Source organism: Cheilinus undulatus, linkage group 9 (genome assembly GCF_018320785.1).
Source record: "Cheilinus undulatus linkage group 9, ASM1832078v1, whole genome shotgun sequence".
Lineage (NCBI taxonomy): Eukaryota > Metazoa > Chordata > Actinopteri > Labriformes > Labridae > Cheilinus > Cheilinus undulatus.
Window position 1 is genome coordinate 3,607,711 of NC_054873.1, and position 71,071 is coordinate 3,678,781.

A 71,071-nucleotide genomic window follows, 5' to 3' on the forward strand; every position below is an offset into this window, starting at 1 on the left:
AATTACTCTTTTTTATTTTAATAGAGCTCATGCAAAATGTAGAAAAATGGCTGACATTTGATGATGAACAGGAAAAACTGCAAATTTGAAGCAATGACTTCAAAATGACAGCCTGATACCATAAATGCATGTTTATTGCTGCAATGGCTGCAGGATCAAGAATGTGTTTTTAATGGGTTTCAATGGGACATTTTTGGTCACCAACAGACTGATTGTGTATAAAAAGTCAACAGAGCTGATTATTGACCCATTACAGGTTCTTGTAATAAAATGTCAAAATTCTATTGAAAAAACATGTCCACCTAAATGCATGTTGTTAGCACTGGAATAGTCATAATTATCAAAAAGGAAACAAAAAATGTCCTCAGCAGGTTAACAGTGTTACGGCTCACTTATGCTCCTTTTACGTATGAAAATACTGAACATCAGTGAATTTCTAAACAATTCAACAATCACTGCCCCACATTCTTGTGTGCTTTGTTGGGGTGGATGTAAGGAGGGGACAGGGGCCCCACTTTAGGAAACACTGATCCCTGCATCAACGAGAGCCTGTAAAACTAAATAATAAACGAGCCTCTAACAGAGGAGATGGTTAGCTCTTTAGGACAAATGCACTCAGATTCACCCTAAAAACATTTAATATGGCACTGATTTTTTCTTATAATTGACTTTCTAATGTAAGAGTCAAGATATTGACAAAAAGTGTTTTAAGATGGCCTCTTTACATCTATGATGTGACATAGCAGTTATGTTTCTCAGTCTTAGTCCGATTAAAAGTCTTATTTTTTTTTTTTAATAGTGCAAAAATTTTAAAGAACAGCAAACAAAACAGCATATTTCAAATGTACAGACTATTGTGATTACTAAGTAAAAACTGAATATTGTTCAAACATGTCTGGATGAAACAATCTCAGCATTGTCAGTCTTTCTCTTTCCTGAAAGAATCTCTAAAAGTGATTTTAATTCTTGCTAAATTTACAGAGAAAGTGTTTACTTAATAAAACTGGATTAAAACAGATAAAAAATATGGGAAATACATTAAAATAATTCTTAATAGGACTAGTGCTGACAGAATGTTGAATGGTGAATAAAAACATAATAAAGGCCTTATTTTGGAATAAAAGGTGAAGTGATCAGAATATTTTATACAACAAAGATCTGTTTTTATTATCTCTGAAACTTTAGCTGCAGCATTGCTAACAGAAAGGAGGCAAATAAAGACACAGAGACCTAATCTGGTTTCATTTTCTTCCACATTTGACTTTATTGTTTGTGTTCAACATGATGGTTCAGTCGGGTGTGAATGTTTTCTAAATGTGTGGAGTTTTAAGACTTGGTGTTGTGTGTCGGTGTGTGAACCTGCAGAAACCCTCCACACTCCTCCTCCTCTGTCCAACAAAAACAAAAAAAAAACTAAAGAAATGAAATAAAATCCTCAAACAGAGCGACTCCTCTCAGAAACGCCAACCTGCTGCTGTAAACACAACCGCCCCGTTCAAACCAACACATAAGAGACACGTGGAGTTCATACAAACAGAGACAAAAAGCAGCGGCGTGTTTAAGATGACTCGAACATCTTCTTCCTGTCGGCTTTGTCTTCAATGTTCTTACGCCAGTCGCCAACGGCTTCTGTTGGCTGCACACGAGAAAAGAACAGAAAGACCACGTCAGATATGCGAGGGAGACAATTCTTCATATACACAGAGAAGAAACTTCGACTTTTCTTTATATCTGAGAATCTAAAGACACTTTTTCCTCACTTTTTAATTCAACTTGTATCTTAATTTTGCACATGCAAACTTCTGCTTCGACTTCAATTAAAACTCTCTCTGATGAGCCTGATGGTTGCAAGTTTGCTCGTTGTGTAATCAATCCCTCATAAATTGAGTAAACCTGGGTCCAATATTCCTAAACCACAAAAGCAGGCCCCACTGCTCCCCACTTACCCAAAATCAACCTTTTTGTACTTTTGTTTGATAACTCACAAGCTTGCAGTGTTTGTTCATGTGACTATTTCCGCTTTAATACAATTCTATTCATATATTTGTGTGATTAGTTGGGGGCTCGTCTGGGATTTCAACCCAGGATTTCCGTGGACATGGCAAAAACTCAAATCTAATGGAGTGTATTAATTAACTATGTGGTTTTAAAACATCTCCTGCAAAAATATGCACTTTGCTTTTGCTTTTTTTCTTTAAACTAAATGTTTCTGCCATTATCTGTGAATAATTTGGGGCTCATCCGGGATTTGGACCTGTGGCCTCATGAGACACTGCATAAAGTCAAATCTAAAGAAGTGTATTTAAATAATTGGTCATTTAAAGTATCTACTGTAAATTATTTCATTACACTTTTGCAATAAACCCATGTTTCCTGCATTGTCGGTAAAAATTTGGGGGTTCATTCAGGATGTAACTCTCAAGAAACTCAAATCTAGGTAAGCTTTACATCTAATATGTAGTTTTAAAAAATCCTGTAAATTAATTCATATTCATCATACTTTTGCAGCAAGTCCCTGTTTCCTGTTATTCATGAAAAGTTGGGGGCTGGTCAGGGATTCGAACCTCTTTGGTAAGTGCAGAAACTCAAAACTAAAGAAGTGTATTTGACTGTTGTGTAGTTAAACGTATGTCCTGTAAATAATTTCATCACTCTTTTGCTGTCACAACATTCCCTCCATTATCTGTGACACATTGGGGGCTCCTCCAAGACAAAAATCTCTGAAGAAACTAAGGAATTTTTTTTTTTTTTTTTTTTTTTTAATCTCATTTGTGGTTTTAAATAACCCCTGTAAATAAATGAATTATATTTTAACAGTAACTCCCTGTTTGCCCCATTTTTTATGGCAAATTGGAGGCTAGTCCGGGATTTGAACCTCTTTTGCCACTGGGGGAACTAAAACCTGAGGAAGTGTATGTGTCTAATTTGTAGTTATAGATAATTTCATCCTACTTTTGCAGTAAAACCATGTTTCCTCTATTATCTGTGAAAAGTTGGGACCTTGTCTGGGATTTGAAACTCTTGAGAGACTATAGAAACTCAATCTAATGATGTGTTTTCATCTGTGGTTGACAATATTTCCTCTGAATAAATTCATTGTACTTTTGCAGTAAATCCATGTTTCCTCCGTTATTCAGAACAGTTGAGGGCTCGTCCGGGATCTAAACCCCAGAATTCTTGGAAAACTGCAGAAACTAAAATTTGTCATTAATTTTTGCTTGCAGATACCCATTACATGCATTAATTAATTGAAATTAATAAACACTGGCTTAGATTTGAGCTTTTCGGTTTGAAAATTGTGCTGTCTGCAGCGGAATGTATAAATATTCATTTTTACATCAACTCAACATGGCTTATGTTGTTTTATATTTACCTTCTAATGTTGTGTTATATTTGGAAAATCAAATAAATACTCATCAACACATAAAACTTCTTTAAAACCCCCAATAAACTTCCATGCGCATAGAAAAACCTAATTTATTGTGTTAGTCTGATTAAAAGTGGACTTTAAAGATTTGAATGAGTTTTATTGAAATGCTGTGATTCTGGGCTGATATTGAAGCGTTGATCAACATTAGATTTGTTGATATTAAATATTCATATTGATCATTAATTATCTTTGCTCATTTTAGAATGAAACTAAAACTTTGGATAACAACTGAAGTAAAAATGTCTGATGTTCAGGGAATGATTAAGATGAAAAATCGATGTTTCTTTATAAACTCTTGTCAACTTTTACATTTAAAACTTAAATTAGGTTGTTAATACTCCAGATACTTCTTTGATACTACTTTTTCTGATAATAAAACCAATTATTCAAGTAATGACAGCAGTGTTAATTTTGGCAGCTATTTTTAATTTTAGTTTTAGTTTTAATCTTCAAATGAAATGTCTTTTAGTTTCAGTCACATTTTAGTAATTTCTGTTCTTTTTGGTTTTAGTCAACGAAAACTCAAAAGCATTTGAGTCTAGTTTTCGTCCATAAAAAGTCCTCACATTTTAGTCTTTCCTTTTCCTCTTCCTGCCTGAATCTGGTACCAAATCATGGTAGTGTGTTCTCTGCACTCTGCTAAACCTGGGGTCCCTGCTTTCTACAGCTGAGAGGCAGAATAGATACAGATGCATTGCATTTAGACAGATTCACCCACAGTGGAGAAATATCACAGATTTTGAATGTTCGACAAAAATTACATAACCTTTTAGTCTAGTTTTAGTCATCTGGATGAAAACTAAACTACGTTTTTGTCAGTTTTAGTCATCACAGATCTATTTTTGTTAGTCTTGGTCTAGTTTTTATCATGAAAAAAAGGCTGTCGATGAACAGTTGTTGTCATAGTTTTAGTCAACAAAATTAACACTGAATAACAGTATCAGAAGCTAAATCACATCTTGGCTCTACTTCAGAATTAAGCTTTGGTTTTCTTTTGCTGCAAAGTAGAGACTTGTTTCTGCCACTCTGATTGATAATGGTGATATTTTATACATGCATGCATTTTCTCTAAGCCTTAAATCTTTAGATACTGTTTACCATGGAGGTTCATAACAAACACAAGTCCTCAAATCGATTCTTTAATGATGTGGAGAGGCACACCGGTGTGCCTTGAGTAAAGTCGAGGTGTGCCTTGGAAATTCGTAGAACCATGCATGATTGCTATGACAATAAAAAATGTAAAAATCTCTGACAAAACGAACATTTTCTGTATTTCTTACTGCACCTTTGTTATGTGCAAGTTTTTTGGATAATTTGGTGTAAAAACGGCTTATAGTAGGTACAGGAAGTTTTGGCTTTGCTACAACAGATTGCACAATCAACATCTGTGAGTGAGGATGGTCTGGCTGAAATGCACGCTGCAGAAATTTACATTTTAGCACGTTTTTGTGTAATTCAGTTGTCCCCAAATAGTGTAGCATTGAAAGATGTAATTTTGCATTGATATGGGATGGTGTGCCTTGCTCCTGCAGCCTGGAATCTTCTGCAGGAGAATGTCTTGGGGAGCTTGTCTCCTTAAAAAGTAGATTAAAGGCTTTGGAGGAAGATGCATCAGGTTGTAGATGTGTTATTGATGACTTTCTGCTCTGTGAGGATTGGCTGATCTGTTTTTAGTAGTTTTATGTTTCATGTCTGTAACTCTGCTAATTTTGCTGCTGCCTGTTTTGGCTAGGACACTCTTGTAAATGAGACTCTTGTTCTCAGTGAGCTTTTCCTGGTTAAATAAATGTAATTTAATAAAATCAGAAATGTGGAAAAACTACATCTGTCTCGTAAGTTCATTAAAAAGTGTAGTCTAAATCCTGCAGACGGTCTAAACTGCACAAGTTTGCCAGCATTTTTTGGTAAACAAAAACAGGAAATAGTCCAAAAACCTCCCAGAGGACAAAATAAAGGAAATAAAACCAGACCAGGGCTAGAAGATACCAGTATAACTCTGCTGTCCTCACCTCCTCCTTGGTCTCCTTCTTGACCTGCTTCAGGTTGGCCCTCAGGTCCATGTTGACTGTGTGTTTGGAGCCCAGCAGAGCCTTCAGCATGGTGTCAGCAGACATACGCACCTTCTTCAGGGCGGGCTTCTTCACGCCAGCAAGGTCGACCACCTTGATCTTCAGGTCTTCAATCTGTGAGAGGGACAAACTTTAGTTTCCTGTCAGAAAGCTCCTTCAGTCCTGAGCCTGTCGGCGGGCGTTTACCTCTTTGTCGGCCTTCTGCACTTTGGCCTCAACGTCGTACCTGTCCTCATCGATCTTGTCGATGAGGGCATGGAGCTTCTTGCAGGTTTCCTGTGGATGCACAAACACACAAACTCAGCTGCTAAAGGCAAGTTTATGGAGCAACAGGACGATCCAAAGGGCTTCAAATAAGACGCCAAACAGGGACAAAGAGATGCTTTTTTCAGTTATTCTAAGCCAAAATGTGAAACTGACGTCCTCCACGTAGAACCATGTCTTCTCTCTCCTCACACAGCTGCAGTTTTTCTGACATTTTTAAGCATTTTTAGCTCTTTTTTTCCTCGTCTCTCACCATAAGAGCATTCTGGTCTCCGCTCATGTCTGGACTGGGACAGTTCTCAGCCATGTAGGCCTCCTTAGCTGCGACCAGATCCTTCTTCTCCTGTTCGAGCCAGTTCAGAGCGATCTGAAGGATCAGGCTCTGCAGGATAGACAATTATAAAACATGAGCTGAGAAAACTCCACACTGTGATCATCAGGCATGCTTGGATTTGAAACTCAGTGATAAGGCATTCAAAACAGATGACTGTGGATTCATCCGCTGCTGGAAATAGTCCCTAGCAGGTGCACATTTCCCCTCATGAAGCAGCTGTTTTAGGAGGTGAGGATGAAACCACAGAAGTGTTTTTACAGGTTCATGTTGAGATAAAGAGCTGCTGAGCCTGATAAATGTGCCGTTACCACAGACAGTTACCAACAGACTCCTCCACAGCTCTACATTTCTACCAGAAGAGTTAAAAATGTCTTCATTTGTGGTTGTTTACCTTCAGGTGATGCCTGCGGCTGGAAGTCATCTTTTTCCTGTTTGGGAGGAAGTTAGTAAGATAAGTGTGTCTGTTTGGAAGCTAAGTTTGAATTTAGTCTGTTTAAAGCAGCAGTGTCAAAACTATGGCCCTGGGGCCAAATGTGGCCGTGGCACAGTTCAGCATCAAATCATGTTTCTATCATAACCGGCCCATCGGTGCAAGATCTGCAGCTTTCCTCCAGAATAAAAATCTAAGCCTTACCGTGATGATTTAAATATCTTTAAGTCACAAAAACTAAAAAACTAAGGAGTAAAAATAATGAGATGAAGTCAGGAATGTGTGTGTCATTTTATATTTTCAATTTTTCATCTCACATTTGGGACTTAAACTTATGATTTAGACTTCTTACTTTATTACTTGACCTGTAAGAGTCACAATTTTGACCTTTAAAATGAATTATTTTGAACTTTATCTCACAATTTGACCTTTTCAACTCCTTGCTTCTACGCTTAATCCCATATGTTGAGCCTTTATATTTTTGATCTCAAATTTTAACTTATTATTTAGAATTTTATCTCACATTTTTTACAATTTAAACCAATTATTCAGACATTTTATTTCATAATTTGACCTTTAAGAGTCACAGTTTTAAGTTTTAAGTTACATTTTCACCATTAAACCTCATTATCTTGAATTTGATCTCACTTTTTGACCTTTTCAGCTCCTAACTTTGACTTTTAATCCCATGTTTACAGATTAAAGACTCATGATCTCATATTTTATATCACATTTTGACCATTAAAACTCAATATTTTCAATTTTATCTCACTTTTTTCATTTCAAACAAATAATTTAGACTTTTAATTTTATCATTTGACCTGTAAGAGTCACAATTTTGACCTTTAAAATGAATTATTTTGTACTTTATCTCCTGATCCGACCATTTCAACTCCTATTTTGAGCTTTTAGACTCATGAGCTCAAATTTGACCTCATATTTTGATCATTAAAAGTTATCATTTTGAATTTTATCTCACATTTATTTCTTAAAAATGTATTATTTTGACTTTTTATTTTATAATTTGGCCTGTAGGATTCACAATTCCAAGTTTTAAGTCATATGTTGACCTTTTGAACTTACGATTTTTGAATTTCAACTCTCATTTTGACCTTTTAAAACTATTTCTTTGAATTTAATCTCATATTTTGAACTTTAAAACTCATTATTTTGAATTTATCTCACATTTTTTTCCTGTCTTAAAGCATTATTTGGACATTTTATTTCAGAATTTTACTTTAAAAATTCACAATTGTAAGTTTTAAATCATGTTTTTTTTCCTTTTGAACCAAAGAGTTTGAATTTGTCCCACCTGTTGAGACTCCTGACTCCTAACTTTGATGTTTAATCTCATATTTTGATCTTTCAGACTCACAATTTACAATTTAAAAATCATATATCTCAGATTTCTATCCTTTAAACTTCTCATTTTTACTTTTTAAATCTTAACATACAGTTGAAATGAGTTTTTCAGTTCCTCAGGTTAGACCTAATTTCAGGCCCACACACACACACACACACACACACACACACATTTTTCACCAAAATAAAGTTCTAATTTTTATAAATTAGAGACTGTGTGCTTGTTGGAGGCTAAATGTGGAGATTTTGAACAGAGCAGGAGCGGCTCAGACTTACTCAGACATCTTGGCGTTTTTTGCGGTTCACCACCTGTGTGAGGAAACACATTAATACCACTCTGGAAGCATTTAGGGTATTTTTGACCTCTGCTGAACACCGTACTTGTCAGTGTGAGCTTCTCTGAGATCAGCATGTTCTGATGGAGACGGACGGAGGGGAATGTTTGCGCCGTAACGTGAGCCGAGGCCACAGCTGAAGAGCAGCGACGTCGACTGAACTAATCTGGGACGGCCGGGATCGGATGTCGCGTCGTGGCGGTTTACGACCCGATCTGGTGAATTCAAAAAATTCTCAAGAGGAGGATCATCAAATGAAGTTCATGGCTGATGCCTTTAGAGAGATTTAGAAATGAAACGATGAGTCCAGACCAGGAGGAGTGATCTCCTATTGGTCCACAAACTTTTTCAGGCGACTTCCTTCAAACGTTTAGAGAATCCAGGAGTTTTACAGTCAAAGATTTCAATGTTTGCACGCTGTTTGACAAATTAGGATGCTTTTATTCAAATGTTATAAAATATAACGATGCTGCAGATTTAAAGAAACAAATCCTGCAGAAACTAAAGCAGACAGATCCCTATTCACCAGATTAAGAAGCCTCATTAAGTCAATTAAAGTCATAAATTATTCTTTGAATCACAAACCTCCTACCTCCAAACATTTTAAGGGTCAAAAAGCATCAGAGATAAGATATTTTTCTGACTTTAACCCCTTAAAGCGTCATGTTTGATCTCTCCAGGATAAATAAGAGCCCTTTGGTATTGAAAGCATTACAGTACAGGTTTAAAGACTTTCTAGCAAACATCCACAGGACTCTAAAACACGCCGCAGTGGCTCCCATAAATCGTCAGTCTGTCAGGAGAAGGTCAGATGTCAGAAACAAACATGTAGAAAGCGAGTTCAGGATGTCAGGATGGGTCAGAGGTGGAGAAACAAACCCCTGCTGTCCTCCTTTTAAAAGAGGATTTTTAGAAACACTGTCTGCTCGCTCTGAATCCTGTTTTCTCCTGGGACAAAAGCAAAGATGCTGCTCTCAGAGAGGCTGCGCTAAAAGATGTGATAAAATCAGATTTCTCACCTATGGAGAGGAGGAAGACGAAGACAAGACACACTGTGTGGAAGAAAAGGAGACACTGCCAAAGCCACAGACAGAAAAATGAAATACGGTATATATGGTGGGTTTCGATGTCTCAGCAAAATGCTCAGATCCTCTTTATGGAAATGGATTCCCCGGTAGACCAATGGGCCTGCGAGCTCCTGAAATACACCCGACCCAGCCCTGCTCTGCAAACCGCCCTCCCTGAGAGACCGCTGCAAGTCCTCTGAGGATCCACATTCATGTGTGGGTGGGAGTTAAATTTAAAAAACACATAAAGAAGAGAAAGGGGGACCTTAAAAACCTTTGGGGTCCTTTAAACTAAAACTTTAAGTCTTTCAGTTGCTCTTCTGCGAGTCTGTCTCTGTTTTAGGAGGCTTTAAGGTCACTTTTGAAGTCCTCTCACAGCTTTTATGCAGATCACATCTTGTTATCATGAAAGTGACTCCTTTGATGACTTAAAACCAAAATATTTTCATAAATCTACGTGCTAGTAGACTCGCTTTCATTCACACAGATTTACAATCTTGTTTTTCTGATTTTATCTTCATTTTGATGCTTTTTGATCCCAGTTTTCTTCAATTTCTCTCATTATTTTTATGTTTCTTTGTCACTTTGGCACCACATTTGTCTCTGAAACATTGATGAAATCTTTGAGGATTGGTTTCCTTCTGCAGCCGTTTAATCTTCATCATTAAAAGTTTAATATTTGAGCATCAGTGCTGACATTTTTTCACATATTTCTGCTTTAGCTTTTGAGTTTAGTATAACAGCTCATTGTTTGTAGAAGCATCAACCACAAAAATATCCTATAAGAGAATATTTCTTATCAGGAGATGAGTATTTTAGAGTTCCTTCCTCAGAAAGTCTGCAGGATGATAGCAATCACACACATCGAGGTAAAAGTAAAAACTGGAAGCTTTATATTTCACAAGAAGGATGCAATCTGTAAAACAAAAGAGTAGGAAAACTCCTGCACACTCTAACCTGCAAAAAAAAGTGAGTACTTTTTGTAACGTGTGCAGGATGCAGGAGTTTACTTGGAATTTTTGTAATGAAAAAATAAGAATGAAAATATTAAATACAATAATTATTTGTGCATTTATCCGTCTTCTTCTATAAGAAAAAGTTTTGAGAAAATAAAGAGAATAAGCTGGATATGAATCTCATGGTTAGCATGAAGACGACAGAGTAAAGAAAACTCCTCGATCCGTTCTTTCTACAGGAAAACTCTTCAGGCTGGTTTGTGCTAAAACTGTGATGTAGTAACCTTGCAAAGCAGATGGATACGCCCGTTTCCTTGTTTTTCACTGGTGAATCCATCTTGCAAAGCTCCCATCTGACCACTTGGGCCCGGTTAGAAAGTGACAGGACCAATCAGCGACGAGGGGCAGTACTTTCAGGCGCGGCGGAGTCGTGACGTAAACAAGCAGCAACAAGAGACCGGCGCAGTTCTGGTGGAAGAGATTAGCGAGGATGCTGCTAAAGCACCAGTTTTATCAGAACTTGACGAAATTTAAAGAAGAAAGAACAGCAGTGAGTTGTTTTCTTTTTAGAAATGACAAAGGTTGTGTACTGACAGGTCTACAGTCGCCATGGTTCACGTTATGCAGTTCTCTACAGAGTTTACTCCTCGGTCGCAGCTACGTCACGTGTTTTGTTGCTCTGATTGGCTCGTAAAGATGTGATAGACAGAACGTTCATCCAATCACACTCCGAGTTTTTGTCAAACCCTCTGCCTTTTCTCAAACGTTTGCAAACGATTCAAAAGAGGATGCTTTTTCTGCAGGTTAGGCGGTGTACTGGAGTAGCACCCAGGGGCGTAGCTGGGGATTTAGGCCCCCCAGAAAGAATCATACACAGGGCCCCCTTAACCGGCTAGCCAAGCAACAAATGTTGCATCATTTTTACAAATATCTCAAATTCATTGTACTTGCATTATTTCGCAGTGCTGGACTACACCATTTGGAGATTTCAAAGGGAAGAGAAGGGGCCCCCAGTATTTTATTTTACTCTATTTGATACAAATCTCAGTTTGTTGACAGATTTAGTCACTTTTGATTCAGTAATGACACTAGTTACTTAGGCCCCGTCCACACGGAGACGAAAACGATATATTGCCATTTCATTTTGAAAAAGTTTTCTGTAAAGACGGGATCGTTTCGGGAAATATCCGCGTAAGCACGGAACCACCGAAAACGGCTGAAAACGCTGTAGTGCATATGCCAAGCCTGTACGAGGTGCTGTGACGCTGCCACGGAAATGCATTAAAAGAGAGGAGAAGATCACAGAAAACTGCCCCAACCTTTTTTCTAGTTGCCCTTCTGGTTGTTCTCCGTGTTGGATTTAAGAACATCTGGTTTGTGGGTTTCGCGGTGGTGGTAAAGGAGCATAGATTTTGCTGTGAAAGCCATAATAAGCTCAGTAGCTTCTGCAGCACGAACACAACCCTGTAGTTGGCCATGTTTGTTTTGGTCGGATCCACGCAGGTGTCTTAAGAGAGCTACGCTATGTGTGATGTAATCGTTTCAAGAAAGATGCGGATAGCCGTCCAAACGGAGACGAAATGGTAGTCATTTAAGGATTTATGCACTCTGGGACCCGTTTTCAAAAAGTATCATTTAGAGTCACCCAAAACGCTGTTTCCGTGTGGATGAAACACCGATACGACAAAAAACTTTTGTGTATACTCCTGAATTTGTCTCTGTGTGGACAGGGCCTTAGAATAAATAAATAACAACCCACTTTTCATTGCAGGCTTCTCAAGGGTCCCTCCCTTCTGTGGGCCTGGGTAATCAGTACGCCCATGGTAACACCCCTGAACAACACTCGGAAAAAAAACTCTTTGCACACAAAGCGTTTCATAAGACTGAAGCACTGGAGGGTAATCTGCAAAAAACACTGAAAAAAGTCTATTTACAAAACTTCAGTTCTAGACCTCCAACAGGCGAAGGTTTAGAACCAAAATGTTGGAAAAAAAAAAAAGACTTTCTGCTTGTTAGACAGAGTTCAGGAGTCTCTTTGGAGTCTTTAGTTGGAAATGTAACCCTTCAAAATATCTGTCAGTGAGAAAACTATTGAAATCAGTTCTGTTCTGAATGATGATGACAACGAAATGTCTTTTAGTTTCAGTCACATTTTAGTCATTTTTATCCTTTTTAGTTTTATTCGAAGAAAACTCCAAACATTTTAGTCAAGTTTAGTCCGTAAAAAGTCCTCACATTTTAGTCCTTACTTTTAGTCCAAGTGTTTATTTTCTTATCTAAATCTGGGAGCAAATCATGGTAGTGTGTTCTCTGCACCCTTTTTCACAGAATTACCCACAGTGGAGAAATATCATGGATTTTTGATGTCCGGCGAAAACTACATTACATTTATGACTAGTTTTAGTCATCTGGACGAAAACTAAACTTTGCCTAGTTTTTGTCAGTTTGTCATTGCAGATCTGTTTACGTTTGTGACGTTCCTCTTTTTCTGTTTGCTGGTTTCTTTTTGCTCTCTGGTTGCAGGGTCAGGGGAAAGCGGCGTCAGCGTCATCAGGAGAATGAGCTACACCTGGGCCCGGTGTAGTCTCCCCTTTAAATCTGCCTCCTGGATCAGTGGCTGGGCTCTATCTCCCTCACGGCTCACACGGCGGAGCGTGTTTCACGGGGTTGCTGATTATTTCTTTGTTGTGTTGGGAACTGAATTTGGTCGGTATATTCCTGCCTGTTTGTAAATAAATTGTTGGCTAAACGGCTTCTACCTCGCCTCGCCTCCCGTTTATGTTGCAGCCTCAGAGCCGGGTTGTAACAGTTAGTCTTAGTCTAGTTTTTGTCATGGAAAAAAGGCTGTTAAACATTTTTAATCAGAGTTTGAGTCTACGAAATTAACACTGGTTTATAACAAAGCATGTTTTCACAAGATGACGACGCTCATGGAGAAATTTCCAGGGTGTTTTGGGAAGATAAGAGTGAAATAAAGTACGTGCTTGTTCATTTTGTCCTGTCTCTTTCCTCAGTCGTGTTTTTTTGTTTTTTATTTACGGTCCAAACTGCAGCTTTTGCCTGGTAAAAATCTGAGTGGGTGAATATTTTTACAAATTTGGTCATGATACGGAGGTAGTGGTAAAGAAATGATGCCTAAACTTTTGAGAACAAGTGGACTAAAAGAAGGAGGAAAAAACTTTTCTGAAACACCCAGGCTGGTGGGTTTGTTTAAATCATGGTTTGGTATTTTCCCATCTAAATTCTCCACACTCTCTGTTCTCTGGAGGATCGTAGGATAGCAGCACTACAGGTCGATGTCAAAGTGACACTTGCATATCATTGTCTGCCAGTAAATCTGTGTTCACACTCCTAGAAATGTCCTGAATCCACCCTCAGAGAGCTGCATGTGTGAATGCAACCAGCCTGACTTTACCCTGACATTTCCCTGCAGGCCTCCATAGATTTTACCCTCCAACTCTCAAGACAACCGTGAGAAAACTTTGAGTCAGAAAACTTTCTGGAGGGGTTACCCTGACCTTTTTAAACTTTAAAACAAAAAGCTGTTTGTAGCTTAGCATTCAGGCTAAAAGCATGAGGGAACGGCTCGTCTTCTTCTGTCTGAATCAAACACATACATGTTCAGGTTGTCATGTTTAATCCATGTTACGGCTCTTTCCCTTCTGATGTTGGTCATGCATTCTGAGTGCACCAATAAAATAATCATAAATATAAATAAATCCTATTTAACAGCAAAGCTTTGAGTTTGAGCTGACAGACTTAATCATAAAGTTGAAATGCAGCAAGGCCAGCTGTTTCCCTCTGAAACTGAATCTCAGGTAGACAGCTGCTTTAATGGTGCAAAAACTGTTGAACCTTTAACACATCCAAAGAGTCTTTAATACCTTTGCTACACTGGAAGGTGAAGTTTCAGGACACTCTTCCAAAATCAGCTGTTTCCACAGATTAATAAAGTGCGTAAATAACTTTTTTTTAAAGAAATAAACATTAAAAACCTCTGGTAGTCCTGACAGTGTGATCTATGGACTTTAAAATAAATACACAAACATAAAAAATCCTATTTAGCTTTTTTCTGAAGTCTAATTTATCCAAACGAAGAGAACTTTTTGTTAGACATTCATATCTGTAATTTCCTCTTGGAAGTTTTGACTCTCTACGGAGGCCTGTAGAGGACATACATCCACACATTTACTGTCCTGCTGTTTATAAAGTCAAACTCAGTTGCTTTCTTGAGATCTTGTCTTACATTTACGTCAGAATCTTGCTGTTTTTTCTCAGTATGATGAGCTCATTTCAGCTGTGCTTTCTTAAGAAAATACCTCCTTATTACTGGAAAACAAGTCATAAATAAGTCCAGATGTTCCTGGGGAAGATCCTGCAAACTGTATGCATGCATGTCCACTTCAGGCTTCCGTACTTTTCTGTCTTAATATGCAGCTGACTTTTTCGTGTAGATTTGATGCGCTGTGATTGGAGAATAAAGTATCAACCTGGTCGAAATATAAATGTACCAAACAAATTATTGATTATTCCAAAACATTTATTTCTACTAACTCCATGAGAAGCTGTACGTGATGAGGTGAAGGTTGGATTTTTTTTTTAAATTAGCGTACATGTCGACCTTACGTTTGTTTCAGTCCAGTCTCCCTCGGTGACGACCGTGTCACAAAAACCAGCCAAAAAAATCAGCAAAAAAGCGTCTAAATCCTCGTCCCTGCGCGTCCCGCTGCAACTTTTAGTCACTCAGACCTCAGACGGAGACGTCTCTCCCCCCCGCTGTCCTCCTCGCCGTCGCTGTAAACCTTTAGGAAGTCTCGAACATCTTCTTCCTGTCGGCCTTGTCCTCAATGTTCTTACGCCAGTCTCCCACGGCTTCTGTGGACTGCAGAGAACGACAGAATGGACTCGTTTATGCACAAATACTAACATTACAGAGGAAGGAAGGGGTTAACAGTCTGCTTTAATGAGCTCTCTCAGCAGCTCTTTTCCTTCTGACTGTTTATCAGGAGATAAAAGTACAGGGAGACACAGAATGAAGTACTGAAGGTCACTTTCTGTCCTGGTGTGAAGTCAGAACAGGCAGAAATGTGGATACTGGCAGTCTCCCTCTGTTTCATAAACTCTCTACACATTCTTATGAGAAAAGGAGCTTCAGCCACTAGGGGTCCCCACGTCACTGGATAACAGATTTGATCAGCACATGACTAATAATGGCAGTTTAAGAACGAATAGAAGCTTCAGCACAGGTGTGGTTTAAAGAACCTGCATGTAAATATGAGGACGTCACGTCTCAGCTTTCCTAGAAACAATCATGTTTGAGATAACTGTCCAGAATGTTCAAGGAAGTTTAAATTATGGGCTTGATATCTGGGAGAAAATTTTGTGACAATAAAGCATTTCAGGGAAATTTCCAGGCATTTTTTGTAGGAAATTTATGAGGATTTTTTATTGAAACTTTCAGCCATTTTTATGAAACTTTCATGCAGTTTTAAGGAAAATTTCAGGACATTTTATAGAAACATTCAGGTATTTTTAAGGAAGCTTACAGGGAATTTTTAATGGAAACATTCAGGTATTTTTAAGGAAAATTTCAGGACGTTTTATGGAAACATTCAGGTATTCTTAAGGAAAATTTCAGGAGGTTTTATGGAAACATTCAGGTATTTTGTAAGGAAACTTTCAGGCATTTTAAAGGAAACATTTAGGAATTATTAAGGAAACTTTCAGGAATTTTTATGGATGTTCTCAGGCATATTAGTGGAAATTATCAGACATTTCAAAGGAAACTTTCAGGACATTTTATGAAAAATTTCAGGCATTTTTATGGAAACATTCATGCATTTTTAAGGAAAATTTCAGGCCTTTATATGAAAACATTCAGGTGTCTTTGAAGGAAACTTTTAGGCATTTTTATGGAAACTTAAGGGGAATTTTTATTGGAATTTTCAGGGATTTTTATGGAAACATTTAGGTATTTTGTAAGTAAACTTTAGTCATTTTAAAGGAAACATTTTGGAATTTTAAAGGAAACTTTCAGGCCTTTTTATGAAAAATTTCAGGCATTTTTATGGAAACATTCATGCATTTTTAAGGAAAATTTCATGCCCTTATTTGGAAACATTCAGGGGTCTTTTAAGGAAACTTTCAGGTATTTTTATGGAAAAATTCATGCATATTTTAGAAAAAAATGTTGGAGTTTTCATTAAAAAATTCAGACATTTTTATGGAAACTTTCAGGCATTTTTATAGAAAATTTCGTGAATTATTATGGAAACATTCATGAATTTTTATGGACATTCTCAGGCATATTCATGGAAATTATCCGCCTTTTAAAGGAAACTTTAAGGCATTTAAATACAAAAAAATTCCAGCCATTTTTCTGGAAATTTTCAAGCAATTTCTTTGAATTTTTCAGGCATTTTCATAGAAACTTTTGTCAATTTTAATGCAAACTTCGAAAAAAAAAAGTAATCATAATTTTTGGAAATTTGATAAGAAAATTTATGGGGAATTTATTTGAAAATATTTTAGGAATTTACGTGGAATTTTTTGAGGATGTTTTTATTGGAATATTTTTATGAGCTACTTCAAACTATGTTGAAGAATTCTCACAGGAATTTTAAGGTAGTTTATTTTAAATTTTAGGTAATTTGTGTGGATTTTGGGAAAAAAAAAATCCAGCACCTCTAATGTTGACCAATGAGCACAAAGCGCTCTAAACATGCAAACACTGTAAACAATAAATGTAAACAAACAAACAGGAATGTGGGAGATGATAAGATGGACCCCCATCTTTAAGACCAAAACCGACCAGAAAAGAGAAATGTCACCCTGATGGTCCAGTCACAGCACAAATGTACGTCTCTGCATCCTCACCTCCTCCTTGGTCTCCTTCTTGACCTGCTTCAGGTTGGCCCTCAGGTCCATGGTCACCTTGTGTTTGGAGCCCAGCAGAGCCTGCAGCATGGTGTCGGCAGACATACGTACTTTCTTCAGGGCGGGTTTCTTCACACCGGCGAGGTCCACCACCTTCAGCTTCAAGTCCTCAATCTGGGGAGAGAAACATGCGGCTGTTACCAGAGAGGAATGAAAAAAGGAGGAAATAGGAGGTTACTATATGCAAATACACGATGTTAGGGATGAAGGGCCATAAATGAAAGATATTTCATGTTGTTATATGATGAACTTGAAGTCTATCTTGGATTTAGTTAATCAAATAGCATCAGGTTAGACTTAAGGAGGTTTATGAATCAGGAGTATCTGAAGGTAGATGGAGTCTCAGTGAGAGCCCATGTTTGGGGTTTATAACAGGGCGATTTTATCATCACGTTAAACTGCTGTTCTCCTGCTGTATCTCATTCATGTTGCTGCTTCCTTGATCATTCTCTGCCATCGGCTGTCGTTTTAAAGCACAAGATCCCCTGTTTAACTGGAGGAGTGTGGAGGCTTTAGCAGCAGGGAATCCCTCCCATGATTCCCTGCTACCTTTCATGTAATCTTTCCTTACTGTTTTGATTGAGAGCTTACTGCTGGTGGAATTTACCTACTCTGTATTAAAACTTCTATTCGCCAGGGATTAGTATTACCTGTGGCCCTCTGATCATTTGTGAATGACCCCTGATGTCAGTGTTTGCATGAAAACATGGAGGTGTGGAATGGCTGCAGCAATGAAAACACACTGTGAATTTTGAAATAGTTATGCAATGTAGTGCACATTGCATTCTGTGGGTGATGTCGTCTTATGCATGCAGATCAGCTGTTGAAGCCTAATCTCTGAATGCTGAGAGACACATTTCAAAATTTAAATTTTGTTATGGCATGAAATGTGCAGCTAAATAATTCTGACATGAGATCAGGCAGAAGCTGTAGGAGGCAGAGCAGAAGGGCTGTTCATACTGAGAGAGCAGAGGTGCATCTCTGCACATTTGGACCGTAGAGATTTAATACACAAGTTAACCCTCAGACATCACTACAGACATTTTTTGTCCATTTGGGCAAATTTTTCCTCTTTCTCTGCTCCCCATCTTGGCTGTGTTCGTGCATATGGTCCAATTTTTTGCAACAAAAATTCTTTCTTGGCACATTTTTGAATTCAAATTTCAATTGCTCTAAAAGTCAGGGGAACACTGAGAAACACATTTACTACCCTTTAAAGCCATTAAGGACAAAAAGTCCACTTCCAAAAAACTGCTATAAAAACTTAACAGATTCATATTTTTTTTTTCTGCTTTTTTTTTTTGCATAAATCTCTTAAACAACTTCAGCTGTGCTCAAAACTACCAAACATTCAATCATTTTGAGGATCTTAACCCTTTAAATATTAACCCTTTGCTGAGCATCCACACTATTGGTATTTGCGTTGGCCATTTTTTTTATTATTATTATTTCTCTGCGCTGGCTATCTCCTCCTTCATACTTTGTCGTATCGACACCCTTTAAACTTTAAAAAAATTCGCTTTCTTCGTCATCCGACTGTTATGACTTTTCTCATTTCTAACTTTTATAATTTTTAAAATAGAGCTATTTTCATGCTATTTTTAGCTATTTCTATGCTTTTTCAGCCATTGAATGCCATTTTCAGCTACTGTTAGACCAAAATCAGCTATTTTTATGCTACTTTCAGCTATTTTAAGGCTACTTTCAGCTAATTTTATCCTTTTTTTAAGCTATTTAATGCCATTTTCAGCTACTTGTATGCCATTTTATGCTATTTTATGATATTTTTATGCTATTTTCAGTTATTTTTGTGCTTTTGGCTATTTTCAGCAGTTCTTCAGCTCTCAGCATCCCCACGCAATTTCAGCTGAAAATGCAATTTTGATCTAGTTTTATCTGGGTTTAATGTATGAGGTTACCTCAGGTCGTTCAGGGTCTCACCTCTTTGTCGGCCTTTTGCACTTTAGCCTCGGCGTCGTACCTCTCATCGTCGACCTTGTCGATGGCGGCGTGGAGCTTCTTGCAGATTTCCTTTCAAGACACAAAAACAAACAAATAGACAAACAAAAATAGACTTTTAAAATGATGAGCATGTTTTTTTTTTTTTTCATCTTCATGCCCCAATGTTTTCAGTCTTTTTTATCTTTAAAAATTAACTCATTATCACAGGGAAACCTAGCACTGTGCATAAGAAAAAACATGAATTTGTTTAATCTCAGTCATGTTTGGTATTGAGGATTAAGATGAGAATGCTTGAGTTTATTGAGAGCAGGGAAATAATCGGACTGACACGACAAAAGTGACGATTACTCCAATAAATAATCGGATCAAACCAACTGCCTCTTCCCTTGTATCTTTGAGGACAGAGTCCAAACTCTTAAAATCCTAACCAGCCTGAGACAAAATATAGAGATGTATGTCCCCTTCAGGCTTCCGTAGTTTCCTCTTCAGGAAGCTAATATCTAATGTCCTTTAAATCTCACCTCTCCATGCACTACTGTCGCTTAGCTCTCAGAGAAACAAACTGTCGACTGTAAAGAAAAATCCGATGAATATCTTTTTACGACTATCTTTTCTTCAAGGTCAGAAATCTGTCTAACAAGAATCAAAGAGTTGTGCACAGTCGTTTTGATCGTCTCACCGTGAGGGCGGCCATGTCTCCGCTGAGGTCTGGAGCGGGACAGTTTTCCCCCATGTAGGCCTCCTTCGCCGCCTCGATGTCCTTCTTCTCCTGCTCGATCCAGCTGGCAGCGATCGACAGCATCAAACTCTGAAAAGATGCAAGAGGACGTCATAAAATAAGTCCTCCTAAAAGCACGTTAGAGCTCCATAAAGAAAATCAGATTCACTTTTTTACCTTCAGATGATGCCTGCGGCTGGACGTCATTTTCTTTCCCCTGTGAGGAAAAAACAGAAGTTACAAGGACTGATGGGAACTTTTCTGCAGCAAATGTGTCCTTTTAAGTCCTAAAAAAATGATTTCTGGAGAGATGACAAGATTGACTCCACGTCTACGCCCCCCAGTATCTCCAGTATACATATATACACCTTTAAATAAAAGGTTATTATTTTTTTAAAGTGACAGCAGCTGATTTTAGCATATTGTTGATACTTCACGTGCCATCAAATCTGCAAACTGGCATCTTTTTTTAGTTAAAATGATAAATTGTTTTGAAGCTACAGTAAGAATTAAGATGTGAAACCAAACTGAAACCATTTGTCCGGAGTCTGCTTCATCGAATTTCTTCTCAGTTATGCCCGAAACTCGTACAGCTGCCGTCACACGAGGCTGACCTTCTAACTGACCTGGAGCCTTCACATGTGTTCAGATCAGTTTAGACACAGTTCACCAACTCTACCAGTCCTGCATGCAGCAACAGCGAGTACATTTACAGTTTAGAGGTCCTAAAGGATGTCTGAACCTTAAACTTTCTTAGAGAATGTCAGGAGTTTTCACATTCAATCATATAAAGGATGTTCATTGAAATATATTTTAAAAATGTAAAGCTAGGGAAGATTTTAGAGGAGTTACAGTTGTCAAATTAAGCTCAAATATTTGCATTTGAGCACATGAATACAATTGTTTGTATAATGGAAGCTGTATAATCATTCCAGCCATTGAAATAAATACACAGATATTCCTTTAATGAAGAGCATACAGTTAGTGACTTCATGGCTCTTTGAGAGCAGGAACTATCACGTAGTGATAAACAACAATATCAAACACTGTAGGAGAAAGACAAGATAACATAGAGGAAGAATAGTAGAAAAAGTAGTTAAGCAGTAGAAAAGTGAAGTAGCAATAACGGCAGTAGAGAGGAAACATAAGGTAAAGTAGTACTAGAGAGGAAGAAGAGGAAGTAAAATTATTAGAAATATTAGAACAAGTGATGAAAGTAGAAGAAGTGGAAAAAGCAGAAGATGTAGAAAAAGCAGAAGTAGAAAAAGCAAAAGAAGTAGAAAAAGCAGTAGTAGAAAAAGCAGTAGTAGAAAAAGCAGAAGAAGTAGAAAAAGCAGTAGTAGAAAAAGCAGAAGAAGTAGAAAAGCAGAAGAAGTAGAAAAAGCAGTAGTAGAAAAAGCAGAAGAAGTAGAAAAGCAGAAGAAGTAGAAAAAGCAGTAGTAGAAAAAGCAGAAGTAGAAAAAGCAGAAGAAGTAGAAAAAGCAGAAGTAGTAGAAAAAGCAGAAGAAGTAGAAAAAGCAGAAGATGTAGAAAAAGCAGAAGATGTAGAAAAAGCAGAGGAAGTAGAAAAAGCAGAAGTAGAAAAAAGCAGAAGTAGAAAAAGCAGAAGAAGTAGAAAAAGCAGAAGTAGTAGAAAAAGCAGAAGAAGTAGAAAAAGCAGAAGTAGAAAAAGCAGAAGTAGTAGAAAAAGCAGAAGAAGTAGAAAAAGCAGAAGATGTAGAAAAAGCAGAAGTAGAAAAAGCAGAAGTAGAAAAAGCAGAAGAAGTAGAAAAAGCAGAAGAAGTAGAAAAAGCAGAAGAAGTAGTGGATGGGAAGAAGATGAGGAAGTAAAATAACTAGAAATTATAAGTAGTGATAAACTTAGTAGAAGTAGAAGAAGTAATGAAACAGTAGAAGGAAAAGTAGAAAAAAGAGTAATAACAGTGACCAAAGATGTAAAGAAATAGAGTAGAGGTAAAAAAAAAAAAAAAAAAAAAAAAAAAGTAGGAGTATGAAGTAGAAGAAGAAGCAAAATTTGCAGAGGAACAGTAGAAAAAATAGAGCAGTAGCAGATGAAGTAGCAGTTGAAGGAAAAGAAAGTAGAAGACTTAGTAAAACAAGTAGAAGAACTAAAAGTACTAGAAGAAGAAAAAGCAGTGGAATTATAAAGTAGTAGAAGAAGAAAAAGAAAAAGAAGCAGAAAATGAAGTCAAGAGGTAGTAAAAGTAGCAGAAGAAGCAGAGGATGGGGTAAAAGTGGGAGAAGGAGAAGTCAACGTAGTAGAAGTAAAAAGTAGTGATGGAAGTAGCAGAGGAAGATGAATAAGAGGAGCAGAGGAGAAGAGTAAGTAAATGTACGAGAACAGGCAGAAACAGTAAAACGCTTGTAGGAGAAAAGAAAAAGTAGAAGAAGAAGTAAAAGCAGCAGTAGAAGAAGAGAGGTAGTAGAAGAAGTAGTAAAACAACCAAACGTGGAAAAAGTATAAGGAAGCAAAGAAGAAGAAGAAGTTAAAGGTGCAGTGTGTAATATTTAGCCTGTTAGCATTTAGCAAAGCTACACATGGAACATAATATTATTGGAGGCCTCTCTAAATTAGTGTTCAATCTCCTGGATTTATAAGAAGCTGAATAAGCATCTTTCATGGTTCCCCAGTACCACCGAAGGAACCAAACAATAACTAAACAATGTTGTGTATTCAGGTGTCTAAACACTTATTAAGATAAGCCTACTTATATGCATTGTGTTTAATTTTTACCAAGTTTGTTCTGCAGATGTGACAAGGCTAAAATGACTGCATCTTAAGGTAGTTTCAAATAAAGTAGCAGTAAAAGAAGTATTAGAAAAGGTAGAAGATGTAGTAGAAGAAGTACAAAAAGAGTCGCAGAAGAAGAAGAAAAACAGGAAGTATGAAGAAGTAGAAGAAGAAGAAGTAGAAGAGGTCGCAAAAGTAGTAGAAGTGATGCTAGATGGAGAAAAGTAGTGGTACGAAGTGGAAGAAGCAGAGAAAAAGAAGTAGAAGAAAAGCAGAAAAAAGTAGAAGAAGAGACTAAAGTGGGTTTTTGAAGAGGTAGTAGAAGAAGAAGAGAGAAAAGTATAGAGTAGAAGACAAAGCTGCAAAAGTCAAGAGACAGCAGACAGAAAAGAGTAGCAGAGAAAGGCGAAGTTATAAGACGAAGAAAAAGCAAATGTTATAAATAAAGTTAAAATAGTAAATGTAGTTGTAAGAGTAGAGAAGCAGCAGAGAAGTCTAATAAGAAGTAGAAGAAGTGGAGGTGTAATGGAGTGGAAAAAAAGACAAATCGTAAATGCTGGAGTTAAAGGAGAAGAAGAAGAGAAAGAGGAAGTAGCAGTTGAAATAGCAGAAAAAGTATTATATTAGAAAAAGTAGTCAAAGTAGAAAACACAAGAGTAGTAGGAAAAGTAAAGATTTAGTTAAAGGAGTCAAAGAAGTAGTACATGCAGTAGAAAAAAGGTTGAAGTTGTAGAAGAAGTAAAAGTAGCAGAAGAAGAAGACAAAGTAGCAGAAGAAGAAGACAAAGGCTGAGGAAGAGCAGAGGGGGGAAAAGAAGCAGCAGAGGTGAGGAAGAGGAGGATGAACACGAGGAAGACGTGGAGATAGCAGAAACAGGAGGTGATGATGAAGAGGATGGATACGGGGAGGATGAAGAAGAAGAAGAGACAGAAGGTGAGCAGTGTTACAGAAGCAGATGATGTACTCACTCAGACATGATGGCGGTTCTTGTGCTTCACACCCTGTTCAGAGACAGAAAACAGTCATCAGTTAAACATGAGCAGACAGCTCACAGAACATCTCTCTGCCTGTCCACAGCTGAACCCTCCGGGTCTGGTTCCCTCCCCGGTTATCAATCAGCCACCTTTGACCTCCCGAGGGAAACGCGAGACGCCTCACTACCATGGAAAACCGGCTGCCAGCGATCACAAACCGGCTAATTTTGGACGGGCGGGGTCAGGTGCCGGGGAACAGTTGCCCCCTCTGAAGGCGTTCTGCCTGGAATTCGACTTCTTCCAGCGAGCCAAAGATCTGAGCACGAAATGCCACCAGCAGAGGCTCCAAATGCGGCGCTAAGCACGCCGTGAGAACCGTTAACACCAATTCCAACATCCTGCCGGCATGCAAACGGCGGGCCGGCACTGAGGCGTGTCCGGGAACGGCTTCACAGGGCGATTTAGAGGATTAGAAACGATTAAACATTAAAAATATGGTAAACACGGAGGTGCTAATGCCTGAAATAGTCGCTTTAGACACTCAGATTATTGTTTATTAGCATTTTTGTGTTATTTTTTAATACTCAGCTCATCTCTTCAACATATTAATATCATCCTTTTCCAAATGGCTAAATACTTTCACAACAATGCATTCAACTAGAGCCAAATAACAGATCAAATGCACTAAATAATGCCCAAATTCTCATTATAAAGAACTGAAAATAAGTTAGAAATATAGAAAATCTTTTGCAGCATGTTGGTGTCTTACCACAGAAAAACATTCTTCCAAAATACCACTATCACTTTTCAGAGCAAATATTCAATATCCAATCAGTAAACTATAATTTCCACAAAAGTGCTGCTTTATTAGCAGTTGCATGAGCAGATAAGAGAACAAAAATCAAGAAATATTTAAAGAAAACAAAGTTTGCAAGATTTATTATGAATATAAAACAATCAGGTAAATTCTGAGCAGCATTTATACCAATGTATATATATATTTAGCAAATAATTTCAAGATTTTTTCCAAAGAAAATTATAATGTTGAAATAATTTATATATCACAGACATGCAGAATGAAGGTCTGTCAAATTTATTTGCCAAGTAATATTCACAATTTAGCAATTCTGTATCTATGATAATGCAGGCTTTAAATATTAAGCCTTGATATTTCTCCAAAATGCTGCAAAAGACCAAAAATTCAAACTTTACCTCAAAAATCAGAGAAAAATCAAACACTGCAGCACAAAAATGAAACTCAGACTTGAAGCTTTATGTCCACCAGCTGTCTTACGGTTCACGTCAGCGTCCTACAGTGTCCTTCAGAAGGTCCAGTAACCTCGGTGTCTTTGCTTCTACCTGGGAGGTCAGAGCTCCTACCTGCAGCAGCACCCCTAAAACCCTGCAGCAGCACCCTAAAACCCTGCAGCAGCACCTTACCAACCCCTTAAAAACACCTGCAGAACACAGAAAGCAAAGTCCCACCTGCAGCCCGGACGTCAGCGTGATCTCTGTTTTGATCCCAACCAAAAAGACGCTCACCTACTGACCAGGAAGACGACGAAGAAGACTGAGAAGAAGAAGAAGGGGGGGAGGCTCTGCCAAGTCCTAAACAGTAAAGATTAAACAGGGTATATAGGGTGTGAAGTGCTGCATCAGCAGAAAAGTCAGCCCTCTTTATGGTAACACGTACACTTCAGACCAATGGGCCTGCGGGCTCCAGAAATACCGCAGCAAGTCTCCAAGGAACCTCGTAAATTTGTGCCGTAGGAAGTGGCCTCACTGGACAGGACGGGCTATCAGGTTCCTCCCCTCCCGGGGTGAAAGGATGGAGCGATTGTTACACAACATGTAGGCAGGCAGGAGAAGAGGAGGGGGGGGCATGATTGACACTCACAGATTAAGTTTCCTTTATAACCACAGCTCAGTGTTGAGGACAGTGTGCGAAGATCAGAGCAGCTCCAGTTCAAATCACACCACAGGTTCTCAAAGTTCTCACAACAGTTGAAAACATCCATGAAACTCTGTTTTAACAATTCATATTTATATGTGTCATGTCTTATTGTAAGGTACAGTATAGTATCAAAATGTATCACATCTTCTCCTATTGTACTGTATGCTATCCTATCATCAAGTATTATATCATATTGTAACATTCTATCATATTTTGAACTTAATCATATCTTATTGTATCCTATCACATCATAACATCAGTTAGTTTATCCTATTGTATCCTATTGTAAATGTGTGTATGATATTGCATTGTTACCTCTTTTTGAAAAAATCTGTTTTGTGTGTTGTATCAGACGCTAAATAACAATATGGCTCTGTATCGTTTTATATCATTTTGTATTATGTCATAAATAAGTGTGTCATCACGTCTTTGTGGGTGAATGAACAGTGCCATGTTGTTTCCTGTTGGTTCAGGTTGTAGAAAATTCTATTGTGTTGTATCATATCAAAACATCAGTCCGTGTATGTTTTTATATCAGGGCATATCCTGTTTTATAAAATAGTGTCTTTCTGTTTTATATGGCATCATAACATCAGTCTGGGTTTGTGATTGTATTCTATTGTATCATGTAATAACATGAGTTAATGTGTGATATTGTATCATGTAATAACAACAGTTAGTGTGTGATATTGTATCATGTAATAACAACAGTTAGTGTGTGATATTGTATCATGTAATAACAACAGTTAGTGTGTGATATTGTATCATGTAATAACATGAGTTAGTGTGTGATATTGTATTGTTGTATCCTCTGGTATGAAATTGCATCCAGTTGTTTTGTACCATGTACCATAACATCAGTAAGTGTATCCTTGTATCAGAAACAACAGTTTTATTTTATAAATAACTCATAAATGCCAAACATCTATTCATTTTGGGGAATTTAACCCTTTAAACACCAGTTTAAGTGCAAAACCGCTGCTGGTGTAAAAAAGCCTACAGAGATTATTATTGACCTGGAACTGTTATTAATGAGTTTTACGTTTCCGTTATAAAATATGCTTCATGAGTCATTTCAGATGAAAATATTGAGTTTAAGATTGGCAGAGGTTCATGCAGGTATCAGAGAGAAGAGGAAAATAAAGTTACTCACCATCTGTTGAACTGCTCAATGCTGCAGCTTCTTTAGTTTAGAAATATTTAAAAGAGGAGCCACATCTCTAAGAGAGAAGAAGGGCAAGCAGGAGAGCGGTCCAGCAGAGACAAGAGGAGGGATAAAACTCTGCTGACATCTGGTGGTTCATTCTGAGCACAATACTCACAATGTAAAGGGTTAAATGCTGTATTTTAAGGTCTGGGATCTATTTTTTCCCTATTTCTTTGGATAAAAGACCGACTGTTAAACTAATTTAAATTGCTCCAGTTAATTGCCTCTGCAAGAAATCAGGAAACATGCTGTACAGGCTGCAGAGAATTCTCAGGAAAAATGTGGGAAAAGTTTGGCAACTAAAAGCTTTAGTTTTTGCTCTAACGAGTTCAGATTGTTGCTTTTCATGCCTGATAAAATCAGAGAAAGGATCACAACAGAGTTGAGAGTTTTTTAAGAATGCTTCTTAAACATAAAAAAGCCACATGGCTCCTTTGACTCCTTTGACAGCAATATTTACCTGACAGCACATTGAAGTTGTTGCTCTGCTTCTGTCCTGACAGGTTTTCTGTGATATTGTCAGTCTTTACTGTTTTAAATGGAATCTTATGATCAAATAAAATCCTTTATGAGCACAAAAAAGCATAAAAATACCAAGTTTCAGCAGCTGAAGACCAGTAACTCGACAGTTTGTGTTGTAAAATGACTGATTTGTCAATGGTGCAGTAAAAGAGAGGGTTTCAGTGACTTTTAGTGTGCTAAAAAGCAGCTTATTCTCCCTAAAAAAAAAGTCCAATTCTATAGGATTCCTTCCTGTGAAGATGTAGATGAACAATCTGAGCCTTTCAGTAGCAAAAACAACCACTTTTAGCGGACATACTCCGATCAACGTTCTTGCTTTAACGTTGCAGTCATTCGGGCCTGTTGCAGGGCTGCAGGCTGAGACATTCAAATGGAGCATTTCCAAAGCATATTTAACAGTTTTGGATGCAGACTTACATACTTGTTTTAAAACAACCTTTACAGAAAATAAAGGGATTTTTTAAATGTGTAAAACTCTCCCTAATGTGAGGAAAAAGGGGCCGACTAATCTCCGCTTTTACGTCCTAACTTCCAAACAGGTCTTGGAAAAAAACTGCAGCGTGACAGCGTTGCCTTATTCCAAAAAGACAATTTAATGGCACGAGTTTGTTTCCATGAAAAAGGTCAGATGTAACAGAGGAAAGAGAAGCAGCAGCCTGCTGGAAGTGAAAGTCTTTAGGAAGTCTCAAACATCTTCTTCCTGTCAGCTTTGTCCTCGATGTTCTTACGCCAGTCGCCGACGCCCTCGGCACTCTGAAGGAGGAGACAGATGCAGCAGAGTGAAGCAGCTTGCGTGTCGCAATCAGGCTTAAAAACATCGAGTACCACTGTCTCACCTCCTCCTTGGTCTCCTTCTTGACCTGCTTCAGGTTGGCCCTCAGGTCCATAGTCACCTTGTGTTTTCCTCCCAGCAGAGCCTGCAGCATGGCGTCAGCAGACATGCGTACTTTCTTCAGGGCGGGTTTCTTCACGCCGGCAAGCTCGACCACCTTGAGCTTCAAGTCCTCAATCTAAACACAGAGACAGAGAGAGAGCGGCTACAGAATGTGGTCGTAAACTTACAGGATCCATCAAAATCAGACCTCTTGCTATTTGACATTATTAAACTCTTCTTTTCCACGAAACAGCAGGACTCCCCTTTTCATGTGCATGTGGTTTCATACTGTATCATGTTGCATGCCATGTCTTGCACACCAAGTCAGTTTTTCATCTGAAACTGCTGCATGTTGAAAAAGAACAATCTTATTCTGTGCTAATCATGCATGCACACTGACCCTAAAACTTTCATAATAACTGAGAGGAATTTTGACTTTTTTGGTGCATATCTGCATCATTCAGAGCAGCAGCTGCAGCTCCCTTCCTCTCTCTCTCCCTTACACTGAACTTCACTTCATTTGTCCTTGTATTATTGGATACCAACCATGAAACATCAGATTTAAAGAGCAGAATTCAAACTGACAGCCATGTAATACTTGCTGAACTGAAAAGCTGCTCACTGCCGTGACTCACAAGCTTGTGCAAATCTCTATCAGGATGGGTGAAGCCTGTGTCTCTTCATCTTTTCTCACAATCTTCAATGATCTTCACAGCTTATTTTTTTACAGTTTGAGACTATTTTGGCTCATATTTAAAAAATACATCCAAAAAAGGCAGACTCAGTGTGCAGAGACCTTTCAGCTGCAGATATACTCGCAGTTTCATAGTGAGTAGTGCATGCATGAAACTGCGTCATGAATATTATCGTACTCATACTTGTCTGTAAGCAATGCATACGACTGGATACCCCACAAGGAGGGGCACCAGAGACCTCAGACCTGTTAAGTCTATCTCTGGACAGACTGTTGTTGAGAACTATACAAGCCTGTAGCCGTTCTTCATAAATAAATGCATCCCCCTTTTATTCAGCAACAGCTCAAACTCAAACTAATCCACAGAATAGAAGATCTGAACCTAATCTTGCTAAATGCTCTTTTTTGTTATTCTCCTTCCATCAATGATGTTTTAGGATAAGATTTTTTATCTACCTCTTTGTCTGTCTTCTGCACTTTGGCCTCAGCGTCGTATCTATCCTCATCGATCTTGTCCAGGGCCTGGAACAGCTTCTTGCAGATTTCCTTTAACAGACATAAAAACAAAATCAGCTCCTTATTCCTCCTCTTTTCTACAGAGCCCCAAAAATACTAATTGATAATATTAATATCATTTCTGGACAGCTGGGTAAGCAAATCCAGCACACCTTCCTATCCCAGCGTCCAAGTGGTACCTCCGCCAGTAAAGCAACCTGGCTCTAAATTTTCTGCTTAAATGCCTCCCGGGAACAATGGTTCCTGCAATGCCAGGCTTTCCAGAATGTCTTGCTGCTGATTCCCAGCCTAAAATAAAATTCCCTGTCCATCAAGTAGCTTTAGCCTCTCTACTGCCTCTACCTTAGACTCTGGAGAAGGTGCGGTCGATTTGCTTTCCCAGCTGTCCAGGAATGATATTAACATTATGAATTAGTATTTTATGTGCACATTATACTTATTATATATATCATGGCCACAAAGTGGTATTTTGTGGCAACAATTAAGTATTTCCTGGCCACAATTTAGAATTTCCTGGCCATGAATTAGTATTTCGTGCCCATATTATAATTATTTTCGGGCCACAAAATGGTATTTTGTGGCCACAATTAGTATTTCATGGCCATGGATTAGTATTTTGTGGGCACATTATAATTATTTCGTGGCCACAAATTACTATTTCATGCACACATTATACTTATTTTGTGGCCACAAATTGGTATTTTTGTGGCCACAATTTAGTATTTCGTGGCCATGAATTAGTATTTTGTGTGCACATTGTAATTATTTCGTTGCCACAAATTGGTATTTTGTGGCCACAATTTAGTATTTTGTGGCCATGAGTAAGTATTTCATGTGTATGTTATACTTATTTCATGGCCACAAATTGGTATTTTGTGGAGAACAATTTAGTATTTCGCGCTCACATTAAAAATACAACAAATTTGTATTTTGTGGCCACAATTTAGTATTTGGTGGCCATGAATAAGTATTTCGTGGCCACAATCTAGTATTATTAGAAATTAGTATTTCGTGTGCACATTATAATTATTTTGTGACCACAATTTGGTATTTTCTTGCACATGAATTAGTTTTTTGTGGCCACAAATTAGTATTTTGAAGCCACGTTATAGCTATGTCATGGCCACAGTTTTTTTTTTTTTTTTTTCACCATGTCATGTCTAGGGCTTCTTACTTTTCAGCATTTAAAGTGACATTTTTATGACAACTGTTTTTGTACCTGCAGAGCGGCCTGGTCTCCGCTCAGGTCAGGGGCGGGGCAGTTCTCTGCCATGTAGGCTTCTTTGGCGGCAGCGATGTCGTTGGCTTCCTGCTCCAGCCAGTTAGCAGCGATCTGCAGGATCAAACTCTGCGGGGCACGGACATACAGACTCTCAGGAAAACTAAATTCACCAAAAAAAGCTCTTTATCCTACAACTCATTTTTAGAGCTGTTTGCCAAACATCTCAGAACAGAATTACAAGTTTTAAAACCAAGGAGACAGAAAAAGCATTTAGATTTGATGTGCTCATGTTCAAAAATGTGTGAATATATGTCAAACTTTTATTAACAGCCCAGGTTTTTATTTTCATCCATCTTTGTAATGACCCAGCCTCTATTTAGGACAGGCTTTAACAAAGACCTGGCCTCTATTTTTTTATTTTTAGACAACACTCGGCCCAGTAAAGATTAAAAAAAAAAGACAAAACTATAAATTTACACTAGAGAGGAAATTTATCTGTGTAAAAATAAAGATATAGATTAACAAATGTGCAAATACCTCACCTCCACATTTATACATTTTAGTGTAAATTACACTATATTGCCAAAAGTATTCACTCACCCATCCAAATAACGTAAATCAGGTGTTCCAATCACTTCCATGTCCACAGGTGTATAAAATCATCACCTAGGCATGCAGACTGTTTCTACAAACATTTGTGAAAGAATGGCTCGCTCTCAGGAGCTCAGTGAATCCCAGCATGGTACTGTGATAGGAGGCTACCTGTGCAACAAGTTCAGGCATGAAATTTCCTTGTCCTAAATATTCCACAGTCAACTGTCAGTGGTATTATAACAAAGTGGAAGAGGTTGGGAATGACAGCAACTCAGCCACAAAGTGGTAGGCCCCGTAAAATGATGGAGCGGGGTCAGCGGATGCTGAGGTGCATAGTGCGCAAAGGTCACCAACTTTCTGCAGAGTCAATCACTACAGACCTCCAAACTTCATGTGGCCTTCATATTAGCTCAAGAACAGTGGTAGAGAGCTTCATGAATGGTTTTCCATGGCCGAGCAGCTGCATCCAAGTCATACATCACCAAGTGCAATGCAAAGCGTCAGATGCAGTGGTGTAAAGCACGCCGCCACTGGACTCTAGAGCAGTGGAGACGCCTTCTCTGGAGTGACCAATTGCACTTCTCCATCTGGCAATCTGATGGACCAGTCTGGGTTTTGCGGTTGCCAGGAGAATGGTACTTGTCTGACTGCATTGTGCCAAGTGTAAAGTTTGGTGGAGGGGGGATTATGGTGGGGGCTTGTTTTTCAGGAGCTGGGCTTGGCCCCTTAGTTCCAGTGAAAGGAACTCTGAATGCTTCAGCATACCAAGAGATTTTAGACAATTCCATGCTCCCAACTTTGTGGGAACAGTTTGGGGATGGCCCCTTCCTGCTCCAACATGACTGTGCACCAGTGCACAAAGCAAGGTCCGTAAAGACATGGATGAGAGAGTTTGGTGTGGATGAACTTGACTGGCCTGCACAGAGTCCTGACCTCAACCCCACAGAACACCTTTGGGATGAATTAGAGAGGAGACTGAGAGCCAGGCCTTCTCGTCCAACATCAGTGTGTGACCTCACAAATGCACTTCTGGAAGAATGGTCAAAAATTCCCATAAACACACTCCTAAACCTCGTGGAAAGCCTTCCCAGAAGAGTTGAAGCTGTTATAACCGCAAAGGGTGGACCGACGTCTATTAAACCCTATGGATTAAGAATGGGATGTCACTTAAGTTTATATGTGAGTCAAGGCAGGTGAGCGAATACTTTTGGTAATATAGTGTATCTGTCTACCTTATATTAATCTGCCACGTTGTTGCATATTTTATACTTTCTGATCTATTCAGCACCCTTGCACCTTTTGCGCATCATGCAACCATACTGCAAACTTGTATGCACCAAAAATAATACCTACAAGAACACACACATTTAAATCTGAATTTTTTCAGTTTTATTGATTTTCACTGTTTATTCTGTATATTGAGAGAAGAGCCAGCTGGAGTCAAATTGCTTGTTGCATGAGCAAACATGGCCAATAAAGCTCTGAATCTGATTCTGCATCTGAAAAAAAATTAAATAAATCACTTTCTTGATCTTTTTATCTTCATTTCTGTGAATGGAGAGCTGTCTTTATTTGTCGAAAATCATGCCGCTAAAAAAGAATATCAAAAGGCTGCTAACTGTAGTGGGCTATTTTTATTTACAATTCATGTCAACTTTGTAAAAAATCCACAACTTATACATAAATTAAAGGGCACAAGAAGGTCAATAAAAATCAAATATATATATTTTGTGCAAAGTGTGAAAGTTTTTAGCCACGCTGAATTCTTAATGTGACTCAGTATTTTATTTTTTTCTGATTTTAAAGAAAATCCTCGATTAAAACTTCAATCTAAGGGCACAGAAAAGGCAAGAATATAATTAAATATCAAAAAATGAAGTTTCTGCACACCCATGTCCTAAAACAGGGGTGTCAAACTCAAGGCCTTTTGTATCCTCAATTTTACAGTTTAAGTAATATTTTGACCTGTGAAACTCAAAATCTATTTATTTTTTCTCAGGCTTTGACATTTTAACCAATGATATTAAAATTAATCTCATATTTGACCTTTAAAACTTAGGAGTTCAAATTTTTATCTCATGTTTTGACCCTTAGAAATCATGATTTAGACTTTTCTTGTCTTTTAAAAACATGATTTTGACTTTAATGCCTTTTGAGCAGGTAATTTTGATTTTTATCTCTGATTTTGAGCCTTTAAACTTACCTTTTTTAATTTTTAAAATCTCAAAATCATTTATTATCAAGGTTTTTTTTGCCTCCATAATTCATTGCTGGTGAAAATGAGGTTGACAGTTTATGTTTAAATGTTGACCCTGCTCGGCCCTCAGGTTGGACCAAAATTCAGAATTCGGCCTTCAGTATTGGACCTGAAATTGGAGTGGGCTCTTATTCAAAGTTTTACGGTAATTCGATTCATTTTCTTGTGTTAAACACAGAAATGTTGTTTCCTGTTACCTTGAGATGATGCCTGCGGCTTGATGTCATCTTCTTTCCCCTTAGAGGAATAAAAATATTTTAAAAATCAAAAACCTTCATCTATGAAAGCTAAAACATACAGTATATATATTTCTGTCAAAGGTGAAGCTTTTTAACATGAAACCTGACATTCTTACCAGTTAGGATTAACTGAATTATTCTACGTGTTTGATGTAAATAGAAAATAAAGTCAGACTTACTCAGACATCTTGGCTTCCTTTTAGCTTCAGACTCTGGAAAAGAAAACCAAACATCAAACATGAGTCTGTTTGACATTAACAGGTTTATAATAGATGCCTTTACATTTATTAAAAACAGCTTTAAATAACTAAAAACATAAGGAGTATAAGGAGGGGGTTATAAATGCACGGACAGGGCCGTCCCCGGCTAAAGGAAGGCCCAGAGCAGACTCTGGTATGAGGCCCCCGAACCCCCCCGATCTGATTTTAAAACAGGAGAACATTCCTCATCAGAACCAACGTGGGAACTTAAGTTTTATCAGAAACTAAACCACGACAGAAGCCGACGTTTGACAGGAGATCCACGTACAGGAAGGGGCGGGGCTTGTGTAAGGTGGTATAAACTTACAGCTCACGGTAAGTGAAGAAGACTTTGGAGCTGTGGTTCTCAAATGGTGTGCCAAGGCACGTTAGTGCCATAAGGCTAGTCCAGGTCTGCCACAGATCTGGCTGGACCCCTGAAAGTCCCAGAGGTGGACCTGCCCAGTTGGGATTTATTGATGATATCAGTGCATGAGTGTTGGATCAGTAGCATTGGTGCTAGCATCCTGGCTAACAGTTACCTCATAGAGAACTGAAAAGCAGGCATGCGATTATTAGGTTGAAATTGGTGTTAAAATTAATAATTCATGCTATTCTTAACCAAGTTAAACCCATTTTTGTCACTTCCTTTGACAACTTAAAACATTTTGTTGCTTTTTCTAGCAATTTTGCCACTTCTTATTTCTACTTTTGACCCATTTTTTCCACTTTTTTGGAACTTCTTGCCACATTTTTGCCTTTTTGCCACTTTCCACACAATTTTGCTGTAGTTTGGCCATTTTTTTTTTACCATCACTTTTAACTCCTTTTTACCACCTTTTAGCAACTTTAACTCTTTATTGCCACTTTTCTGCCACTTGTGATCTATTTTGCCACCTTTTTGCCAATTTTTGCCCAATTTTGCCTTTTTATGATCACTTTTAACCCATTTTTGCCACCTTTTTGACACTTTCAACTAGTTTTGGCCAATTTCAACTCATTGTTTTGCCACTTTTTGCCCAGTTTTGCCATGTTTTTTCATCACTTTTAACCCATTTTTGCCCACTTGTGTCATCTCCATGATCCCCCAGTTTGCTGGGCCCCAGAAAGCTCTCCCCTTTATCTCCTCTTATAGGCCACCTTGACTGTAACATTATTTAGAAAGTCTGTTTTGTATTGATTTAAATTTGGTGTGCCTTTAGATTCTGGCTTAACCTTAGGTGTGCCTTGGCTGAAAAAAGTTTGAAAATCACTGCTTTAGAGCTGTGTTAATCAATCCTGCTCAAAGAGCCAAACTGTTGAAAAATACCTTTACAAGAGCCGCAGTCTGAGCGGTGAAAGTGGTGAAAATAGGTTAAAGTGGCACTGTTAAAAAGTTAAAGAGGAAAAATGGTCAGAAAATGGGCAAAATAGCTTTAAATGGCAAAAACTGGGGAGAAAAAGTGGCAAAATATGAATGACGGGAGGCAGAAAATGGTCAGAAAATGGTAAAAACACAGTAAAAAATAGTGAAAAGAAGACTAAAATGAGCAAAAGTGGCAAAAATGGAAAAAAAAAAGTGGCATTCAATGGCAAAAGCCAGCTTAAATGAGCAAGAAGGGGCAAATTTTACAAATATTAAAAAGCAGGATAAAAGGCAAAAACTGGTGAAAAGGTGCAGAAGGAAGAGCAAAGTTGGGCTTAAAAAGCAGTAAAAATGATTAAAAGTGAAAAAAGGAAAAAAACGGGAAAAAATGCAAATAAGGGCAGAGGAAATGTATGGACAAAAAATAATAGTTGACAAGTAAAGCCAGCGCACAAGAGTGGGAACAAACTGATTAATGTGAGCTGCAGCGGATCCATGAGATTAAATTTGACCTTTTTGAGGTTTTCTGGGAAAAAGTTTCAGATGACGACATAAAAGAGCCACAAATCATCACAAAAGAGCCACAGGTTGAGAGTAATGGAAGTTTCCAGACTGAGCGATCAGTCCAGACTCTAGATTAAACAGATCATCACTGATAGGAGTTTTGGTTGCAGTGTTTGCAAAGCTGAGGTCTGGGGGCCTCTAGGGGCCCCTCTGCTGCTTCTAAGGACTCTTTTGGTGTTTTTTTTAATTCAAAAATAGAAACTTGAGGGTTCGGTGGCCGGGTTATCGACCCTGGACCTGGGGCAACAAGGTCAGAGCTAATCCTGGCTGGGGTTCAAAGGTCAACAGTGACATTTATGATGATGTGTTTAAGAGCTGAAAAGAGAGTAGTTCACTGATGCTGATTTTAAAGACACATTTTAAAGTTTAGATCTGTTTCTTACCATGAACATCAAACTTTTATATAACATTTTATTAACACTTGATCATTTAAGTAATATTTAATCATCTTTAAATATCCTTTTTTTTTTTTTTAACTTTTAACCCTTTATCTAGCTTTGCCTTTTATTTATCTCTGGTACTGTTATTTATTTGACATTTTTGTACTGGTACTCTGACAATCTGACGGTATTTATTTTCTAAAATTTTTATTTAATATTTATCCATACTCTTATGTCAAGGTGTTATCTTATCTAATCTTATGTTACCTGCTGTTACTAGTATTTATTTTATTGAATTTATATTGGTGTGTATTTATTAGTTAACTGATAATAAATTGTTTAAATAATAAAAAAAATGTAAATAAATGCTAAACAGTTTTTAAATTTCTGAATCAGTTTGGGAACACATGACTCTGCCGCTTTAGATGTAAATTACCAGGCAGTCATTCAAACACAGTTTAACCCTTTAAAGCTTGGAATCTCAAATAACAGCCAGAAAAATTCAACATTTAATTTTTTCAGACCTGAAATGTTTGTTTAAACTTCTAGCCAGATTCAAAAAAACAAAACAAAACAACAAACAAACCAAAAAAAGTCATTTTTTTGTATCACATTTGAATGCACTAGAAATTTCTGAAAATTGAAAATCTACTAGAGGACTTTATCATCATTTATCAGATTTTATACTTTTTTTTTTTGAGGAAATTATTGATCATTTGATTGGACAGAAGCCTCACAAAAGTGTGTATTAGGTAAACGATAGGCTTTAGAGACTTATTTTGTTTCATTTACCGTTAAAATTACCACATAAACTTCTGCACTGAAACAATAAAAGCCTTTAGATAGCCTTTGATATAGAAATAAAAGTCATTTTTCTCACATTTTTTCTACCGTTGAACTTCCTGCCTGTTTGATCGTGTTTTCACACTGAGATGCTGACAGTGTTCTCAACACTAACGAGCAAATCAATTAAGATTCAATACAGCTCATTAAGTTGAATTTAACAAAACTTCCATCATCTGCTGGTTTAGTTTGAGCTTTTAAAGGTTTAACAACAGTTTTTTTAGAGAGCAGCATCAGTGATCACCTGTCACCTGTAATCTGACACCGAGGCTATTTTACACCTAAAGGTAACCTGATACAGCAGCAGTTAAATCAGACCAGGGAAGTGGAGCAGGCGTGAACACGAGGGTTTGAATCAAAATGTAAAATTTAGTTTGATTCTGAGCAGAAAAGGAAGGGTTAAAGCTTCTAGTGGAGCAGGCGAGAACACGATTATGATTAGAGTTTGTATTTCTGTAAATGTTGGAACAGTTCAGTTCAGTTAAAGGTGCAAGAAGCAAAACAGTACTTCAATTGTTAAAAATAAAGTTTCTGCATACTTGTGGTCTAAAATGGTTAAACCCAGACTAAACTTTGGTACACGATCTAAGAGTGCAAGCATTTCCTTTCCTCCATTTCTATTAACTTTAAACATCATTTGACTGATAAGTGGGTGGAAACACAGAAACACATGCCAGCCTCCAGAGCTGCAGTGGAATATCTCAGCCCGGTCACTTCAGAAAACCAATCAGCTTTGATGGCTACGTCCTCAGATCTAGACCATTCTGCTTTCTGTTTGAGTCTGAGGCCTCTCAGCACCGAGCATCGCTTCACTTCAGCCTAAAAACACCAAGAAGTTAAAAAGTTTCTCACCCAGAGAGTGACGATGAGGATGGCGGCAGAGACTGACACAAGGACAGGGAGACAGAGAGGGAGTCAAAGACTAAAAACAGGGAAATGTGCGGGGGTATTTATCTGCTTGGAGAGGGTTTGGAGGTTCCTCTTTATGGCCATGAGGAACTCTAGAGACCAACCAGGCCAATGAGCTCCTGAAATACCTTCATACTTTGACCGCTGACTCGTAAATCCGCCGTCGGTGACGTCTGTGGTCAGTCTGAGGTGGTCAGCAGTCCTCACAGAGGCGTACAGAGAATCTGGGGACAGATTAAGGACTCTAAGGTTAAGGACTCTAATTAGGGTCTAAAACACACCAGTGAAAACCAGGCGTGCCCCTGAAACCCAGAGAGCGGGCCATCCATGGTTAGATCTATTTATGATGTCACTGAGTGTTGATCAATAGCATTAGCGCTAGCATCCCTCATTTAGGGGCTAATAAATGTGACAAGGGTCCTTTAAACACACCGTTCTGACAATTGCAACCAATTTCTGCCCATTTTTAGCCGCTTTTCACCCATTTTAAACAATTTTACCACTTTTAACACCGTTTGGCCATCAACTTTAATTCCAGTTTTGTTCCGAAGTTTTTGCCACTCTAGACCCAATGTTGATACTTTGACCTTTTTTGCCACTTATTAGGACTATTAACCCATTTTTTCTGCCACTTTCTGCAACTCTCAACATTTTTTTTCCACTCTGTATACCATTTTAAGCTTCTATTGCCAATGTTTTGCAACTTTTAATGCATTTCTGCCACTTTCAGCCCATTCTTGCTTTTTCCCACACGTTTTCACCACTCTGAATCAGTTATTGCCTATTTTATTTGACACCCTTTTGCCACTTTAACCACCTGTTTGCCGCTTTTTGCCACATTGAGCTTCTATTGCTAATTTAATGCAACTTCAAATCATTTCTGCAACTTTTTGCCACTTTTAACCCCTTCAGTTTAAACCTTTTTGCCAATAATTGCAACATTTTTCACTATTTTCTACCACCATTATTCAATTTTAGCACATTTTTTGCCACTGTCTACCCATTTTTACAACTTTAAACACATTTCTACCTTTTTTTTTTAGCCCTTTTGTTTGTTTGAAAGTGGCACTTATTTCCCCTTTCAACCAATTTTAACTCTTTAATTGGCCATTTTTAACCAAGTTTTGCTACTTTAAACCTCTTTTTGCCACTGCTTTGCAACCTTTTCACTAATTTCTGCCACTTTTAACTCATTTTCTCAACTTTCTACTGCTTTACACCAGTCATATTCCTCCAGCAGATTTTATAGGTGCTCCTTACTTTTCCAGCCTTTTGTTTCCCTGTCTCTACTTTTTTGAGATGTGCTGCTACCATTAATTTCAAAATGAGCTCATATTTTCATTGAATGGTAAAACGGTTTCGACATCTGATGTGATGTTTATGTTCTGTGAACAAAATTCCAGTTTATGAGATTCAAAAACTACTGACTTCTGTTTTTATCTTTCCTACGGTGACCCAACTTTTTTGGAACTGGGGTTGATTTATATACAGAGAAATATCTAATATGATAAAATAAAAGCCTTTACCTGATGAAGCTTGACAGCAGCGCTGCATCTGCGCTGGAATCAGACAGAAACCTGTAAGACAGCAGAGACAGATTTATTAGAAAGTAAAAATCAAAGTGAACAGTTTCACCTTTAAACCGTCTGATCAGCAGGTTTAGGTGAGTATCCATAAATGGTAAAAACATTTATTCACAGTCACATGATCATAACGCCACTCACCTTCTGTTTCTACCAAAATTGTTGACGAGAGATTACGGTGTGGAAGAAACTGTCTCAACAGTAAAACTATGAACCACAGTAGTCATTATTAGACGTTTCTCTCAAATGTGATCAAATAACTGAATAATCAACTTCAGTTTGAAAACCTGAATTTACCTCTCATTTTAATCTGAACGACTACATGATGCAAACAGAGCTGGTCTAAGTTTCTAATAAAAAATAAAAGAGTACGCCTGCTGCCATCTTAGTCTTTTTGTTATTATTGGAGTGTGCTTTGTTTCTACTTTTTTTTTTATTAATTACTGTTTTTTTTTACTCCTGCTGTTCTAACCTCATTTTAAAAAAAGTTACAATAAAACTTCATTCCATCTGAAAATAATAATAATTATTATTATTATTATCATCATCTTTTACATGTATATGTGAATGAAAGCTGCTGAACATTGAGATAAAGTCCTCTGCTGCCCCTGTGTGGTCAGTGACGGTAACGCGCCTCTACATTTACAACAGCAGAGTTCTACATAGAAGTCCTGATCCTAGAGCTGCCTGAGACGGAGTTAGGTTCCTGTGTAAATGTATTATTGTTAACAATGTAAGAAATCAATCAATCAGTAATCAAGCAACTTTTCCTATTGTATCATTGATACTTTAAATAAGAGTTTTTTTTACAAATACAAACACTCATATCTGCCCATAAATACAGTTAAAGCAATAATAAAAGTTTATACAAACATTTAAATAGTCATTAAAGGGATTTAAAGCATTTATGAAATAAAAGACTATTTTAAAGGAGATTTGTAACTAAATAAAACTATTATTGCCTAATTTAAAAATTATGCAGAAATGTCAGTGAATCAGTTAATCAGGGAAAATCCATGTAATTTTGATTTAAATTGAAGATGTTGTTGGTTTAGAGGGCTACAGCTAAGTATGGATTTAAATACACTAACATTTGAATATTTGATCGTATCTGGAAAGACGTATTTTTAAATAATCATTTTCTATTATAAGTTCATTTAATTCAATAAAACAAATAAAACAATTTATATCTGGTGTCAAATCTCCAATAATAATAATAATAATAATAATAATAATAATAATAATAATAATAATAATAACAATGGTGAAAATAATACAAATAAATTAATGATAATAATGATGATAATAATAATAATAATAATAATAATAATATCCGTCCGTCTTCACAAAATGATCAACAAAGCCCGACCATAATAAAAAGTATGCATATGCTTATTTTAGGGCCTTTTTCTAGCACTTTAAATAATAAAAGTTTTAGTTTTTGCATCAGCTGTGTAGAAAACTGAAGAGTTTGTGGATGAAATTAAAAAGTTAGAAGAATTTTTTGTGTATTTTTTCAAACATGGCTGTAGTCTGGTGCTTCATAAATAAAATTTCTTATTATTATTATTATTATTATTTTACATGATTAACTAGCAGCAGTGTGGTGTTCAGTTTGGCATTGCTCCCTGTAATGTAAACGTCTCTACTGTCATATTCTAGTCATCTCTAATAATCATTTTAATTTGATTTTAGTTCATTTTAATCATTTTTTAAAACCTAGCTCCTGATGAGTTGCAGTGCTCTACCTTTGTGGATTTAAATATTTAATTATAATTATAAATATTTATTTAAACAATTGAAGTAAATATTTTAGTTTCACAAAACTCTAAATCTTTTCTCTCAATGATTTCGACAGATGTTTGGTTTATGCATCAATCGTGTATAAAATTCATAAATGAGTGGACTGTAGTTATAAATCACCAAGTTAAAAACTGAATATTTAGTTTAGAATAATAAAAAAACTTTTTTTTTCATTAAGTATTATTTTATACAATTGATTTTCTGTTACTTTGCCGTGGCTTCCTCTAATGTCACATTTGTCAAATAAGGAACTATTTTCACAATTTTAATTGTAAATATTTAACTGTTATTCTTTGTTTATTAGTAATAATGTATTTTATTTATTAGTGGCACCTAATGACTAAAAATGTTCTCTGTTTATATTTCCGACATATAGCCACTACCAGAATTATAAGCATTTTATTGTGAAATCAAAATTATTTACGTTGATTAATGAAGGCTGTTAAATCTGTTTTTCTCTAACACTTTCAACAATCAAACTTTTATTTCATGCAACATTTGTGTATAAAAATGAGGCATTTGTGGTCAAATATGGAAACCCTGGTGAATGAATAGGAAATTTAATAACAGATTGTTTTTGTGTGTAATTTTTCATTAAAAATTATTTTATACAACTTCTTCACAGCATTAGTTATTCCATGGCTTCCTCTAGTGTCATATTGTGCACTGATTTAGGGTTTTTTCTACATTTTTTTATTTATTTATTTATTTATTTAAATGTCCCTGTTATTCTTTGTTTATTTGTGGCATCTAAGTAGCAACAATAACCTCCTAAGACCCGGCATCCACATATGAGGACATTACATTTTGGCTTTTCTACTCTACAGCATCATTTTTGGTATTAAAATTGATGATATAATTGTCCAAAATGTCCATTCAAGTTTAAAGCATTTACTTGAAATGCTATTTGCTGTTTGGATATTTTTGGGAATTTGCGTGGAAAAAAATCTAATTATTGTTATGGAAATTAAGAGGATATGTTTGTATATTTTGGAGAGTTTCATTGCTTTGAATTTATTTCCATTTTATTTTATTTTCTTTCTTTTTTTTTTTTTTTGTATTTTCATGGGAATATAGGGAATTTATTACTTAATTTTTGGGGAATTGGACTAGGAATTTTGGGTTCAGGATTGTCCTTTAAAATTTTCAGGATTTTTCTTAGAAATTTAAGGGGCTAGGTGATGTTTTTCATCATTTTTATGGAATTTTGTAGAATGTTTTTAATCTAGAGTTTGCCAAGAATTTTAATGGGGAATTTGTTTGAAAATTTTCAGGAATTTGCATTGGATTTTTGGGGAAATCTTTATTGGAATTTTCAGGCTTTATGAGGGGTTTTCACTGAAAAATTTGAGGACAATCTAAAGAAATTATTGGGTATTTTTCATGGGGCTCTTTGAAAATATGTTTAAGAAAATTTCCAAGAAAATCCTTTTCAACGACAAGACTGATGTTTTAACCTATCAGACCGTATTTATCCCAAATAAGTGGGAGAAACTAAACATGCTCCCCAAACAAAGGCTCGGGTCTTAGGAGGTGAATCTACATGTGTCTATTTGTGCTCTTATTTAGGAATACTGACTGCCATCATGGTTCTGTGTTTGAAACAATGTCATAAAAAATACCAAGCATAAAAAAGATTAGATTGAGCTCAGATGGATCTCTGAAATCCTGAAAAATACATAAAGCAGCAAAATACATGAGGAAAATGCTAAATGTGTATTTTCCTGATGTTTTTCTGAAGCGGTTAATCTTTCACTTTTCACGGCTCCCTGATCTCTCCAAACTGGGTTAAACAGATATTTTGTCCCTTTTCTCACTGACATGCACAGCAGCACAAAGAGCACAACACGACACCGTTAAAGCTCAAAAACGCCTCCAAGCAGACCTCGCCTTATGACTGATCACCTCAACCAAGACTAGCAGGGTTCAGAGGTCAACAAAGCCTTGATTTAGGCCAAACTTAAGCCAAAACGTTGAAATAAACATCACTTTAGGATGCAGATATTCACCTCAGTTTCCTAAAGCGTGTTTGAAGGCGTTTTTCTTTAACGTCCGATAAAAACAAACAAACCAGGGCTAAAACACGGGTTATTATGAGTGTCATGTGCTTTGTCTGCAGTGTTGTGCATCAATGAGTCAAAGACAGAATGCCCCTAATGTAGGAAACAAAACATTTATTACAAATCTCTAGGAGCAGGAAGTTGTCAAAAGTGAACATGACTGAAACAGGAAGTAACACGACAAGTAAAGTCTGAAGAAACTGCGGGGTATTTACCGCCTAAATCACTGGCTTTACAAATGTACAGTAACAGATGGAGCTGAAACCGACAGATTTAATGAAACAAAAGGTCATTTTTGAGTGCAAAAATCCATAAATTCCATAAAAAGTGCTAACAGCTCAGAGCGACTAAAAAGGCTGGAGTTGTTTTCTCTATTAAGACTCGAACATCTTCTTCCTGTCAGCCTTCTCCTCAATGTTCTTACGCCAGTCGCCCACCGCCTCCGCCGGCTGAAAAGAAACACAAAAAACAGTCAGACGTGTTTAAAGTTTCCCCTCGCCGTGCCCGTCTGAGTCTGAGTCCCCGAGCGCTCACCTCCTCTTTGACCTCCTTCTTGACCTGCTTCAGGTTGGCCCTCAGGTCCAGGTTCACCGTGTGTTTGGAGCCCAGCAGAGCCTTCAGCATGGCGTCAGCGGACATACGCACCTTCTTCAGGGCGGGCTTCTTCACGCCAGCGAGGTCCACCACCTTGATCTTCAGGTCTTCAATCTGAGGGGAGATCATTAACAGATGTGTAAGACAAACTATCAGGCTGTTCATGACCAAAAATGGCACCATACATAAAAAACAACAACAATTATACACATAAAAAATCACTGCCTTTTTGCATTACTGTATCAAAAATTAGACCTGATCATAAATATCAAATATTGATACAATTTTTTGGAATTTACCCCTTTTAATTCCAGTTTAGGTGCAAAAAAACCCTGCCGTTTTTATGTTTAAAAAAAGCGAAAATAAAAACTGAATTATTTGTTAGGCCATGCAAATTGGATTTATCTGAAGTGGATTATCACAGCCTTGAATATGTTCATAATTAACAACAACTAAGATTTTAAGAATTTCTTTCTTTTCTTTTTTTTTTTTTTTTATCAAATTTTAACATTTAAATAAATTATGACACTCAGAGTGAAAGAGACCAAAATGGATGCCATAAAAAAACAGCAATAAAAATAGTCAACATTAAAACAAATATTTATAACAATATGTTATATACAAAATTTGATATCTCCTTTTTTCTTTCTCTTTCTTTCTTTTTGTTTATTAATTTTTTTTCTCTGTTGTCTCTTTACTTGTCTTTTTGTTTTCAGTTGACTATTTAGCATTTTTTCTGTCTGTAATTGTCAATAAAACCACTAAATAAAAATGTAAAAAAACAAAAAAAAAATTGCATTAATTGTTTAATCATACAGAAGTGGATTAGGGCCACTGAAAAAAAAACACTTTTTTTTTTTTTTTTTTACTTGTGAGAAAAAAAAATCAGAATTGTCAGATTAAAATAAGAAGTCTGATTTTTTTTTTCTCGCAAGTAAAAAAATTTGCATCTCAAAAAATGTCTTTTTTTCAGTCGTCCTAATCCTCTTCCCTATAATCAAGATCAGACCTGGTCACAAATATTAACTAATTTTGGGGGATTTAACCCTTTAATGCCAGTTTCAGTGCAAAGCCCCTGATGTTTGTAATGCAAAATAAAAAAATAAAAAGTAATATTTAAATGCTGCATGCAAATTAAATTCATTGAAGGGGATTATCCTTCTACCTTGATTATTTATTCCTTTTTTTTTTTTTTTTTTTTTTAATTTCAGGAATTTCATTTGTTATTACACTCAGGGTGTAAGTGGCCAAAAATGGGCGTCATAAAAAACCCCACATTTTTTATTTTTGAAAAAATACAAGACCTGATCATAAATATAAAATATCGATTAATTCCCAGGAATTTAACCCTTTAAAACTACTGCTGTTTTCTTCAATGTAGAAAACACAAAAACACAATTATTTCTTACATAATACAAGCAAAATTGGTTTTCAAGGAGATTATCACAGCCTGGAATATTTATTTTTATGCATTATCATTTTTTCTTAATCTTAAGATTTTAATGAATTGTTAAAATAGTGACCCTCTAGGAAACTGGGTAAAAAAACATGCAGTTTCTTCTCATGCCAAATGTGATAAAATGGATGACATTTGATGACGAACTGGAAAAATATCATAAAATGCATGTTTTTAACTGTGATGGCTGGAGGAAAAAAACGTGTAATTTTAATGGGCTTCAATGGGAAATTTTTGGTCCCCAACAGCCTGAGTGTTTACAAAAAGTCAACAGAATTAATCATTGACCCGTCACAGGTCCTGATGCCCTATATTTACATGCATAAAGCTGGACGACTGAAGATCAGGTGGAGTCGTACCTCTTTATCGGCTTTGGCCACCTTGGCCTCCAAGTCGTACCTCTCCTCATCCACTTTGTCGATGAGAGCGTGCAGCTTTCTGCAGGTATCCTGGAGACACAGACACAAGAGGTGTTACTAAAGTTTGTAGTAATACTGTGGTGCAGCTACCACCAACACTCAGCAGAGGATCATCAGATCTGATTATTACTAATACGGCTTATATAAAGGGGCTAATATTTCCCAGCATGACTTATGTGCTTACTAGTATATCGCCATGTCCTTTAAAAGCATGTTTATGACAACAAGAAGGTGAAAAGCGGTTAAAGAGGCACTGCTTGTCTTAGCTCGAGGCTTAGAGAGCCACAGCAATGATGCATGGGCTGTTGGAATCAGAAATAAGCAGATGAGCTCGTGCACAGTATGTGTGCACGAGCTCACCTGTGCACGAGTGCAGCCACTTGGTATCTGAATGCGCAAAATGGATTTTAAATGCCAAATGCAAACAGGGCCTTTAACTTAGTCAAAAAATGGTGGCATGGAGTGCTGCATGGGTTTTGAAAAGTTTAAAGAAAAGCTTGAAAAAAATGTAGTGCATCTCTGGTGCTCTTCAGTGTGGGGATCCAATTTAAAGTTTTAAGAGGTCTGAGGCACTCAGAAGGACTGTAGATAAAGAGCCTTTATTGCATTGGGCTACAGAGTCATAAAAACATGCCAACATGTTTCAGCCTAACAGGCCTTCAGACCTGCAGTAACTGTCCTGATGAAGGCCTGTTAGGCTGAAACATGTTGGCACGTTTTTATGACTCTGTAGCCCTATGCAATAAAGGCTTTCAGTGCATCAAGCACTAGTAGAAGAAATTTTGATTTTCTATTAGCGTTGTTATCTTAGCATGCTGATATCAGCATTTAGCCTGGAGCACTGCTGCGGAGAAGAACTGGTTAAAAAAGGTGCAGATAAGTCCATAAAAAGGTTGTCAACGTTTTTGGCTTCTTTTAGATAACTATGTGTTTTAAAATGATAGAATATCATTATTTTTATTATCAACAGTTCTGAAAAGTACCAAAGCTTTAAAGAAACTGATGATGATGATGCGGGGAGGCAGGACTATATGAGAAATTAGGAATGTACGATAGTGGATTTTTGCAGATATGTTGAAACTTACAGATTCATTTTAGTCGATACCGATACAGATATTTAAATACCCTTTTAGGACAAAAAATGTCAGTCCTTTTGGACACTTTAAGGTTTGAGGATGACCAAGGAAACAATTTTTAGTCCTTAAAAAACACTTCAAAGTTTAAAGAATGAGGATAAATAAAGAAAAAGACCTCACCTGACATAGGTCTGTTGGTTCAGACTAAAACTCCACTAATGTATCACAATATGTGGACAAAATTTACAGTCAATACATGCGGAAATACACAGGCAAAATATTGGCTGTAAATATTGGCAGAAAGTTTGATATCTGCTGATACCGATACCAGACCGATAATATTGTGCATCCCTATTAGAAATTGCAGGTAAATTGCTGCATAGTCTTTAGGTGTTTGATGACAGTTTTAGAGAGTTGAAAACAGGAAGTCACCAGGAATTTGATGCCTAGGACTTCTTTTAATGTTGTTGTGGTGTTTACTAGCCTCAAACAGGGGCTTAATATCCTTGTATCATGGTATATAGCCTTAAATTACTCCATTTAAAAAGTCTTCAACAGTAAAATAAAGGTTAATATCATCAGTGTAACATGTAATAATGTTAAAGGTTATAATATAAAAAGAAAAATAATTTTAGTTATTCATACAACCTAAGAGGTACATTTATTATCATCCTCACAGATTTTATTCTAAGACTATCTTGGCCCAGGTTTCTTTAGTAATCGGGCTAAAAATTGAACATTTTTGATCATTCTTGTCCGGCACTTGTCCGGAATCTCCGGCACATTAACTCTCAGATTTCTCACCATGAGTCCGGCGTGGTCTCCGCTCAGGCTGGGTCTGGGGCAGTTCTCAGACATGTAGTCCTCTTTGGCTTTTGCGATGTCCTTTTTCTCCTGTACAATCCAGTTCGCCGCAATGGAGAGCATCAAACTCTGCAGGAGGAATTCAGTCAGAGGTCAGTAAAAGAGGAAGACGCACTCGTCCTCATAAGTTCTCATGCATGTCTTCAGCTGCTAGTTCTCAAGTAGGATGGATTCCTTTCAATGACGTGTTTACATCAGATCGCACACTGCCACTATAAGTTTGAAATGACTGCCACCATCCTGTTACCCTTTCAAAATAAAGCTTTTGACATAATTTGAAATAGAAAATAAATTCTTGGCCACAGTTCAGCCATGATAATATGGCGTTGATTTAGCCATAGCAGATAAAAATAGCCTCTTTCAAAAACTTTAATCAGACATTTAGATTTTTAACAACCACATTTGTTTGCATAAAAAAGGTACAGAAATGAAAAATCCAAGTAACTAGAATATGAAACTGTTTTGGTTTTCTGCACCAGCTGTTTCTACATTGACCATGTGTGACACCAGTCATTGTGTTTGATGAGTTTAACCAGTAGGGGGCGCCCCAGAGCCTTGAAACTGTCGTAGCTGTGTCTGCTCAAGACTAATAAAAATCTACAAGAAACAACAAGGACTGAAATGTTGAGACTAAATCAAACCACAATCATTACCTACAGCACTGCTGCTGATAATCAATAATCAGATTCATGGAGCTGCTGATAATCAATAATCAGATTCATGGAGCTGCTGATAAGACCTTTAGGAGAGGGTATGGAAGCCTGCAGTGGTCATACATCAAGTTATTGTATTCTTGTCAAATGTTAATTTATATTTATGCCACAATAAAGTGCTAACCTTTTAGAATCACCAACTGTAAAAATCAGGGCTGATAACAAAACAATTAAAGCAATATTTAACTAATTTATAAATCTGAGGATTCTTTTGTCACTTTAATCGATTACTTTTAAAAATCACAACCACTATAAATTTTGACAGCTACATAATTGAATGTTTAAAACCCAGTTATTTTGCATTTTAATCCATTTTGAGCCTCTGTATACAGCGTATCAGTCAGTGAATCAAAGAGATGTGTTTGATGACGTTTAGATGATTTCAATGAGAGCTGCTCTGATCCACCGGAGAGGTCTGAAACCAGGACTGAGAGCTTTAGGACAGCTTCAGACACACTGAAACAAATGCACTGTTTATCACTGTTATTCATTAAGACATATGCAGGAGTGCATGTACAAAATGACTCTATGATGCCCAAGACATCCTGGATCATAAATACATCCTCAGTCTGCATCTAACATCACTTTCAAGACAGCGCTGAGTTGTCTTTGGAGGCTCAGAAATTTTTAAATGCAAAATAATCCCATTTTAAGAAATAAATTCAGCGACTAATAACTCATCTTATCTCTGACAAATGACTGATATTTAGTCAGTATCAGTATGAGCCTTTAATTCAGATTTTACAGAGAAAATACTGAAAATACTCAGACTTACCTTCAGATGATGCTTGCGGCTCGAAGTCATCTTTTTGCTGTAAGGAGAAAAAAAAAAGAGTTGATATCTTAAAACACCGCTAACATAAACACCCTCAGTGTCACAATTTATAAAAATCTTCAAACTTGAAAAACAAAAACAAAAAACAAAACAAAAAAAACATTGCATAGAAATTTGAGTCATCGCTCTTTACTAAAATATTCAAGGATGCAATAATTCCCTTCAAGGAAATCAAATTTGCATGTAGTACATAAAATTTTTAGATTTTGTCAAGGATTGTACTTTAACAGGCATTTAAAGTGTTATTTAAAAAAAAAGATATTAATAATCATGTCTGATCTTGACTAAAAAAGTTGTATTTTTTATGTTAAGTACTTTTTTATTTTCAATACAGATGGCATCCATTCTTGGCCACTTATGCCTTGTGTTTAACAATTTATTAAAAATAAGAAATAAAATTAAAAACAAAGAATAAAAATTAGACTTGTCCCTCATTGTAACACATTCAAGGTTGTGATAATCCTTATAAAAAAAAAAGATATAAAGAAATATTTTTATTCACTGTTTTATTTTTCATTGAAGATCAGGGTTTTTTGCACTGATTGGCATTTAAAGGGTTAAATTTAAAAGAAATTAAATAATATTTGACATTTATGATCAGGTCTAATCTTGATTTAAAACAACTGCTAAAATAATCTTTTAGAATGTGCAGTATTTTGATTGCTATTGCTGTAAAGTGTCCATTTTTGACCCCTTACACCCTTAGTGCAACAGTTTCTTCAGATCTGGAAATAATAAAATGCATAAAAATAAAAAAATAAATCAAAGCTCTTGCTCATTACTAACTTATTCAAGACAATCCAATTTGAATGTGGCATGGTTTTATTTATAATTTTTTTTAATTCTTTACATTACAAAAATCAGGGACTTATGTACTTAAACTGGCATTTACAGGGTTAATTTCTCCAAATAAATCAATTTGTGATATTTACGATCAGATCTGATCTTAATTGGAACAATAAAAGTTATAAACAGTGCTGTTATTTATTTATTGCTATTTATGTACGGGGTATATTTTAACAACTTACACCCAGAGTGAAAAAAATTAAGATCTTTAAACTAAAAAATAATATTAATGAATAGAAATCAAAGTTGTTGTTCATAATTGACAGGTTCGAGTTTGTGACAGTCCTCTTCAAAGAAATCCTATTTATTTTTGTGTTTTTTTTATATTTCAAACATCGGGGATGATGCACTTTAAGTGGCAGTGAAAGGGTTAAATTCCCCCCCAAAAATTATTATTATGATGAACAATAACAATATTATTATTATTATTATTAATATTAATAGTATTATTATGCAAAAGTAGTTTAAATAAAATCTTTAGTATTTCGTTTAGTTTTTATTTATGTATGCTGCCAGTAACTATTTTTTTAAAACTGTTGATACATCGGATGGAAATAAAGTTTAATGGTAGAAAAATAAGTAGAGAACACTCTGATGTCCACTTTCTCAGCTTTTTTCAGAATCATAAAAATTAAAAATGTTTTTTACAACAACATCAGTTTTACTGACTCGTGCATGAAAGGGTTGAGACTGAACACTCACTCAGACATGATGGCGGTTTCTTTTCTTCACAGCCTGTCAGAGGAGAAAAAAACAGAAGAGAAACTGATGAGAGGAGAGAGAGAGAATAACGTCTGCCATCATCTGCTGAGAGCTTAAATATCAGATCATCTGTATGAAATGTGAGCTATCAAACAGTCGATGAGCAGCTGAGCGCTGACAGAGCTAAGTTTGGAGCGTCCGGGGTCAAATGTCGCCTCTGACGCCGGCGATAAGCTCCTTTACGGGTGCTCAGAACCGAATCTCCTCAGGGAGTTTACACTTCAATTCCTTTCCCGGGGAGGAAACCCTGCAGCAGAATGTGCTGCCGCAGCGCGTCGGCTGCCAACTCGCCCCGCTGTCAATACACAACACACATCAACACGCACTGCAAAACAAATCCTTCAGTGCCGCACTCATGTTTCAAACTATTTTACACTATAAATAATCAGGGATGAAGTTTTCCATCTTATTAGGGCAGAAGTTAAAACCAAACAAGGATGAAAATCTACACACAAGTAGATTCAACACATATTTTTTTACAGTGTACAAACTTATATTTACTTTACTAAAACAACCCTTCTCTTTTTCTATGATGAAGCTCTAGAAATATTTTAGGCTAAAATCAGTCAGAAATCTTGAAATCTCAAATTTACTGTACACTGTAAAATGACTATGTACTGTAAAAATGTCTTAGTCAAAACACATAGCCTTAAGCACAAGGGGTTTGTTTGTTTCAGGACAGATGTAAAAAGTCCAAGAGTAGTGATCGACTGTCTAAAACATTTTTTTAAAATGTGATGCTATTATGTCAATGCGCTGTAAAAACATTGTTGGTTAGAATAAGTAGGATTTTAAATCATTTTTTCCTTTGTCTATATGCTGGAGAAAAATCCTGCTGCTATGAATAAATTTGTATGATTTAAATGTAATGCCTTAAAATGTTAATGCACTGTAAAAACTCCTGGTCAAAATAAGTAATCCTAGACTTAATTTTATTTAGCAGGATTTCCCCCCCAGACTATATGTATGTTTAGACCTGCTGTGGTAATGAAATTACTCAAAATAGTTTATCTTGGTTTTTAAACATGATTTAAAAAAAAAAGAAAATCTCCTGTGGAAAAGGTCCAGCTGTGATGATCAAATTCAAAATTTCATCATTTTAAATTTAATAACTTTGAATTTAACACACTGTAAAAAACAGTCTTGGTTAAAATAAGTCCTCTTTACTTTGTGTTATGTTGTTTTGAAAGACTAGAGTTTTCTTTATGTCAAGGGGTGATCATCAAACATCAAAACTTTGTAAAATTCATGCCTTAAAATGACAACACACTGTAAAACATCCATGATCAAAAGAAGTTATATTATTATTATTATTAACATTATTATTATTATTATTATTATTATTATTATTTTATTTATTTGTTGGCAAGATGTTGTTTAATATCCAGGTGTGTTCATCCAATTCCAAAACCTCCCAAATTTAAATTAATGACAATGAATAATAACACACTGCAAAACAGTCATTGTTAAATAAGTAATATTGTAAAAAAAAAATTTGTTGATCTTTACTTTTTTAGGCTTATCATTGATAAATCTCCAGGTGTGATGAAAAAATACCATAACCCAATTTTTTTTCCATTTTATGCCATGAAAATAGTATACACTGTTAAAACAGTCATGGTTAAAATAAGTAATACCTTCATCAGAATTTTAGTTCCACTGTTATTGTTTTTTTTTTTTTTTTCTTTTTCTTTTTAAATAGACGTTTCCAAATGTCAGAGTAGGGTCATCAAATTTAAAATCCTACAGACATTTGATGCCATTAAATGACAACACACAGCATTGTTAAAATAAGTTATCCTATCGTCACATTTTTATTATTGTTATTATTTTTTGGCTTTTTTTTTTGTTTGTTTTATCTATCTATCTATCTATCTATCTATCTATCTATCTATCTATCTATATATTTTAATCTTTTTTCTTTCTTTCTTTTTCATTTTTATTATTGTTATTATTTTTTGGCTTTTTTTTTGTTTGTTTGTTTTATATATCTATCTATCTATCTATCTATCTACCTATCTATCAATCTATCTATATATTTTTTTCTTTTTTCTTTCTTTCTTTTTCATTTTTATTATTGTTATTATTTTTTGGCTTTTTTTTTGTTTGTTTGTTTTATATATCTATCTATCTATCTATATATTTTTTTCTTTTTTTGCTAGACATCACTAAATGCCAAGGTGGGGGACTCCAAATCTCAAAACCTACAAATTTTTATGTATCCCATTACATGATAGCACACTGCAAAACAGTCATGGTTAAAATAAGTAATATTACATTAATTTTTTTTTTTTTCAGGCTAGATGTTATTGAATGTTCTATTTCAGTCATCAAATTTCAAAATGTACAAACTTTTTACATTTATTGCCATGAATTAACAGCACACTGTAAAAAAGTCACGGTCAAAACAAGTTAGCTAACTAACTAAGCTAGCTAACTAAGCAATGCAGGCCCCCCCACCCCCCACCCCAGCCCCGCCCCGCACAGAAGTAGCACGAACTTAAGTTAGGATTATCTCTACAGCTTTATTAATTGCTCGTCAAACAATTAGTGCCGTCTTTAGTGGCGAGTCAGTTCACAAAAGCCCTAACACACAAACAATAAAAACAGTGGCAATAGCTTTCGCTTTACTCCATCCGATTCAGCAATAAAGAAAAGTCCATGCCAGCTTCTCCCGAGTTGCCCCGCACCCGCACAGCCTCTTCATCCAGCCATATACCAGTGAAACATCCGCCACACAATGCCCAGCAGCCAGTGCTCACCTCATGGATCCTCACAGCAGACAGTGCCCCTCAATCACAGCCACCTCAGTGTTTCTCAATCACGGCACACCTGCACTCAGACGCACTACCACCTAGGCCCCCCCCCCCCCCATGGCAGTCCTACAGCCTTCCTGCCTTACATTATCTTAAAATCATTCTTTTTTTGCCTTTGTTTTTTAAATTTTTTTGGCTTGACATTATTCAATATTAAACCAAAAATATTTAAGAAGGGTTAAGGGTCTCCAAATTTCAAAACTACAAATTTTTACATATAATGCCATCAAATGATAACACACTGCAAAACAGTGATGGATAAAATAAGTAATATTACATTTAATGTTTTTTTTTGTTTGTTTTTATTGTTTTTTGTTCAGGCTTGATGTTACTAAATGTTCAGGTGTGGCCCTCAAATTTCAAAACCTACAAACTTTTAACATTTAATGCCATGAAATGACAGCGCACTGTAAAACAGTCACCGTCAAAACAAGTCTTTTTAAGTTTCAGTTAAAAAAAATCAGAGCAGATGTTACTAACCTCCCAGCTTTAATGATCAGATTTAAAACCTGTAAACTTGAGAACCCACTTTAAAATACTGGTCTTCTTGTTCCCAGATCAAAACCGCACATGAATGAAAACTTTTTGGGGAAATTTTTCTTTATGTCGTTTTTTGACCAACATATCGCTGGCGTCAGACCAAAACCTTGCATCTCCAAAATCACCACTTTTTCAGGAAACAAAAAAACCCTGCTGCATTTTCAATTAATTGAACACTGAATGGTCATAGTCAGCCTCTTTTTCACCTGTTTTTTAAACACTGGTCAACTGACAGGTGTAGATGTGACTAATAGCACTGATTTATGGAAACAAATGTGAATAAATGTTGATACAAGGTTTTGGTCCAATGCCAGTGATCTGTACCAATGATGACACTTCCCACTTTGTAATGCAATATCTACGGGAGAGAGGCTCATTTTGACCTTTTTGCCATTCAGTCATTCAGGAAATGTGTTAGGACAATTACCTTTATAAACAGGAATGACTGAGTGTAGCACATTTAATGAAACGTTTCACGCTATGTCAACAAACCAGCTGTTTGCTAACTTCAATGTATAAATACAGACTGATAGAGACGATCTGACTGAGTATAACGTATGACGGCTTTATTGACCATGCAAACACACTCGACCACTAACTCCAGCAGCTGATTTAAAGGAAACCAAGTGTTAGCAAAGCTAGCACACAGTCATCGGTCTCTACGAAAGCCATCGTACAACTGATTTTTCAAACATTTTCAGGGAAATTACAGATGAAATACCAAAGAGGAGGGATCACAGGCATGTCTGATATCAGAGATTTGCACAGATGGGATGGACTTCCTGTCATCTGGCCTAATAAGATTTTACTCTCTAATGTCCTGTGCTTCAACTAAAACTTTAATCTGGACAGAAAATAATATTAGGGCTGACAGCCTCAAGTCGATTGGTCAGTTAATTGGTTGATGACCTCATGTTCGACCAAAATCCAATTGGATTTTTAATTGGAAGAATCCATTTTTTGCAGGGGTGAGAAGAGAGACATATGTGTTTTTATTTTTTAAGTTATCTAGTGTTACAAAATATAATTTACAATAATAATAATAATAATAATAATAATAATAATAACTATGAATAAAACTATTCAAATATAATTTACTTAATTTACTTCATTTTGGTTTATTTTGAATTTTAATTACCACCTAGATGCACTGGCTACACTATCAGTGATAAGTTTGATGTAGAAATAACATGAAGTTTTTTTGTTTGTTTGTTTTTTTCTTTATGGTCCGTCCCACGACCAATCGATTGATTGGTGATCTGGTGTGATTTTAGTTGACCAAGTTTTTCTTTGGTTGACTACAGCCCTAAATAATATTGCACTTTATTTCCAAGATGACACGAGAAATAGAACTGATTTGACAAGTTTTAAACAAAAAAACTCTAAAAATGACAATGCACTTTAAAAATTTAACAAGTATGGTTTTAACAGACCTTAAATCGACACAGTTAATAAAAAAATACCACTTTTTACCAGTAAATTATCAGCCATTTTTTCTGAAATAGTGTATTTCTTGTTAAAAGAAAATAAAATTTATAATTTTATGATAAACAAAATGGAAATTGTGTATTTTATCCATGCTATGCTTCATAAAAAGTCATGTTTTAGTACAAATACTGCCTTTCTGATCCATCAAACCTTCAAAAACTTCAAAATCTCTATAAAATAAGCCATTCTAAACGGCCTTTAAAATCCAGAAAAATTCAACAAATGCACAACCAAAACAACATCTTAACCTTTAATTTCCTGACACAATAAAATCCATTTACTTTACTCCATTTCTGGCATAATTTCTACAAGAATTTCTTAAACAAGTTCAGAGAGATGTCTCAGTTAAAAATCTTGTGGTTTTGCCGATAAATTTCCAACAATTTATGCCATTATTCTTAAAAGTTTAAAGAGAAGAAGCAACCAAACGCTGGCATGTTCAGGAAAAAAATCCACACGACAACCTTGAATCTAAAAGACTTACATTCACAGGGATCAATCTTTCCTTAAACTTGTAAAAACTGCGAGAAAAGAGCAGCTAAAAATCTTTGGCTCAAGTTGAAAGCATCCCTCATGCCAAGCCGCATCAACACACCACCTCCATCCTGCAGCGTTCCTCCATCTCCTTCACCCCGGCTCACATTTCCAATCACTTATCATCCAACCGCAGAGGTCACGACCTTTATCACGTTAGCACTTTACCAACAAGTCTCCCCAAAAAGACTCTAAGTCCGCTCAGCTGCTCTGAATCCATTAACCGGCTCTGCTCAGGCATGCAGCGAGGACGCTGAGGACGCCACGGAGGACGAGGAGGAGGAGGCGGAGAGGAACTGGTCTCACCTACGACGAAGACGGGCAGCCGAGGTGGAGGACACAGTGGCCAGGGGCGGTGTGAAGAAGTCCTCCCAGGGGTGTATATATATGTGAGGGCTCAGATATGGATATGGATCCCCTGTTTATGGAAATGCAGGATCCTCAGACCAATCGGCCAGCAAGCTCCTGAAATATCATCATCCCCTGCCAGCTTCTCCCTGTAAATCAGGTCTGCTGAGGAGGAGTCTAATATCTTTTTAGGACTCTGCCCAGTGCCACCAAGGCGCTATAAAAAGGTGGAAAAGGACTATAAAACCATCACGGTCCAAACGTTTCCCCAGACGGGCTTCATGAAGAAGTGGGACAGTGGAGTCACTTCTGTAGTTTTGGCTTATTTTGTGCCTGTTTGACAGTGCCAACACCTAAGGATGCTGGGAATCCTTCACTTTTCAGGCTAAACTGGGATTCTAATCATGTTTTCCACAAATACAAAGAAATATTTCCAAGAAATGTGCAGATAAGCCACTGGAGCTTTGATTTAAACATTCAGACAGGACTCTGGTATCATATTTGAACCCAAACGGCATTTTTAAACTAACTGGAACTCTAATTTCTTGGCTTTTTCTTGTATGAATGCAAAGAACTAAAGCAACACAGACCTTCACCAAAGTCTATTTTGGTTTAACTTGCCCTACTTGGACAAAATGTTTGGAAAATGCCCAAAAACCTTGCCAACTTCTCAAATAACCATGCACTGGATGCTAGCTCCAGCTTTGAATGACATTTAAGATCTTTATTTTCCCCCTATGTAGGAACAGAATGTGAATCTGACTGGTTTTATCTTTATAACCTTTATTTAAAAAGGAGAATCTTTTTCAAACTTGTAAAACTCTCACTCCAAGTATGAAGACAGCTCAAACCCTTCAAATCATGTCACACATATCAGTAGCAGCTTCAAGTTGCTCCACTTTTGATAATAAATTGCATCTCAGTGCAAGGTTTTCGGCTTTCCTGTCACTACTTTTAAGACTGTTCATCATGCATTTGATTTTATTTGCATTGCATGTGTAAAAACAAGGTCTGCTGAGTGCTTTGACACATGCAGAAACAATCATCTCCAGAACCCAAACACAAAACAGAAGCTGGAGAAAAACTTGAGCAGTACAAACATAAGAACCCTGCAGATATCCTCTCAATGACTCTACATCTGAAGCTGGCAAGGAGCCCAATCACATCATCTCCTCACTGTCGCCTCTGCTCGCAGCTTTCAGCCTGGATAGTTTTCCACAGAGGAAACAAAAACAGCTGCAGGACAGCTCTGAACATAGCAGCAGCAACATGTCAAAACAGGGTTCAAGAATGCTGCCCTGACGATGTCCACATGGAAAATTACAAAGCTTCAGTTCACTGGAAACAGTTAAAGTAGTTTTTAACTACACATAAATCTAAACACAGAGAAATATATACTATATGGATGACAAAATTTAATTCAGGTGTTTCCATCAGAGCCATTTTCACAGGTTTATGAAATCATCACCTACCCATGCAGGCTGCATTTGCAAACATTTTTGATCCTCAATGGGTCGTTCTGAAGAGCTCAGTGACTTCAAGCGTGGTACTGCAATGTTGTAAACTATATTAAATGAGTAGTCAGACCCCTCTAGCAACTCTTTTTCAAAAAAGCAACTTGAGATAAATCTAGCGACTTTTTCTGATGGCTCTGACCTGAAAGCCCCATTGTTCTTACTCTTCTCAACGAGCAGCAGGTGCTGCTGTGGACCCCTCCCCCGTCCCAAAGCTCTCACAGGTGGTACAGTCCTCATGCAGCAGTCCCAGCTTCAGTCAGAGCAGGACATGCTCACCCCTCCGAGTCCAGACTGCAAATGAATCACGCCGTTAAGCCATGCTGGTTGATGCAACCGTGGCTGACAGTCAGGACAGGATGTATAAAATTTGTGCCTCCTGTGACATAAGCTAAATATCTAGCTGGCTAGCTCATCATGTCTCAGTCTAACCTCAAAAATATATATATATATATATATATATAATTAACTCCACCAACATGTCTGTTTTGGGTCATTTCCCCCGGTCCCAAGTCCAGATAAAGGAGGAGGCTGGAATTGTCATATTTTAAAAAAAACCCCACAAGAATCAACAGACGAAAGTTCATGTGGAGCTCTGATCACATCGAGGGTGTTTTCCTCTCCCACATTATTCCTCTCTCCTACGGTCTATTACCACCTCTTGAGGCTTTTAGCACAGCCAATAGCTACTTTCCTCACTGAGGAGTTGGCAGCACAGAGGTACTGTGATGATGCCACCTTTGAAATAAGATGGCTCATCAAATTTCATCCCTGCTGGATATTCCACCGTCAGCTGTAAGTGAGATTATTAGAAAGTGGAAGCGTTTAGGAACAACAGCAACTCAGCCAGTGAAAGCCAATCTTAATGCTTCAGCAGACAAAGACATTCTGGACAATTCTTCTAACTGTGTGGCAAAAGTTTAGTGAAGGCCCTTTTCTATTCCAGCATGACTGTGACCCAAAGCACAAAGAAGGACTATAAAGACATGGTTTGATGAGTTCAGTGTTAAAGAACTTGACCTCAACCCCATCCAGCACCTTTGGGATGAACTGGAACAGAGATTATGAGCCAGCCTTCTCATCCAACATCAGTGTCTGACCTCAAAAATGCTCCACAGAATGAATGGGCACAAATTCCCACAGAAACACTCTAAAATCTTGTGGAAAGCCTTCCACAACATGAAAAAAAAATACTTTTAACAACTCAGAACACCTTGTTCACATACTGCAGAGTGAAGAAAACTATCTAACATTGTTCTAAATTTGAACTTTTTCTGTATTTCATAAATAATCCATTTCTGGAACTACACAACCTGTTTTATCTGGTCTTCTTCAGGTGCCAATTTTAAACTTTCAGAGTTAGTTCCTTCACCTTTATTATTAAACTTAAAAGATAAACCATTTTAGCCATTTTGAGGAGGTGGAAGTGGAAATTATCGATCCTGAATTTGTTGGTTTTAAAAGGATTAGGACACTTTGAGAGCATTTACATATTAAAAATTATGTTAACTCTAAAGGACGACTTATTCTAAGGTGGATCTGTTAATTTTGCCCAACTGACCTAGCTTTGTTGCTATTCTAAATCTATATTGTATGTACAATTTCCTAAAAACTACACTTATAACTGCCTGATAAGCAATTTCTAGGAAGAACGCCTCCGGATCTTCCTAAATTGAGTGAGGCCCTGTATATTTCACTCTCCTGGCTCCGCCCCTGTTGTTCACGATCGCCGTATGAGATCATTAATGATAGGAACCACACCCCTCGTTATCTCCCCATGCCTGCAGTAGTAAGAGTGGTGTCTTATACAGGCTCAGCAGCTAAACAGAGAAAAAAGTCCTTTATTTCATGTCTCTATGAAATGATTGCAGTCTGACATCTCATTCTGAATTTATCATAAAAATATAAACTGGCCAAACATGAAGCAATTCAAGCAGGACAACGGTTCTCTTTCTATCCTCCCATCTTTTCCTAATTCATTATGAGGCTGTAAAAACTAAACTTTTTCTTATTCCCTCCATTTACAGCAGTCAACATTTGAAGTGGATCAAAACATTTCATCAAAGTTGTCCTAAGACAGGAATGGGTATTGTTCAATATTAATGTATAACATGTAAGTCTGCAATTAATCAATGTTTTCATCAATGGAATTTAATGTCTCATCACTTTTTATGGTGCCCAGACATGATTGTTTGTCACTAGGTGTGAGGTGGCTTGTCACACATTCACAAAGATAAAGAGTGCAACTAAAAATTGTTGGTTGTTCAGTACTTCTGGGATTTATCTGAAGTCACAATGAACTGGAAATGTCTCTTAAACATTGTTGGCAGCTGGATAGTGCCTTTGGAGTGCCTCAAGGAGCCAAGACAATGGTAATAATGGTGATGAAGTGGGTTCGGATATTCTGTTGAGGGATGGCTTCCCATTCCTCCAGCAATGCTGTTTGCAACTCCACCGGTTCTTGGAGCGACCTGGCGTTCTTGCAATCTTGACTGTGGCTGCTCCAAAATTTGTTCAATGGGGTTCAAGCCGGTTGACCGGGCTGGCCACTCCATCCTACAGATGCCCTCTTCCTCCAAGAATTCTGTCACCAGCCTTGCTCGATGCCTTGTCATCCATAAGCACAAAATCTTGCCACGTTGCACCAGTAACTTGTCTCAGGATTTCATCCCTATACCTTTGGCCTGTCAGGCAGCCATTTTTGATGATGATAAGCTCTGTCCTTCCACCAACGGAGATGCTTCCCCAGACCATGACCACTGATCTGCCAAAACTGTCATGCTGTGTAACATTTTGTGGCTATTTTCTCTCCAGGACAATGCCAGACTTTTCCACACCTGTCCTGGAAGTTCACGCAGAACCTGGACTCATCTGTGAAGAGCGCTGTACCCCACTCATTCAGTGTCCACTTGTGGTGTTCTGTGGCCCACTGCAGACGTGCCAGTTTGTGTGATCTGGAAAGAAGCACCCTCACAGTTGGTCTTCTGTCTCCCAAGCCAATTTCATGAAGCTATCTCCTAATAGTCTGAGTAGAAACTTACATACTATTGCCTCCTGAAGGTCATTTCGCAGGCTGACTACAGGCATGAAATGATTTCTGTGGGCATGCAAGGTCAAGTACTGGTCTTTATTCAGGTTTTTGATCTGTTGTCTGCCTCCACCATGCCTTCTACTCACGCTACCAGACCTTCCAAACCCGCAGGCTCTGGAAAATACACTTTGAGAGGTCCCCACTACGTCCGCAACTTCATTCTGATTCATGCCTCCTTGCAGCGTCCCAATAGCCCTGCTGAGGTCAACATCCAGCAATCTCACTAATAAAGCATTTTTAATGCTTTCTGACCTCAAGTGTACTTTCAGAGCATTAAATAGTGACCAGTTCTCAATTAAAGTCACGACTCTTTGACTCTATGATAGGTCAGTGGGTACCTACTGACAAACAATTATGTTTGAAGATCATCAAAAGCCATAAAGGATGACATTTCATCAGTGAAAACATTGACTAATAACAGACTCAAATGTTATGCATGAATTGGGAAAAACACACATTTTGGTCTTGGGAAAACTTTGATGAAAAGTTTTGATCCACTTCAAATGTTGACTACTGTATTAAATGTCACATATTTTAACCCTTTTAAGAAAAGTTTATATTGGTCTCAGAAGTCAAAAACGTGCCACCAAACACTCCAGTATTGGATTTTTGCATGTCTAAAACCCCCTCTGTTTCAGCCCTGCTCAGAACCAGCAGAACCAGTCAGCATGAAGAATCCCATTTCAGGATTTCCCCAAATCAAAGACAACATCCACCTGCGACGCATGAAGAATCCTTTGAGTTACATCATGAGTTCAAATTCAAGAAATCTCCAGAGAAAGCATCACTATTGCTCCACGTAAAGAGCCTAACAAGCTCGCCCTTCTGCCGTCTATAAATATCGAGCGATCGTCGGCCGGCCTGGTTAGCGTTTCATCTTGGATTGCTCGTCTGAGCCGTGGATCTGCCCTCCTTCCAGACCTTTCTCTGGCTGCAGAAGCCCCTCTCATATTAAAACGGTGCTATAAAATATGTGGGCAGGATGTCAAGTAGGCAGCCAGGCAGATTTTCCATGAGGATAACGTTACTCCATGACTCGCTCATATAGCATTCTTCGTTAATCGCCTCAGATTCCCCTCATATCTGAAATGTTTCAGAGAAGACTTTCTGTATGGTTGAGATGTAAACGTTGATGTGTAGTGTGGGAAATAGTCACTGATTTCATAGGCGTTTATAGTTTAGCTTTACTATGAGGTGAGTTCAACATACCTGAGGTATCTTAGTATCTTTGACTTCACCAACCCTGATAAAGATAAAGAGCTCACTCACATGTAAAAGGACTTTGTGGTTCTATATTTATCATATTATTTCACATCATGATTGAGTCTTCTGTCAGCAGACTGTATTATTTAACAACTTCTGTCCTAAATCTATGATAAAGAATAGAAACACAAAGTCTGCTGCAGACTAAAGTCACTGGGCTGCTGTAGCAAATGTGAGACAAAGGTGCAAAACGATGCGAATAATCGGGTGTGAATGTGCAGAGAGTCATCTTATACCACCATGCCCTCGTTCAGTTTTTTTCCTTGGCATCCCCCCCACCAAAAAAAAAAAAAGTATTGTTCGAAAACCTCCAAAAATGTGAGAGTTTCCCTAAAAAATACACAGAATTGCAGCTGTGACTAAAATCTTTATTTCTCAGCCTGAGAAGCAGAAAAAGCTCTTACATTTAAAGGGATATTTCAGTATTTTTGAAGTTGAGTCATATGAGCTACCTAGCAGAAGTAATGGTATTAGCCTGCAGTGATTTTAGTGAGAAATGCTCCTTTAAGGACTGCTGGTTGTACGGGCTAGGAAGCTAGGCTAATCAGCGTAACAGGTGGGTTCAGTTTCTCCACTGAATTTAACGAGTTTTGGGTAAAAATTTGCCACAAAACAATGTTGGCTTGAATGTATACACTGTCAAAAAATTTTAAACAGCTTTTTTTCTTTACCCAGAAAGCCTCTGTGTTTTTGTCACTACTTTACAATGCAAGACCATGTAACCAGTAGCCTGCACTGCAAAACAGTGACAAAAACACCAAGGCCTTCAGGGTAAAAACTGCAATGCTTCAAACGTTTTCAAGGTGTGTACATTTGAACCAACACTGTTTTGTGGACCATTTTTACCAAAAACTCGCTAAATTCCAGGGAGAAACTGTACCCATCTGTAACACTAAACAAGGCCTGGCAGTTTTATTCGTGGAATAACCATGGTGTAAACATCACAGCCTAAGGAACATTTCATGAATTACACAGAGAAAAAGGTCAGAGGTCAAATCCAGGATTATATTATGTACAGACCCGTTTTAGGAGTAGTAAGGTAAACAGTAGCCCGCTTTAGCTGCTAGCTCTAGCTAAAACTAACAGAGCTACACTGGCTACGTAATTAACATAATTATAATAATAATAAAATGTATTTGTATGGCACCTTTAAAAACAGAGGGCTACAAAGTGCTTTGACAATAAGCAGACTCACAGCTACGACAAGCATCTAACATAAACAGCAAAACAATAAAAACAAAACCCCAACAGAAGAACTCAGCCAGCAGAGTAACTCCAACATCATAAAAACTAGCAGGACATTCTAAACACCAAAATGATGTCAAATAGAACGACATCATAAAAACCCAGATATTTAAGATTCTGTAATAAAAATGAAGACCAAGGATTAAACCCCAGAATAACCTAGACCAATCCAGGCAACACAGGAACCAACTACATAAAAGAGACCTCAGGACCAGAAATGTAAAAGCATTTAAAATATTAGGAAGAGACGGAAAGGAATATAAATAAAAATGGTAAGAATAAAAACAATTAAAATGTGCAGCAATTAATAGGTCAGCATACGAAAATAAAAATTCTAGACAGTAAAAGATATTACAACATAAGTTAGCTTTAGCAACATGAGCAAATGTGGCAAAGGCCAGCTTAATCCAATCAGGTTCATTTGGTCTACTGATAATTTATTCTGAATGATTCTTTTGACGAACCAGAGAGTTTTTTCATACCTGACAGTTTCGACTGCTCACAGCTGATTTACATCACGTGACCGCTCTGAGGAAGACTGCGAGTGAGCAGTCGAAACTGTCAAAAGAATCATTCAGAATAAAGGCTAACTTAGGTACGCAGAAAACATAGCTGCTTTGTAAGCTTAGCTTTAGCAACATTAGCTATGTAGCTACATTAGCTATGTAGCTACATAGTTTGTGCTACATTTGCTGTATTAGAATGCTTTCATGGAGGACGAGCTTTTTTCCTGCAAGCAGACTCTTTACTCAGCTTTATCAAACATTTTGTAATCAGGTTTTGCAGGTCAGGGTTTTAACTTTTGACACCCTAACCATTATCTTAATCCCAACCCTAAATGAAAGTTTAATCTGATTTTATTTCAGATGTTTTAGCCTGTATTGCCGCTCTGAGATATAGGGCATCTCAGATGAACATGCCTGAGTGCACTAACACTGGTCAAACAAACTAGACTCTGGGGGTAAAATATGCCCTAGAAAATGGTCTTGAGCCCAGCAGGACCCACATGAAAAAAGTAGTACGTAAAGTAGTATGTAATTGACATAAACTGAAGAGGCCCTTCAGTACTTACTTCAACCAAAAGTCAGAAGTGTAATCTCTCTAGTAGCTGTGCTATTATGATTTTAGTGAAAATGTGCACATCTATTTTCAACAACCTCAGAGCAGCTAAAGGCATGCACACCATACAATCTTCTGATCCCCCACGAGAGGTGCTCTGACCCCAGGTTTGGAACAAACGTGGTAACAAGTTTATTAAGACACACTTCTATGGGCTCTCAGTACATCAAAGCATCTGGCTCATGTTATGTTTGAGATATTTTGTTTACGTGTGAAAATGTGGTGAAATGCCGTCTCCACTGCAGAGGTCAATGGTTGTCCAAAGCTCACCAATGACAGCTCACACTGTAGGACTTAATCAGGACAGAGTACTGAAAATACCCCTAATCAGGAGCTAAAGCCTTTAAATCAAGGACTCTGTTTGTGGTTCTGCTCTCACCCAGGTCCACGGCTGGTTCAGGGCCAGTGCTTCATCTAGTGCCAGCTCTGTTTTTCCATAGCCAAAGAACTGGCTCTGGACCAGAGAGACTGTTTCCAGCATGGCACCACCTCCTTACGAGTCCAGGGGAACGAAACTAGGGGTGCATGACACTAGATTTTAGCAGATATGCTGATATTTCCAAACTCATTTCAGCCAATTCTGTAAAGGATATATGCACACCTTTATTATTGTAGAAAGCACCCAGTGTCTCCAGTGAAAGAGAGCCAATCAGAGCAGAGAGGAGCGGAGGAGTAGACAGTCTGGTATTTCTAAAAGGTTTGGGGGTTCACTCAAAAGTTCAGCCGTCTCTAAGGCCTCCTTAAAGTGTGGTGTGGTACACTTCAAAACAAAAGTGATTTTTCCCACATTTTAAATGGGTTGGAGGTGATCAGTATCACACATTCCTCAGTCCTGCAGACCTCCTACTACACTTCTAGTCAGATGGAGACAGACAAGAGTCTTGAGGAGTCTTGTGCTGAGCTAAGAGGCTAGCCGGGCCCCTTTAACATATGAAAAAATCCTCATTTTGTCACAAACATGCTTTAATTGATATACTATCAACTGAATAAACCTTGCGAGGCAAGTGGCCGCGTGATAATGTGCCTTTCATGAACTACTTAACAGCCCTTTAATGTGAGCCACAGCAGCTAGCTCTAGTTTGAGTGCCAGTTTCTTTTCCTCCATCCCGTGTTGTTATTTAATCCACATTTAAAAAGCCAAACTGGGAGCACAGATGGTTGAGTGGTCTAAGGCGCTACCCATGTACGTGGGTGGCCCGGGTTCGAATCTGGCCTGTGGCCCTTTACCGCATGTCTCTCCCCCACTCTCTTCCCTGTTTCCAAGTCTATCCACTGTCCTTACTCTATCAAATAAAGGCATGAAAAGGCCCAAAAATAAATCTTAAAAAAAAAAAGCCAAACTGGTACCACATGAGCCACATGATCTGGATCTCTAAAAAGGGATGGATTTCCCATCACAACAAGAGAGGCTGGACGGGCATCAGCTGAGGAAACACAGTTAAGATCAGAGTTTAATGAGCTAAACCAGTGGTTTTAAAAGTGTGACGCAGGCCTCCCCTGAGGGACGCCACCGAACTCCAGGGGAGACAGAGCCTGTTCTAGAGTCAACCAGAGAAAACTAGGATTTTCCTGCATTGGTCCTGGTGATACACAGTGCTCACAGTGTTTAATTTGTACAAGCTAATGACAGTATAAGGGTGTATGAACCCTGGGTCACACTGAGACATAAGCCTCAAGTGTGACCAAAACCAGTGGATTTTGTTGACAGGAAGTAAAAGGAATTTCCGTCACTGAAGGTAACTGAGACATTTAGCAGACATGGAGTGTTGCTAACACTGAGACAGCCCGTGCAAAAGCAGGTTTTTGGCACCAACAATGATCAAAAGTGAGGACCAGGCAAGGCTGAGGGTGGAGGATGATCTGTTGTTATTCAATCCTACATCGTCTGCATGGATGCAAACTCATAGTTCTCACTAAATTAGAGCATCGTGATCAGGTCTTAAGGCCCAAACATACTTGGGCAGAACGTACACGGAACAGACTCCAAGCGGATGTCTGCAAGGCCCGTGCGCACAAACTCTAATTTTACGACTCTGTGGACTCTGCTTCGCGTACTGGTGCCACACAAAACACTGCTTGGCATGCATTTTTCACATTGACCCACATTAAATGTGACACCAACCGGCATTTCGTAATTGTTTTTCCACCTCAATACTTCTCATGTCCTTCTCCAACATGGCATACTCCCCTTCCTCGTCATCTGAATTTTGACCCTGGATATCTTATGATTCAAAAAACATAAAACCAGTGATTATCAGAATGTAGCATGGATAACTTTTTGGCATTTTTTATAGAAATTTGGGACATTTATTTAGAGATTTTTGGGAGTGTTTGGGACATTTTGGGGAAGGGGTGTCCTTTGAAACTTCAGGTAATTTTGGGGATATTTTTGAGAATTTGCTTGGTAATTTTTAAGGAAGTCACTCTTCAACTTCCATGCTCTCACCATTCAAAGACAGATTGAAGTTGTAAGGATTGAAATGTAAAAATAATCAGGAAGTGCGCCATTTGCAGTCAGCAGAGTTGAAATTTAGCAGTTAGACAATAGAGCAAAAAACACACGAATTTAAAGGCAGCAATAGTTCATTAGACCAGTGAGTCTGGACCTCAATGAAGGTTTGAAAATCCTGCAGCAAGGGTAGAGCAGTGCAATCAGCCATCTCTGTTGCTATACATGGATTTGGTGCTTTAGAGCAGATTGGGTCTGTCATAGTACCTGGATTAAACCCTCAAAGTTTAATTTCTGCAAATTGGGAGTTTGCTAGATTCTGGTGGTTCTTTTAGAAGCAGTTTTTTTTTTTAGCTCTTTCAGTGAATAAATCCATGAAAAATATGTTTCAACATCAAACTGTTAGATTTTCTTGTTGACTAAGCTGAAGATGTCAATGTTGGTGAGCGTAAAGTAAAACTCTGTCACCATTTGAGGAGCGTTTGGGTAATAAATCTCCTCGTTAACTCCCCACAGTGATCTCCTGAAGGTCAAGGTGTCAGAGGCTCTATAAGCGTTTAGCAGGTGGGACTATAGGACTGAGGGCTGACGGCTGAAGGCGGTGACAGATCTGAGACAGCGGAGAAGATGGAGCCATGCTGGGAATGTGGCGCTGCAGGGTGATGCTGGGGGTCAGGTTCATGCCTCTGTCAGAGACATGTTTTCCACCAAGATGTCCGGCCTACAACTCGAGCCTCTGGAATGCTCTGTACAGCCCATCCGAGTCTGGAAATGCGAGAGAAGCGTGTGGCCTTTCCTCACTATGTGGGAGCATCAATAACTATATGTGTATGTTTATATGGAGTTTGATTCATGGTCTCGATGTAGCACGGGTTTGTTTAGATCCATCCACCATCTGGTCCTGTTTGCAGCGTGGACGCAGGAGTGACCGTGTCGCCACCTGCAGAGATAGTCTACTGTCAGATTTATGGCTGTCACTAAGATTTACCCCGTATGATTTTATATCACACAGTAGCAGGTGTATGAAACTGAAGATTAAAGATAAACGTACCACGGCGTAATGTTTGTACACAGAGAATCAGCTTAGAAAACCTTCATATAACCTTCTAGCATGCAGGTTTTTATCTGATTTTTTTGAGTGGCAAGTTTTGGCTGATGTTCCAAAAATATATGCTCAAAAACTAAATTATTCTGAATACAAAAGCCAAACTTTCTTGATCCAACAGGAAAATTTAGGTTCAATTCTACCAGCTAAAGAGCTGAGGTGATGGAGACGCCGTCCAGTAGACAGCTGTGTGTGAGGAAGTGGACAACAATGATGGCTGACTCCTGAGTCACTTTAACCCACCTGAAAAGCAGGTGGGTTAACATCCTCAGGTCATTGTCTGTGCATGCAAACGTTCATGTGTCTACACCTCACTGCTCTGTAGAAGGAAGAGGATGTGCATTTCAGTGCAAACCTACACCTGACCTGGATTGTATAACTGCATTTTTGTTGTTTTTCAGGACGTGCACGGTGGTTGAAATCAAAATGTCGCTGTCTAAATCTGGGATTTTTTTCTTCAAATGGAAACAACAACTGATCCTAGCTTCTGTGAGTCATTTTCATGTTAATGTAGCCGATAATAGAGAGACGCTGAGATGGGACAGAAAGCTGAATTCTCTCTGTTACGACTGCGGTCGTAGTGTGTTTTTGTTACTGTATATTGTATCTTTGTTTCCTTAAAATTGGTTGTGCCTGCTGTGTGTGGTGAGTATGTGGCGAGTTTGCAACCTATCTATCTATCCAATTAGGTGTTCTATCACCTGCTGCTAATTGGCTGCTCTGGGTCCCGTGCGGACAGGTGGTATGCTGCTGCGAAACTCGACTTTGACTTAAGGAGGAGAAGTGATGTCACCGCAGCGCAGGGGGAACCCCGTTTCATCCTCTACCCAACCGGCCACGCCACAGCATCGTTGAGAGCCCAGCTTGTATTTGTTAGTGCGTATTTGTAAAGTGTTACTCCTGGTAGCGTAGGGGTGAGATTTATTTATGTTATAAGGTAAAGCAGGTTCACTGCTAACTGGAGAGATTCATTGTTACTTTGTAGATTCGTTTGGACGTCTCTCCCTTTTGAGTTATTTCTGATTCACCCTGAGGAGGTTACTGTTCTTTGTTATTGTAAACTCACTCTTCTTATGTAAATAAATTGTATTATTGTTAAAAGCTTGAAACTTAGTCCTGTGGCTGTTTGAGAAATGAGTGAAATGGGTCCTTTTCATGTTGTGTCCTGGCCACCCCTAGACAGGGGCGTAACACTCTCTCTTTCTTTCAAATTCCTCAGTCTCTGCATGCACAGGTAAGGATATTACAGTGTAGCTCTGCTATGATATAATTATAACTCATGCTCACTGCTGTTCTTTGTTCTTTTAATGAAGAAATGTCATCAAGTCCTGATAAAACTGGCGCTTTAGCAGCATCCACACTGATCTCTTCTGCTATAATTGCACCGGTCTCTTGTTGCTGCTTGTTTACGTCACGACTCTGCGGCGCCCAAAAGTACTGCCCCTCATTGCTGATTGGTCCTGTCACTTTCTAACCGGGCCCAAACGGTTCAGATGGGAGCTTTGCAAGATGGATTCACCAGTGAGAAAAATGGAAACAGGCGTATCCATCTGCCGTGCAAGGTTACATGTAAACGTCATACATCCCTAAACCTGCAGGCACTAACCTCGCCATAAACAAAAATGTCAGATTACAGGAATGTGTTTGTGCTGCAGAAGCTACTGATTACTGCCAAGTTACTACTGTATTTGATGCACCGACAGTGATCTGTCTATGTGTTGTTGTTTTTTTTAGCTCTGCATTCCCTGGAAAGTCAGAGTCTGCAGCCTGGTCAACCCAAGCAGTATCTTCTGAGCAGGGCCTTCACTGCACGTTCTGCAGGAAACACTTCCATCTAAGATGACGGTGGTCCTGACTGAATCAGTAGAAGACACTGTGGATGAATCTAGAGTCTTAAAGTTTCCATAGCAAGTGTTGGTGGTTAACCTGGTCATAAATTCTCCGTTACAGTCTTTGACAGTGTCGCTCAAACCCATCAGAGTATTTGTCACATTGGATTTTAATTAAAGGTGTAACCCAATAACTTACTTATCACTTTCTCACCAGCGCCTGTGTAAACAGGCTGTTTTTTATATAGAGGTGTTAAAGGGTGTGACATTGAGAGCAGCTGATGTCACTGATCGACAGGCTTCATTTAGAGGAAGAGCCATAAAACCATGAAAAGGTATAAATATGACTAAAACCAGCAGGCTGGACGACACTTTATAGGGCAGATACTTCTCTATATGAAAATCAACATAAAAATACACAGAAGGAAGATGAAAAGGAAACTGCCCAGACATAAAATGCAATGGAAAAAAAAAAATATATACTTACAACATATTTATAGAGAAAGATAAAGATGGTCTACCTGATCTAGGGATGTCAGACGGTCATTTTTCATAGGGTGGTGGTTCAGGTCGTATCAGTCATGGCAACAACAGAAGCACTTTAGCAGTCTTGAGCTCTAAAATAGAAGAAAACAAAGAAGAAACATTTATGGAATTATCCATATGTATGAAGAAGAGGACAAGATGGACAAGATGGATAGGTTATCCTTCAAATAGAACCTGAGATATGAACAAGAACATGTCAAGACATATAGCCCTGTTAGCCTAGCAATAAGAGAATATTTTTTTCTA

At 37.6% G+C, this 71,071-nt stretch overlaps 4 protein-coding genes across 8 annotated transcripts; all 4 read right to left on the reverse strand.

Annotated features, from left to right (window-relative positions):
• Window positions 1-1,234: 1,234 nt before the first annotated feature.
• On the reverse strand, window positions 1,235-9,443 carry LOC121515721 (troponin I, fast skeletal muscle-like). Its single transcript, XM_041796647.1, has 7 exons — window positions 9,244-9,443; window positions 8,166-8,198; window positions 6,489-6,525; window positions 6,017-6,145; window positions 5,686-5,775; window positions 5,440-5,613; window positions 1,235-1,636 (listed from the first exon to the last, which is right to left on the reverse strand). The coding sequence occupies exons 2-7, from the start codon at window positions 8,171-8,173 to the stop codon at window positions 1,559-1,561; spliced, it is 516 nt and encodes a 171-aa protein (XP_041652581.1). The 5' UTR covers window positions 8,174-8,198; window positions 9,244-9,443; the 3' UTR covers window positions 1,235-1,558.
• Window positions 9,444-14,790: 5,347 nt separating this feature from the next.
• On the reverse strand, window positions 14,791-25,169 carry LOC121515720 (troponin I, fast skeletal muscle-like). Of its 2 annotated transcripts, none has more exons than XM_041796646.1 (7): window positions 25,054-25,169; window positions 23,563-23,595; window positions 20,041-20,080; window positions 19,825-19,953; window positions 19,125-19,214; window positions 17,124-17,297; window positions 14,791-15,129 (listed from the first exon to the last, which is right to left on the reverse strand). In XM_041796646.1, exons 2-7 carry the CDS (start codon window positions 23,568-23,570, stop codon window positions 15,052-15,054), a joined length of 519 nt encoding a protein of 172 aa, XP_041652580.1. In that variant the 5' UTR covers window positions 23,571-23,595; window positions 25,054-25,169; the 3' UTR covers window positions 14,791-15,051. The 2 variants fall into 2 exon arrangements, with proteins under 2 accessions (XP_041652580.1, XP_041652579.1); XM_041796645.1 differs by having other exon boundaries at window positions 25,111-25,149.
• A 2,466-nt stretch (window positions 25,170-27,635) lies between these two features.
• LOC121515057 (troponin I, fast skeletal muscle-like) lies at window positions 27,636-39,826 on the reverse strand. 3 transcript variants are annotated; one of them, XM_041795628.1, is made up of 9 exons: window positions 39,454-39,826; window positions 38,056-38,151; window positions 37,871-37,902; window positions 33,827-33,859; window positions 33,606-33,645; window positions 30,555-30,683; window positions 29,276-29,365; window positions 28,088-28,261; window positions 27,636-28,004 (listed from the first exon to the last, which is right to left on the reverse strand). In XM_041795628.1, the coding sequence occupies exons 4-9, from the start codon at window positions 33,832-33,834 to the stop codon at window positions 27,927-27,929; spliced, it is 519 nt and encodes a 172-aa protein (XP_041651562.1). In that variant the 5' UTR covers window positions 33,835-33,859; window positions 37,871-37,902; window positions 38,056-38,151; window positions 39,454-39,826; the 3' UTR covers window positions 27,636-27,926. The 3 variants fall into 3 exon arrangements, with proteins under 3 accessions (XP_041651562.1, XP_041651563.1, XP_041651561.1); XM_041795627.1 differs by lacking the exon at window positions 37,871-37,902 and having other exon boundaries at window positions 27,637-28,004; XM_041795629.1 differs by lacking the exons at window positions 38,056-38,151; window positions 39,454-39,826 and having other exon boundaries at window positions 37,871-38,039.
• Window positions 39,827-43,632: 3,806 nt separating this feature from the next.
• Window positions 43,633-58,396, reverse strand: LOC121515058 (troponin I, fast skeletal muscle-like). 2 transcript variants are annotated; one of them, XM_041795631.1, is made up of 7 exons: window positions 58,343-58,396; window positions 50,879-50,911; window positions 49,271-49,307; window positions 47,723-47,851; window positions 45,783-45,872; window positions 43,908-44,081; window positions 43,633-43,822 (listed from the first exon to the last, which is right to left on the reverse strand). In XM_041795631.1, the coding sequence occupies exons 2-7, from the start codon at window positions 50,884-50,886 to the stop codon at window positions 43,748-43,750; spliced, it is 513 nt and encodes a 170-aa protein (XP_041651565.1). In that variant the 5' UTR covers window positions 50,887-50,911; window positions 58,343-58,396; the 3' UTR covers window positions 43,633-43,747. The 2 variants fall into 2 exon arrangements, with proteins under 2 accessions (XP_041651565.1, XP_041651564.1); XM_041795630.1 differs by lacking the exon at window positions 58,343-58,396 and adding an exon at window positions 56,623-56,736.
• Between the last annotated feature and the right edge of the window lie 12,675 nt (window positions 58,397-71,071).

Excerpts from the sequence above, each read along its gene's own strand:
- LOC121515721 (XM_041796647.1), bottom strand. Across the intron at positions 6,146-6,488 it reads GCCGCAGGCATCACCTGAAG|AGCCTGATCCTTCAGATCGC; the intron begins GTAAACAACCAC and ends TCTATCCTGCAG. Across the intron at positions 5,614-5,685 it reads TGCAGAAGGCCGACAAAGAG|ATTGAAGACCTGAAGATCAA; the intron begins GTAAACGCCCGC and ends TCCCTCTCACAG.
- LOC121515720 (XM_041796646.1), bottom strand. Across the intron at positions 19,954-20,040 it reads GCCGCAGGCATCATCTGAAG|AGTTTGATGCTGTCGATCGC; the intron begins GTAAAAAAGTGA and ends GCATCTTTTCAG. Across the intron at positions 15,130-17,123 it reads AGAAGGAGACCAAGGAGGAG|TCCACAGAAGCCGTGGGAGA; the intron begins GTGAGGATGCAG and ends CGTTCTCTGCAG.
- LOC121515057 (XM_041795628.1), bottom strand. Across the intron at positions 29,366-30,554 it reads GAGACCAGGCCGCTCTGCAG|GAAATCTGCAAGAAGCTGTT; the intron begins GTACAAAAACAG and ends TGTCTGTTAAAG. Across the intron at positions 28,262-29,275 it reads TGCAGAAGACAGACAAAGAG|ATTGAGGACTTGAAGCTCAA; the intron begins GTAGATAAAAAA and ends CTCTGTGTTTAG.
- LOC121515058 (XM_041795631.1), bottom strand. Across the intron at positions 47,852-49,270 it reads GCCGCAAGCATCATCTGAAG|AGTTTGATGCTCTCCATTGC; the intron begins GTAAGTCTGAGT and ends TTCCTCCTGCAG. Across the intron at positions 44,082-45,782 it reads TGGCCAAAGCCGATAAAGAG|ATTGAAGACCTGAAGATCAA; the intron begins GTACGACTCCAC and ends ATCTCCCCTCAG.